We start from the raw sequence: 72089 nt of genomic DNA, 5'->3' as shown, positions 1-72089 counted from the left end.
CTCCCTACGGGTAGGCATCTTGGCGCATATCTCCTCCTGGAATATGCCTCCCAGTGTACCTTGGTATTCCTGCGTTAAGTAGAGGCCTTTGACCGTCCTACTTGCATCAGGGTTCTCACGCTTGCGCAGGGCACTGGAAGACAGCCGAGTGGCGTTATTGCATTGGGACCCCCATTCGTCAGTCACTGACGTTACGTCGGAGTGACTGAATGAAAGGGAACGTCTCGGTTACGTATGTAACCCTCGTTCCCTGAGGAGGGAACGGAGACGTAACGTCCCGTTGCCACATCCGCTGTACCGCTGGAACGGAGTTCAACTTGGCTCCTCAGCAGGTAAAACATAATGCGATGATGCCAGCTACTTCCTTATATACCCACGTGGGTAGGCGGAGTTACGCATGCAAATCTCGCATGCCCATGGCATTGGCACTGCCATTGGGCGCTTTCTATTCTCGGAGATGATAGGCTTCTAAGCGAAACCCCCATTCGTCAGTCACTGACGTTACGTCTCCGTTCCCTCCTCAGGGAACGAGGGTTACATACGTAACCGAGACGTTTTCATTGGCTGCATGTTCATGTCTCGTTTAGTGTGAGTGAATGTTCATGTCTTTCCTTGTCCCATGTGCTCATGTCAATTGTCTAACCCCACCCACCTTGTTTTCCTGATTATTGGTCTTCTCTCATTACCCGCGTTTGTGTGCTCACCTGTTCCTCATGTCTTCTGCTCCCTTTATAATGTGTGCTCTTTCCCTCATGTTTTGCTGGTTCGTTATATGTTGTGCCTACGTGTGCTGTTATGCTTTATGTGAGTACTACCGGTTAGTGATGGCCAAATAAAGCGTTTTGAAGCATTATTGCTTTCTGATACAATTGTGTCGAAAATGGTTCTTCATTCAGATAGAAATTGCGGCACCATCTCCTGGTGAAGTAAATGTAATGCAACAAAGCTGACAACCATACAATGCAAGTAGGCTTATGTTCACGCCCCGTTTATTACGTGTTTATGTAGCTGAATTTTACAGATACTGATGAATTTCATGTGTTCACCTTGATAATAAAACATTAAGCATGATGTGTGTGTGTAATTATTTCTTTAGACAAGGACAGAAGATCAGACCAGCTTTAAAAAGTTGAAAACCATCACAGAAATTCTAATGGTTTCTATTAAAATACCAATAGGAACTGTTGGCTTTTACCATTTAAACTACTACAGAATTATTAATTTTTTTTTTTTGTGTGGGACATATTCCATTAGGATGTGATGCCCCCACCAACAGAATCCAACAGAAACCAACACCCAACACATCAAAAGAGACCCACAGAGACCACAATAATTCCCATTACAACCAATAAAATTCCCATGAAAACCATTAAATGCAATAGAATTTCAGTAATGGTTTCTATCGTGTTTATTTATTTATTTATTTATTTATTTATTACTCAATCCATGACAGGCCCGCTGGCCATTATTCTTCACCAATTTCAATTTCCCCATCTCCTTCTGTTCTGGTTCAAAGAATATTAAGGCAGACACCTTATCCCATCTCTACAGTCCCAAGGAAATGTCTAAAGAATCTGAACCCAACCATTATCGAAAACCATTAAATGCAATAGAATTTCAGTAATGGTTTCTATCGTGTTTATTTATTTATTTATTTATTTATTTATTTATTTAGCATGGCAGTATATGTGTGAAAGCACATAAGAACTACAGCCGGCAGGTTTCAAACCTGTCAACACTGATTGGGCTGTCAAAGCAGTCAGGTGGTTCACTACAGGAGTAAAGCAGTGTGTTTGCTTCAGAAGGCATATTCACGTGACTAGTGACGTAATGATACAAGCTCCGAAGCAGTGGTTCATTGCAAGGACCGTTCGAGTTTGAAGCAAGCTTCGGAGAATCGGTGTAAGACGTAACATCACTACTACCGGTTGGTCCTGCCTTATTTCCTGTGTCTCTAATTTCTGTCCTGCAAGCAGAGCTTCCCTGGCAGCCTGTTGTCTTGGTCTAGCAGCAGTTTGGTGTTTTTCCTGAGATACCTGATTGCATTGCCCTAGGATTCCTGCCTGGCCATCGCTGGATTCCTCTGTTCTTGCTGTGCTCTGACAGAACTGCTCTCCAGTCTACACTCTACTTGAAGTTATAGTGGCTGCTCTTTCTGCCTGTTATTGTGTTCGTTATCTGCCTACTGTTTGGACTGTGTTCTCCTCCTCACCATACCTTGTCTTCGTCAGCTGTTGTGTTAATAAACCCCTGATCACTCATTCCTGCATTTGAGTCCTCTTTTAGTGTACCATGACAATTAGGCTATAATCTATTGATTAACCAGTCTAATGTCTAGAAAAATAAGTCTGCCAAGCTTTGATAATGTATGGAATATTAAATTAATATATTATCCATTAAAAAAAACAATAGGCCTACATTTAGTTCACAGATGTGTCTGTCATCGCATGCTTTAAGTCAAACAGTCTGAGACACTGAAATGCTTCTCTGCAAAGTGTACAGTTTGCCTTAGGTTCATCGAAAGTTACTGGACAGAGCCACTGATACTGTTTTTCTTTTCAGACCTATATCTGGAAATCCTCTTGCGTTCAAACTGTGGATGTGAGCTCAACATGTTTTTTAAAAAATTGCGCAAGTTTTCAGCGCATGCTCTCGAGCCTCTGTTGCTATGGCAGCAAAGCCACTTAAATGCAATCTTCTGCATCATATCACTTGTAAACATGGGACGATTCGGTATCTCAAAGGACAGGTGACAACCTTTTAATTTTTTTCATCCTGGCCGTCGGAATCAATCCATATAGCAGCACGAAGGAGTTCGCTAAAATATTGGTGGGGAAAATTTTGCCATCTTAGATTATTGATTGGGACTAGTACCTAGCATCCCCCCTTAAACCTACGCCCATGACGGAATCCATCCCACCTTCCATGTCTATTTGTTGAAACCTTTTTGTCTTCAAAGAGCCTGGCGCAACCACTGAAGCCCCCCTTCCTCTCATCCTAGAGGACGGTGCCGCTTAGCAGATGGAGGATATCTTGGACTCCCGGTGCCGTGGTGGTCTTCTGGAATACCTCGTAGAGGTATGGGAGTGCTACGGTCCCTAGGAACACTTACGGGTACCCAGAAATGACATTCTCGACTCTAACTTGCTCGACATTTTCCATGCCAATCATCCGACGATGTCAGGGTCCTCGGCCGTGAGGAGCGGGCCGTGGAGGGGGAGTAATATTACTGACACACCAGGATCCAACATCACCCAATAGTGTGAAAAAGGTGTGAAAAAGCCCTTAGTCTTTTTCCGGACTCGTTAGCATCAAGTGCTTACCTGCATGCTCACCTTAAAGACTGCCAAACTCTACTCACCTGTCTCCTGTGTTTCTCCAAGTCTCCATCGTGTTGCCTCTTGTGTTAATCCTCCCAGAAGTCTCCTTCATTCCAGACTCCAGCCCACTCTACCAGCAAGTACAAAAACTGCATCACTCAGTATTGCTCATCAGAACCTAGCTTACTCCAAGCTCACTCACCTGCACTGTCTTCATCTCTTCTGGTTGTTCAAATAAATCAGTTACCTGTATCTCTTTTCTCCGTCCCTTCTATTTTGTAACAATAACACTGTGCCATATGATTGTTAAAGCTGTTAAAACATTCAGATTTTGGTTTTTGCATCCAAATCACAATGAATGATTGGTCAAAGACCCTATCTATAATCCTGTATGACTGTCCTCTTACTGTCATTGGGTCAGTTTTCTTTATGACAAATAAAATAGTGATAAATAGTTATTAATTAAATTAAAGTACACTGAATTATGTTTTTATAGTATAAACTACTATATTAAATAAATTAATGAAACTCTTATTAATCATGTTTATAGTATGCAAGTCACCATGAGCAGGAAAGTAACCTCAGAAAAAGAAACTACATTAACTTTAAATTAAAATATGAACAGTTTTAATCATCACTACTCACTGAAGCTTCTCCAGTTTATAATGTGGGTCATCCTTCAGATCAGAGAGCAGCTTCACACCTGAGTCTCCTAGTTGATTAGATGTCAGATCCAGTTCTCTCAAGTGTGAGGGGTTTGATCTCAGAGCTGAAGCCAGAGCAACACAACCTTCATCTGTAACACCACAATAACTCAACCTGTAGAGAACAATGACACTCTTCAGTCTCTCAGTTCAGGATCTACAGCTCAGATAAGCAGGAACTTCACAATCAGAAACCGAGACTTAATCCACAGCACCATAAACAGGTACTGTATAAGGTTCCCGCTTCCACATGCTGACTGAACGGGGTTAGTTTCAATATCATAAAAAATGGAAGAGCCTTAATTTTTTTTTTATCTGAGTACCTCAAAACTCTCAGCACAGCTGTTGATATAAGCACAGGTGTCACATCTTTACATCATCCAATCTTGAGTTTATTTTATCATTAATATTGTAAAATTATGTAAAACTCTAAAAGAATCTAATGAAGATTAAATCACCTTGAATAATCTGGCAGTCAGAGGCGGACAATAGTGGAGTATTTTACTTTCTACTCAAGTACATTTTTCAAGTATATGCTTTATCAATGTTTTTCTTTGGAAAACTTTTACTTCACTATATTCCAAAGAATAATATATAAGTTCATACTTTTTACTGCACTACATTTCATAAATAAAATGTTTTTTTAACCTTTAAATCTTAATTATATTAAACATATAGTACTTTCTTACTTGTACTCAGCACCACATATTTTATGTAATTAAGTATTAAACGATATTCAGTATGAAACAGTCTAGTAAAAAATACAATATTATGTTTTGGAATGTCTTGAATTCAAAGTTTTCCAAAGAACACAGATAAAGAACATATACCTGAAAAATAAAATCGGAAAGTAAAAATACTCCACTACTGTCCACCTCTGCTGGCAGGTCATTTAGTCTTGCTTAGTTTTTGTTTAATTTTGTTCATTGTTCACCACAAGAGGAAAAATATAGGTGGATGTTGAAACATTTATATAATCTTACCTTAGTTTGTTCAGTTTACAGTGAGGATCCTTCAGTAGCTCAGAGAACAGCTTCACTCCTGAGTCTCCTAGTTTATTCCATGACAGATCCAGTTCTCTCAGGTGTGAGGGGTTTGATCTCAGAGCTGAAGTCAGAGCACCACAACCTTTATCTGTAACACCACAATAACTCAACCTGTAGAGAACAATGACACTCTTCAGTCTCTCAGTTCAAGGTCTTACAATAATTTTTCAGTCTCTGCCATGGGAAGGTCTTGGTTACAAGTCCCACATGGCATACTGTAATGTAAAATGCTGTCTTTGATGCCATCTCTCTGCCTCTTTTGCAATCATCTCTGATCAATCTGACAGACACAACTGTAACTCAGCGCATACTTGCCACAAAACACGACAGGTATCACTTTAAAAATCCTGGAAGTAATTAAAAAAACTATTTTCTCTGTTTATGTGATATGTATTAAACAGCAAGATGTACAGTTTCTCCAGCATAGCTTCATTATCTTTAATGTGACCACACCATGTATGCAAAGAGATTCACATGCAAATCGTCCACGTGAAGGAACACAAACCTGTTACCTGTCACCTCAAAACAAAGACTCAGCTTCATCATTCTTATGCATTATTCAATTTTGAAGGTAAAACATCTCTTCTCACTTATATTAGTGTTATTGTTACATAAACTTCACATTCTAGACTAAAATGTGTGAAATCAATGGAAACATGTTAAAATCTGAAATAGCTAGGCAAACTTTTAATGCTAAATAAAGATACACTTATAACATGAGGATATTTTTATGCTCTCGATTACATTGCAAACAAATGATTATGATATACACGGTGATACTGTAATGAGAAATCCATATTGAAAACAGTTGAGTACATTTTATTCAGGATTCTTTGATGGATAGAAATTAAACAAAAAAGCAGGGACCCACTTTATATTAGGTGGCCTTAACTACTATGTACTAACATTTTAATTAATAATTTGATACAATGCCCTTATTGTGTACATACATGTTTTTACATTGTACTTACATTTTAAAAATACCAGCGTGCAATTACATCTGTTTTTAATTTCTGTAGTTACATTTTTAATTACACAGTTGGCACTTCCCTTACACCTAACCCTACCCTTAAACTTACCGACACCACCACACCTGTCCCTAACTCCACCCGTATCACACCTCAATATCAGCAAACGCTCGAGCGGTGAGTGATTCCAAATTGAACACCTGTGATTGGCCAATTTCGTTGTAGAAGTCCACAAACATGTCTGTGATTGGCTACATTACTCACCGAGGCGAAAACACGTTGGAAATGTAATCATTTGACGAGTGCAAATCTTTTGCTAGCTTAATATGCAGTTATTACGAATTCTTACAGAGGATTACATATCCTAGACAAGCAGTTATGTGCAGCGTTTCACTCTAAAAGCAGAAGCTGCAGCAGTTGGCAGTGGTTTGAGTGAGAAAATTACACTTTATTATCAAGTCCGTCTCAAGCTCAGAACAGCGATGACTATGCAGTGCGTGGACAAGCCTCCCCCTAAGCCCTTCTGGCGCAGGGCCTGGTTTTGTGAGTTTTCGCTGCATTCACGCTGTAAACCAATGCTGCCTCTCAGTCTTTCTGCCACTCAGCGGGGCGTAATCACAGTCACTCCAGCTGATGATGACGTCACGTGCATTCCCTCTATAGGATTGCGGTGATTTGATAGTGTCACGATTCACCAGTGAGAGTGCCCCGATTACCACCAGAGGGCACTCCAACCCATACTGTAATTCTATCATAGAATCAGTTCAATAAAGCAACCAATGTTGTGTTGTAAATAAATGCAAAAAAATATCAAAAAGCTTTTAATCTCTTCATATTATTTGTTTAAGTTCCCTCACAGTCATTCTGATATGGCCATTAGGATCAGGGGATGGTCTTTGTCTGTAGGTGTGAAACACATCAATATTCATGATGATTCATGCCCTCCCCGTACAAGCCATCCTGACACAAAACATGTCTTTAAATCAATATATTGTTTTATGTGTATCAGTGGCCAGAGTGATTTTTACATTATCTTGAAGCAAAAATTCTAGCCTATGTGATCCAGTTTTCAAAAGTCTTCTGACAAATATGGATCCCAAAGATGGGTTATATAGCCTTATAACAGAGGCTTAATTTCACAAACCACACATAAATTAAATTTTTTCAAAAGTACAAACTTTTGCACACATGCTGCTCACATATTATTGTAGCAGAGTGTGTGCTGAATGCAGTGTAATCAGACTTGAAAATGTAGCCATGAAAATGTTCCAAGTAACAGAAATAAGCACAAATGTCAGGGCATGTAAAAACACTTCCAGGGCCAAGAAAACAGCTCAGGGTTCAGAGGGTTGGTAAACTGATATCAGCATCAGTTATAGAATAAAATGTGTAAACTACAAATGCAATTTAGAGGCAATAAAACATTCACATAAAAATCATTAAAGAACAAACAGTCCCTTACATAATCAATATATAGGTAAATACACTGTTAAAGAAACTGTTGCTGTTTGCTGTCAGTTTTGATTTCTGTCTCATTCAATCCTCCATGACACTGACCTCTACAATCATTAGCTCTCTTCCGGTGCACGCTGGGAGTGTTTGGGGTGTGTGAGGGTGCTCACAAGGAGAGGGCTACTATTGTTTTGGGTGTTTTTTTCCGCCTATATATATTGGTTTATTTTGTTTTCTTTTTCAATAATATTTGATCTTCTTTTTTTGCGCAAGTTTGTACGAGTGTTTGAAGCGGCATGTTAATGAAAAGGTTGATTCTGGTAAAAGTCATGAGTTTTCTGAGTTGAATGATAAAAGTGTAATGGATGAAGATGTAGCAACGGTCAGTGTTGAAAGGGTTTCTGATGAAGATTCTGGAATGGCAAATTCTGGTGAAATGTGTACTGATGCTGATTTGGGGATGAGAGACGATGATGCGTTCTCTGATATATCTGACATTGGATCACAGTGTGGAAATGTGGACGATGTATATCCATTACAAAATATAAATGATTTTCTGAATGTGACCTTTGGTAGATCTATTGAAGTTCAAGATTTTTTTCCTGATTTAGATAAATTCATTCACACAGTGAAATTGTTGCAGAGGAATGTTAGCTTTGAGGCTTTAAGCAAACAAAAAAGGTTCAGGTTGAAGAAGCTGATAACAAAGTTAAGAAGGGATAAAGCAGGTGCCTCAAAAAAGAGATCAAATGTTTAAGTCACACGAGATGAATCACTTTTTGTGCTTTTTTGTTATTTTTCTGTCCTCTTTATATTTTCTTTTTTCTATGGAGCTTTTTAGGGTGGGCTCTTTAAATATGAATGAGGGTAGGGATATGAATAAATTGGCAATGGTAGCGGAGTTATTTAGTATAAAAAAAGGTAAACGTAGCTTTCTTACAAGAAACGCACACTAGTTTAGATAATGAGGCTGATTGGAGTAGATGGTGGAAAGGAAAAAGTGTTTTAAGTCATGGGACAAATACGAGTGCTGGCATAGCCATCTTATTTTCTAAAGAAATTAATGTAAATATTTTGATGGTAGAAGAAATTGTAAAGGGAAGAATATTGCTGTTAAAAATTGAATATGAGGGATCTGTTTTCTTATTGATAAATGTGTATGCACCCAATAATGGACCTGAGCGTGTGAGCCATTTTTTAATGTTAAGGCATGCGATTCAGAAAATTGATGACACTGTTTGTAGTATCATTGGAGGGGATTGGAATTGTACTATTGACTTTATTATTGATAGAAATGGAGAAGAACCCCATCATGAATCAGCAGTTGTATTGTCAAAGTTTTTAAAAGAGTTTGAATTAATAGATATTTGGAGAAAAAGAAATACAGCAATTAAACAGTATACCTGGCTCAAAGCATCTAATAATAGGGTAAGTGGAGCTAGATTAGATAGATTTTATATCGGCAAAGAGTGGAATAATAAAATTACTGAGGTTTCTATTTTACCTGTTGGTTTTTCAGATCACCATTTGATATTATTTGCTTTAAATATGAAAAAAAAAATGTAAAACCAAATTATTGTTGGCATTTTAATACTAAATTATTGCAGGATGCTTTATTTTCTGAAAATTTAACTTTTTTTTGGAATGACTGGCAATTAAAAAAGCTTCTTTTGAAAGTTTGCATATGTGGTGGGAGGTTGGAAAAGCAAATATAAGAATTTTTTGTCAAAATTATAGTTCAAATTCTACGTCTATGGTGAAAGCAGCAATACAAAAACTTCAAAGGGATATACAAGCTTTGGAGAATATTCTGGTGAACAATAATAATGATGGAAAGGTACAAAATGAACATTTGAATAAAAAGAAAGAACTTGGTTCATTATTACAAGAACAAGTTAAGGGAGCACTAATAAGAGCAAGAATTTTTTCCATTAAAGATATGGATGCTCCTTCTTCTTTTTTTAATCTTGAAAAGAAAATTGTTCATAAAAGGCAAATGTATCATCTTCGCCGGCCTGATGGGGTCATAACCTCTGACCCAGTAGAAATAAAGAAAATGGCAGCAAAATTTTATTCGGACTTGTATGATGCTGAGACTTGTGATTCTGAATGTGTTTCTGATTTACTGAGTGATATACTGAAGCTAACAAATGAGCAGAAAAAAATCTCTGGATGGACTAATTACTTTTCAAGAGATTACCGAGGCAATGAGACAGTTATCAAATGGACGTTCTCCTGGAATTGATGGATTGCCAGCAGAATTTTATCAGACATTCTGGAATGTATTAGGACGTGATGTGTACGAAGTATTACTAGAAAGTATAAAGAAAAACTTACTTCCTACAAGTTGTCGAAGAGCAGTCCTATCTTTGCTCCCTAAAAAGGGGGATTTATGCCTTCTAAAGAACTGGAGACCTGTCTCTTTACTGTGTATGGACTATAAAATACTCTCAAAATGTTTAGCAAATAGGATGAAACATATTTTGGATCTATTGGTCCACAGAGATCAAACATATTGTATCCCGAATAGGTCAATTATGGACAATCTTTTTTTGTTAAGAGATGTAATTGATTTGAATCAGTTCAATAATGTTGACCTGGGTGTGCTTTCATTAGAAAGAGAAAGCTTTCAAGAGAAAGCTTTTGAGAGAGTTAATCATGCATATCTGTTTGAGGCTTTGAAAAATTTTGGGTTTGGAAAGAATTTTATATCATATATTCAGCTGTTATATTCTGAAGTTTCTGTGATTGTAAAAGCGGGTGGAGGATTGAGTGCCCCAATACCTGTATTAAAAGGGATTAGGCAAGGCTGTCCACTTTCTGGACAATTATACAGCCTTGTTATTGAACCGCTGTTGTGCAGGCTAAGAAGAGATCTTAAAGGGATTTATACTCCTGATGTAAACATCATGCATGGAATCTCGATATCTGCTTATGCTGATGATGTTACTGTTTTTATTTCAGATCAAAATGATGTTAATATTTACCTGAAACTATTGGGAAATATGAAAAGGCATCATCAGCAAGGGTAAACTGGGGATAAAGACTTATAAAGACTTAGCCTGGACTCAGACAGCAAAAATGATTCTACAAAAAGCAGGTGGTCTTAAATTAGACAGACATCTGTTTCTAATGGAACTGGAAAAAGTGTATCTGTCTGAAGTCACCCCATTTTATCGGTCAATGTTGTACTCTTGGAGAACTGTTTTTAAAGTGGAAAGAGATATTGATGATTCTGGGAGTTGGATACGAGAGGAATCATTGTTTTTTAACCCAATGTTACAGACAAGACTTTTATCTTCTGTTAGCGTGAGTGGATGCATGCAAAGACATGGCATTGTGAAGATGGGGCAACTTTTAAATAATGACCGATGGGAATCCATGGAAACGTTGAAAGAAGTAACGGGGTTAAAGTCCTCATGCTTGACGGAAAAGCTGTTGGAAGAAATTGTTAACACATTACCAAGCAGCTATAGGAGGAATATTGGACAAGATTTTCAATCAGATACAAGAAAAGAGACGGATTTTCCAAAAATAAGAGTTGCTGCTGTCATTGGTGAACCACAAGAAGGCGAATCAGAAGGTTCAATTTTATCTTTTGAAACTCAACAGCTGGGTTTGTTTGAAACAACATCAAAGAAAGAAATATATATTACCACAGTCAAAGTTTTGCATCAAGTTTCACTTAGAGGACAAAAGATCTCAAAGTGGCCAGTGTTGTTGAAGCCAAAATTTCTTGTGAGAGACCAATGGAGAACTTTGTATAAACCTCCAGTGGAGAAAAGCACAGTGGATTTACAATAGAGAATAATTCATGGGGCAATAGCAACGGACAAGCATGTGGCGTACCTTAACCCAGCAGTAGGGGTGGGATGTAGATTTTGTGGAGAAGAAGAGAATTTAGAACATTTGTTTTTAAAATGCAAACGATTAGAAGGTCATTTTGATGTTCTTAGCAGATTGTTTCAAGATTTTGGTGAAGAATTCTCTGAACAAGTGTTTGTAGGGGGTGTGAAATATAATTTTTCAAAGAGGAGGAAGATGTGCTTATTAAACTACTTAATAGGAACTGAAAAACTGTCAATATGGAAAACCAGGAAGAATCAAGGGTTACAGCTTCAAAGTATTAATGTTGAAGTGGTGTTCATGAGATTGGTAGCTAGTAGACTAAAAATAGAATTTGCATACTATAGTCTTTTTAATGATGAGATGGTTTTTAATGACCTGTGGTGTGTCAATGATGTTTTGTGTTTTGTTCAGGACGGACATTTGACTTTGAATTTGTAATTTTATAATGGGTTTTGTTAAAGATTGTTTTTAAAGTGTTGTTTTAAATAAAGTTTTGTAAAACCTCTCTCTCTCTCTCTCTCTCTCTCTCTCTCTCTCTCTCTCTCTCTCTCTCCCTCTCTCTCTCTCTCTCTCTCTCTCTCTCTCTCACATACACACACACACACACGTAGTGTTTCCATGTTTTATGGGGACATCCCATAGGCGTAATGGATTTTATACTGTACAAACCGTATTTTCTATCCCCCTACAATGCCCCTAAACCTACCCATCACACACACACACACACACACACACACACACACACACACACACACACACACACACACACACACACACACACACACACACACACACACACACACACACACACTGCCCCTAAACCTACCCATCACAGGAAACATTCTGCATTTTTACATTCTCAAAAAAAAAAACCTCCTTCTGTAGGATTTATAAGATGTTTTCCTTTTGGGGACCAAAAAGTGTCCCCACAAGGACAACACACACACACACTCGCGAGCGCGATTTTTCCCACTCACTTAACATTGTAACGTTAGAATCGAGTAATTTTTGTTGTGTGTGTGTTCAGGTGGCAAAGTCTCGTACCGCAGGGGAAGTATTTTATAAAAATAAATCTAAACTATTTTGACCACATTTGTCCCCAACATGGTATGAGGGTTAATGGCTAGTGGTTACTTTAGCTATACATTAGCTAACTACTAACTAACCTTTTTGGGCAGACTGGCTCTTCAAATGACGGATGATATTAGAGGTTGTCATCTGGCTGTCCGTCCGTGATTTTTATGTTGCATGTCTTGCAACACGCAACGTTCGTGTGTGTAACGTTCGTCTTTTGCCATCTTGCAAATAATAGTTGAAGCCGAAAGCGATGACCCTCTGTATCCCTCTGGGCTGGCTGACATGTTGATGTGATATGTGATAAGTGGGCGTGGTGTGTGTAAGGTGCGAGAGGGCATGACTGATGATAGTGTCGTGATCCAGTCATGACAGCGCTGTTCTCAGTCTGCGCTCCATCTGGGACAACTTTATGTTTATTAAATAATTTATATATTTTATATTCAAATTGAAAACATGATGTGATTAACACTCAAGTCATTCAAGTCATCGTGTCTCAAGTCAAGTCAAGTCCCGAGTCTTTAACTTCCAAGTCCGAGTCAAGTCTCAAGTATTTTCTATTTTGTCAAGTCAAGTCACAAGTCATAAAAATAGCGACTCGAGTGCAAGTCACCAAGTCTCAAGTCCCCATGTCTGACACACACACACACACACACACACACACACACACACACACACACACACACACACACACACACACACACACACACACACACACACAGACACACACACACCTCCTCACAAACACACCATTTTTTTGCTTTGGTATGAAAGAACATGCTAAAATTATAAATGTGATCATGTTTTATCAGTGTTGTGATTGTTGTCAGTGTGACTTACTGAACTGATCTGGAATCTTTAACCACAGGCAGCAGCTTCTGAAGAACTTCATCTGCTGTGTTTTGTGCTCCAGTAAACTGATTTAGATAAAAAACATCCATCTTCTTCTCTGATGTCAGCAACACATAAACCAGAGCTGACCACTGGGAAGAGGAGAGTTTTGTTCCTCTTATTTCCCCATATTTCAGAAAATGTTGAACCTCCTGCATCAGTGAATCCTCTCCCAGTTCATTCAGACAGTGGAACAGATTGATGGATCTCTCTGGAGAGGGATTCTCCCTGATCTTCTGTTTGATGTACTGAACTGTTTCCTCTTTGTTGTAGGAGCTGCTTCCTGTCTGTGTCAGTAGTTCTCGTAAGAGAGACTGGTTGGACTCCAATGAGAAACCCAGAAGGAAACGCAGGAAAAGGTCCAGATGTCCATTCTTACTATCTAAAGCCTCATTCACAGCTCTTTGATGCAGCTCAGATAATGAGTGATATTTCTTCCTGTTTAAAACCTCAGACAACACATTTGGTTTGGTGATTTGGACAAACACATTTCTGTTCTTGTTTATTAGAGAGATGTGTGCATATAGAGCTGCTAGATGTTCCTGGATGCTCAGGTGAACAAAGCAGAAGACTTTCCCCCGATACAAGCCCAACTCCTCTCTGAAGATCTGAGTGCACAATCCTGAGTACACTGTTGCTTCTGTCACATCAATGCCACACTCTCTCAGGTCTTCCTCATAGAAGATCAGGTTGCCTTTCACAAGCTGCTGGAAAGCCAGTTTCCCCAGTTTGAGAATCATGTCTTCATCTTTCACTTTCTTCTCATAGTCCTTCTCATGTTTGATATTGGTCTGAATGATCAGGAAGTGTGTGTACATTTGAGTGAGAGTCTTGGGAATCTCTCCTCTCTCTGCTTCACTCAACATCTTCTCTAGAACAGTGGCTGAGATCCAGCAGAACACTGGGATGTGGCACATGATGTGGAGACTCCTTGAGGACTTCAGGTGTGTGATGATTGTAATGGCCAGACTCTGATCACTGATCCTCTTCCTGAAGTATTGCTCCTTCTGTGGGTCATTGAAGCCTCGTACCTCTGTCACTCGATGGGCACACTCAGAGGGGACGAGATCAGCTGCTGCTGGTCTGGAGGTGATCCAGATGAGAGCAGAGGGAAGCAGATTCCCCTTAATGAGGTTCATCAGCAGCACGTCCACTGAGGCTGGTTCAGATATTTTACACAGATTCACTTTGCTCTCAAAGTTCAGAGACAGACGACACTCATCCAGACCATCAAAGATGAACAACATTTTATATTTATCACTGGATATTTTGTTTCTTTTTGTTTCAGGGAAAAAGACATGAAGAAGATCTGAAAGACTGAGTGTTTTGTCCTTCATCAAGTTGAGCTCTCTGAAAGGAAGTGGAAATATGAGATGGATGTCCTGATTCTCTTTCCCTTCAGCCCAGTCCACAATGAACTTCTGCACAGACACTGCATGAAAAGTGGGATTTTCGTCCCCGTAAACGGCCGGAAATCTCCCTGATTTTCGACAATTAACGTCAGTTTACAGCCTGTGAACGTCGCGTTCGTCTGTGCCACATATTGACGGAAACGAACCATGACGTATGTGGAGCTTGCGGAGGCATGCTGGCGCCGGCGCTAATGGCTCTAATTAGCATATGAATAGCAGCTCTGGGCGGCGCCTTGCCGGAATGGCTTGAATTTCCTCACTCAGTATTGGTTGAAACTACTACATTGAAACAAGAAATATCACTCGTGATTGGTTGGCAGATCTGTTACTATTGGTCAACCTGGGTAATAAATTAATAAATTTAAACCCCCAAATTATAATAATTTTACACACATATATATATAATTATGATTTGCATATTATTTTTTAATTGTATATATTCATATTCATGTGATATGCTATTATGTTTTATATTCATGTCATTGTTATCCTATGGACTACGCTATTATAACCATCAAGGACATTCATTTATTGAGGAAAGGAAAATATGCCAGGGATGTGCAGTTTATTCAAAGAAAGAGCTTTATTAGAACAAACACAAACACACAACCAAATGCAAAACGTGTGAGATCTGCCCACACAACAATAGGAAGCTCACGAGAAGCCCAAAATCCTACAGCACCATGAAGTCTCTGTTTTCCGCTTCAGAGCTGTAGGTAACTAGCGCCATTCTGTCTGATTTCAGTCCATTTTTCAGACGTCTGTCGTGCGTTGCCCTGTTCTTTGGAATCGCCTCTAATCTCGATTGCAGCGTGGCACAGAGCTCGGCGAGCTCCTGGCTGGTCAAACAGTCCATCCAGACACTGCGCGAACGATGCCGTCTACCTCATCAGACATCAGGTCTATGGCAGCGCACTTCCAAAGGCCCACCTCATCCTCAGCTAACACACTCTTTCTTGCTTGTAGCAGCTGTAAAAACAAACAATAAAGACAATCAGTATTGCGCGATGTACTGCGTAAAATGCACCTGAAAAATAGTCACACTGACCAAAAACGGATCTAATCTAATAAATCTTACCCTCTTTCTTCTCAATCGACTCCGAGCTGAACTCTTCACAGCTTCTGCGTGCGATGCAAGAACTGGATGTTTGTACCTGAAGCTCCTGCGTACTGTCTCTATGTCTTACATGCAGCTGGAAAACAATTAAATGAGTGTTATGACGAAGTTGTGAAGACAGCGTACTGCTTCCTGTAAAATGACCAGAAAAAGAAAACACTTTTATAAAGCAACTTACATTTGTTCTTTTACAAGGCTAATTTCAGCTAGTGCTACTTAAAAAGCTTTGCTTTAGGTTACTTTAGCTTAGATAACAGTCTTACCGCAATCTTAGGACTGGTCTTCTCTTAGGCACTCGTCTTCTCTTCTTAAAGTTAGTATCTTCCACACAGTTTTTCGACTCCAAAGCAAGCAACCTATCATCTATGGACAGCAACCTGGAGATTACTAAAGTTAACTGCTCGTTAAAATCGGCAGCAAGCTGACGAGATTGCATTCAGCTGTTTCTTCCCGCCGGTGTTACGGATCAACTGGGGATCATGTTATCTGGGGACGGGCACGTGCACGCAGCTAGTTTTACCTGGATTTACAGCAGATGTTAGACGAGGACAGATTCGTCACAGCGGATTTTCCACTGAACAGATTTAAAACGCTTTCCACATTATTGGTAAATGTTTGCATAATATCAGGCTCTGTGTTTTCCTCTGTCGCTGCTTTGCTGTATGTTTCAAACGCAGTTTAAGGGAATTTTTAATGTGGTTTCATTTCACAACACAGACCACGCCCACATTTTGTTACATTCTTTTCGATGAAAGTCGTATCCAATGACAATTACATTCAATAAATTACATTGTGTCGTATTAGTATCGGAATTTTTATTTTATTTTTAATAACTATTATTTTTGTAATTTGCTTAGGGTATTTTTTAAATTATATATATCCTAACTAAAATAACTCATAGCCTGTCATATTACCTTTCTCATATTAGCCTATTATATTCTATTATAATCTATTATATTGCCCACCCCTTGCCCACCTGCACATCCCAGCTGATATACAAGATTTGAAAGTTTGAAAGGGTTTTAAATCTTTTAAATAAAGTAAAATGATTCAAAATCAAGTAATTTATATATGCCAAAGTCAACTTTAAACATACAATGTAATTTCCAAACAGCAAAATTGTGGCCAGTGAAAATGCTGAGTGGCTAGTAACTTTGGAAAACCACTAGCCACGGTGGCCGGTGAGCAAAAAAGTTAATGTCAACCCCTGTATATATATATATATGTAGTGCCGTTAAAATTAATTTGCATTAACACGTTCATTTTGACAGGCAATGATATATGATATATGATATATAAAGTTTGCTGATGTATGACGCCGCTTATTAGCAGGAGACCGCAATGATTGGTCAAAGTTGCGGTGATTGGTCAAAATTGCGAGTCGCACTGAATTCACGGGGACTGATTGCAAATGACACACAATAAATAATCTAGAATACTTTCATCAAATATATAAATTCAAGCTTAAGTTTAAGATTTTACAATTAGGCTATACTGAGCCTGATCTATCTAAGAGATTTTCTTAGAAGGAAGTTATTACCTTTTAGAAAAATGTCACATGGGTTAAAACTCCTGCTACCCTGATTTGCATTTGTATAGCTCACAGCATGGTCATTTACATGTTAAAGCCTCCCCTGGAGTTAAGGGAAGGGGGGTCTTGGGAGGGACAACTGCCAAGCAAGGCCCACGTCAATTTCTGACAATTCACGGCAGTTTTCGGTGTCGCCTGCAAACTGCCGTGTACAGTCGTAAACCTGATCTTCCACGACAATCTACAGTGCCGCTTACTGACGAAAATCCCACTTTTCATGCAGTGAGAGACTGTTTTTCCAATGCCAGCGACTCCTTTTGTCAGCACAGTTCTGATGGGTTTGTCTTGTCCAGGTAAAGGTCTAAAGATGTCATTGCATTTGATTGGTATGTTCTCTGTTGCTGCTCTCCTGGATTGTGTCTCAATCTGTCTCACCTCATGCTCATTATTGATCTCTCCACTTTCACTCTCTGTGATGTAGAGCTCTGTGTAGATCTCATTCAGGAGTTTTGGGTTTCCCTGCTTTGCTCTTCCTTCATGCAGACACTGAAACTTCTTCAGCAGATTTGATTTAAATTTGCTTTTGGCCAGTTGAGAATCATGACAGAAAGAATAAATTATTAGATTACAACATAAATTAAAAGTGGTAGTAAAATATATTTATATCTAGACAGAAATGTTGTACCTCAGAGTAGATGATAGGTGTCTTCCCCTAAATGTTCCTCGAGAGTTCTCAGACTGTTCACTAATTATGGACATGGACAAAACAGAGACAATTGAGTTGATTAGAGAAAATAATTATGAAGACATATAGTCATTCATCTTAACCAGAGGTCCTGGCCAAACATGTTCATTTGGATTTTTTTTTGGTGAAAAAGAATCTATCTATCTATCTATCTATCTATCTATCTATCTATCTATCTATCTATCTATCTATCTATCTATCTATCTATCTATCTATCTATCTATCTATCTATCTATCATGGGGCAAAAAAAGTATTTTGTCAGCCACCAATTGTCACGGTTCATGGATCCACCAGCTCATTTTGTATATGTGCATTTGATTGTGTTAGAGGCGTGGTCACTGATCCCTGCAATCATTCACCAGCTGCACCTCATCTCACCTGCCTATTTAATTGCCTCACCTGCAGTCTGTGTTTGTCGATCATTGCAGTTGTCCCTCTGTGTTCCTCGTGTGCAGTCGTCTTCCCGGTGTCCTGTGTCAGTGTGGATTCTTCCATCCTGGATTTCCCATTGCCTGGTCTGTGCTCATTGTGTCCCTGTGTCACGTTGCTTCACCGTCTCCTAGAGCTTCCTGGATCTACCTGCCACGAGTCACCAGAGACTGAGCTTCTGCTGTTGTTTACTGTCTTATCTTTGTCAGCAATAAAGAGACCTTTTGCATTCGCTATTGGATCCGCATCTGTCTTCATTCTTACCCGCCGTGACATAACGATCGACCAACATGGATCCAGCGAAAGCATCAGAATTAAAAGAATACCTTTCCAGTACTCACACGCATATGGATCAACAGGATGAACAGGTACATGCTACGACAAGAGTGGTGCAGGCGTTAGTGACACAGGTGTCCAAGCTCACCACTCAAGTTCGCCAGCTGACTTCACCTACTGAGCCAGCCCCACCCGCCGTTCTCCGTGAATCCAGCAACACAAACTTCAAGCACGAGCCGCACATTCCCACCCCGGAGAGATATGCTGGTGAGTCTGATCTATGTATATCTTTCCTTACCCGATGTTCAGTGTTCTTCTCATTGCAGCCACGTACATTCGCCACTGAGGAATCCAGAGTGGCATTGGTACTCACCCTGCTATTGGGACACGTGGCTCTGTGAAGAACGGCGGTGTGGGAAAATAAAGATCCTTGCTGTTCCTCGTTCCCTGCACTCTCCGAAGAAATGAGACGGGTCTTTGACCATTCGGTCGTGGGTCGCGAGGCGACCCGCAGGCTCACGGATCTTCGTCAGAACAACCGATCCGTCTCAGACTATGTGATCGACTTTCGGACCTTGGCAGCAGAGTGTAAGTGGAACGAAGAGGTGCAGTGGGACATTTTCCTTCATGGGCTGGCTGACCGTGTGCAGAAGGAAATCTACACTGTGTGTTTCCTCTACACGAAATCTACACGTGCTGCTGGACCTGGCTCTGCGGGTCGAAGCGCGCTTACAACACAGAGACCAACGCTCTCAACCGGAACGGTTCGCTGAGATGCCAGCGAGTTCCAGAGAGTGCACAGTCAGCCCCACCATCGATCCCGAGCCCATGCAGGTTGGTCGTGCTCAGCTTTACCGGGAGGAGAGAGAGCAACGACGGCTCTGTCTGTACTGCGGTGGGATGGGGCATTTTCTCAACCGCTGTCCGGTAAAAGATCTAGCCCGACAGTAGAGCGTAGGATACTGTCGGGCGGTTCCAGGTTGGGGAAATCCCCATCCACCACTCTCCTCCCGGTAAGACTGCAATGGGCAAACAGGTACTACAGCTGCCAGGCGATGGTGGACAGTGGGGCGGAAGGTAATTTTTTAGACTGCTCGCTGATTGAACAGCTTTAGCTCCCCACCAAGCCTCTCCGTCACCCCATCACTGTGCACACGTTAAATGGACAAAGACTACCTGCCATCACACACACCACTGACCATCTCACACTGATCACATCTGGCAACCACAACGAGACACTTGACTCTTACATCACTGACTCACCTCTTGTTCCTGTCGTCCTCGGTCATCCCTGGCTCGTTAAGCATAACCCCAGGGTTGACTGGGGTCACAGTTCTGTTTCTGCCTGGGACGATCAGTGCTATGCCTCTTGTCTTCCGTCTGCCCGTCCGTCTGTGTCTAGTTCTGTGTTACAGGATGAGTTGTTGGATCTGTCAAATGTGCTCAGGGAGTATCTGGACCTGAAGGAAGTGTTCAGTAAGTCCAGGGCTGCTTCTCTACCTCCTCATTGTCCCTATGACTGTGCGATAGAATTACAACCAGGTACGTCTCCGCCTAAGGACAAGTTATACTCACTGTCTTCACCAGAGAGGGAGGCCATGGAGAAATATATTTCTGATTCTCTAGCTTCCAAGTTCATCCGTCCTTCCTCTTCTCCGGCGGGGGCGGGGGTTCTTTTTTGTGGGTAAGAAGGATGGATCTATGCGACCTTGCATTGACTACTGAGGGCTGACTAACATTGCGGTAAAGAATACTTATCCTTTGCCGCTGATGTCTTCAGTCTTCGAGAGGTTACAGGGAGCATCCATCTTCTCAAAATTGGACTTGCGTAACCCATATCATTTGGTTTGCATCAGGAAGGCAGATGAATGGAAAACAGCATTTAACACCCCCAGAGGCCACTTTGAATACTTGGTCATTGCCCCAGCGCTCTTCCTCGGATGACAAGATGCACCCGTGCGCGTTTTACTCCCATTGTTTGTCCTCAGCCGAGCGTAATTACGACATTGGCAACAGAGAACTATTGGCAGTCAAACTATTGGAAGAATGGCCCCATTGGTTAGAGGGAGCAGGGGTTCATTTTCTTGTCTGGACGGATTACAAGAATTTGGAGTATATCAGAACCGCTAAAAGACTTAACTCTAGGCAGGCTCGGTGGGCTCTTTTTTTTCGGACGTTTTGACTTTTCACTCTCGTACCGCCCGGGTTCTACATCAAACCCGATGCTTTATCTCGTATTTTTGACCGATCGAACGCCCGTCTACTCCCGAGTGCATTTTTCCGGAGAAACTCATTATCTTCACACACATATGGGAGGTTGAATCGAAGGTCAGAAAGGCCTTAGAAGGGGTAACGCCTCCACCCGGCGAACCACCGAGTCGATTATTTGTGCCAGAGAGGTTACGGTCCGACGTCATCAGATGGGATAAGTTTATTTAAACATAATATATGCAAACATTCGGTATGCTTATATAGGATTTTATATGGATTTATATAGTGGTGTTTGAATCCTGGCATTTCATAATTTGGTTTAGGTTCAGGCTTCGGACATTAAAAGCTCCATGTGTGTTTTTCTCCCTATTGTGAGTGTACAGTTTGAGGATTCGTTTGGTCTCGTGTGAGCATCTAGTTTTGCTTGGGCAGTATACACTCTTTTGTCCATGTGTTTAGGGTTGTTTGTTTAGCATGCGGCTTGTGCTCATCATTAGCCATGGCATGTACTTTCATGTTTTGTTCTGTGTAGCATGTAACGGTTACTCTGGTACATGGGTGACATTTTTCATCCTGTCCTCTAGAGGGCAACAAATGGAGGAAGTGGTTTTAAGGTGAGTAGCACAGAGGAGAGGCATGGCAATGGAGAATGGGTGAAAATGCCTGGAATCACATTGTGTTTGAGAGTTAAGTGAATTGTACATTCTAATGCTTTACAATCTTGTTCAAATGCACATTTTTATGTACCCATAAAATTTTAATTCATAGTGTTTGGAAGTTTGCAGAGAAGCTCACAGAGGACTCTGTTATGGGGCTTGAGTGCACTGATACCTACTTCTGACCTGTGTTGGATTGTGCCAGTGCCTAATCTAGGATTCTAGGATTGTATATATTCATTGCCTGCTGGGACTGGGACTTCTACAACACTCATATAAGAGACTTGCATTGCAGACTGTATATCCTTTTCCCTCTAGGGCATTTTGAATGGTTTGGTACGGTTTTTTGTTTGTGTATCACTGGTATTTGGGGTTTGGAATTGATTTACTGTTTATTTGTTTACTTATAGTGTTGAGCTTTGATATCCACAATACTGTCTTGGATTTCCATCCATGTGCTAATTGTTACTATGTTATCTCATTCAGTGGTTAAATAGATACAATTTATTTTCACTCCCTCATTGAGAATCTGCAGCAATGAAGTGGATAAAAACAGCTGGAACAACTGCAACACAGTGTATGATGCTGTGAGGGGGCCTGGTGTTCTAAAGGGTCTGAAGACTGCAGGTGGAGGTGTAATGTCTGCGTCTGATGAACAGTTCCACTTTACTGTAGGGGTGCTTGGGAACATAGTTTTTTTTTTTTTTTTTTTTTTTTTTTTTTTTTGGAGGGCTTTACTGTATGGGTGCTGAAGGACTTTTGACGTTTTTTTTTTTTTGCCTCTCCCTTTTACTGGCCGATTCAGGTCTACATCAGCAAGTGCAGATTTGAAAGAGTCAGAAAGCTTGCATCTCTTTTCTGCTGGTTGGCTGATGCTTGGATGCCATTCCTCATCTGAAGATTCAACTCAATGCCTGTAGAATGACAAGGAAAGGAAAGAGAATTAGAACTGCATGTATACTCCTGTTTAGTTTGTCCATTCAATCAAAAATCACAGTTTTACAGACAGCATTCACTCTAACTGCTGGCCATCCCATAAACAATGAAACTGATGGGCAATCGTTTAGACAGCATTCATAATGATGTTCGTCTTTACATTCTCATACAGCCCAACAATCAATCTAATGGCCGATGATACAGACAGCATTCATACTGATGGCCAGACATAGAATCACAAATCACACAGATGGTCAACACCCCAGAACTCAATCTAATAACTGGTATATTGAATATTTTTCTAGCACACACAGATTTATATATATATATATATATATATATATATATATATATATATATATATATATATATATATATATATATATATATATATATATATATATATATGCACATTTCTTTCTTTTTTTCTGTGTATACTAGAAAGAATATGCAATATACCAGTAATTAGATGGAGTTCTGGTATTTACTGATATTTAGCTCTTTTTTTTTAGCACACACAGAAAAAATACATACCTAACCCTAACAACTCATATTTTCTATGCCTCTACACTGCCCCTAAACCTACCCATCACAGGACACATTCTGCATTTTTACACTGATTTTTTACCCTCTTCTGTAATACCTGTGTCATACCCATGTCATTATACACATTTGGGTTCTGATATTTCACAAAAACAAGCACAGCAACTCAACGTATACAGCAACTCACCGATAAAAAATAGGATCACCGTCCACAAGCATATTACCTTCATCGCTGTCTTCACTCTCCTCAATGTTTTCCACGTCGCTGCTTTGAGTGATCTCAAATAAAACATCTTCAGCGGAGAAAAACTTATTTTGATGATCCATTTGATAATTAATTCCGTCCAGTAAGTAAGACGTGCAAACAGTTGTTCCAAAGAGACCGTCTTATTACTAGGCTGTTACCTTACTGTCTATGGTCACAGTGTTGTGAATTAATTTGAGTTGTAATATGATGTTTAATTAATTGTCTTCAATGATAATAGAAAAAGTTTGAATTGCTGTTTATTAGGTTGTTCAGCTTTAAGAAAAGTTAACCCATAATGCTTGGGGGGCTAGAGCGCGTGCACACAGAAGAAGAAGAATGAGAATGAAAGTGGGTGCTGTAACAATGTGTAATCCTGTTCCCAAACTTAAGTAAACAGTTCGTTTATTTCAAGTCAAGTCGTCAGTGGTCATTATTGCTTTGCTAAAAGGAAAAGACACGATATTAGTTTGGTGCCGAAAACCCGGGATAACTAGCAAGCAACATCCGAAATGGCGGAGCGACTTGAAAGACTACACAGAAAACGGAAAGCTGTACGCGGTACCACCACGACACTTTTGCAAGACATAGAAACAGAGGTTGGTAAAGAAGATCCGATCATTGACCGATTATGTGAACTGTTAGCCCTGTTATCTGCAAAAGAGGGAACACTGCTGGAGTTAGATTGCGAAATAGAGGAACAAACAGAAATGGATGATTTGGAAAATGAAGTTATTGATGTTGAGGAGTATAGAGAGCGAATCATCCGCGCGAAGGCTCGCGTGCAGCGCGTGATGCAGGGAGACCGAGAAAGCAGCAGACCGAGTGACACAGATCGGTCGCCGCGCGGACAAACAGTTAAGTTACCCAAGTTAATTATCAGCAAGTTCAACGGTGACATTAGCTTGTGGCAAGACTTTTGGAATCAGTACGAAACCGCTATTCACAAAAACGACGCGCTGAGCAAAACGGAGAAGTTTAATTACTTGAAGACATATCTGACTGGCGCTGCTTCAAAGGCAATAGCGGGACTGATGATGACAGACGGCAATTACGATCACGCGATCGATCTGCTGCAAAACCGGTTCGGAAGGAAGGATCTGCTGATCAATGCACACATGACAAAATTATTGAATCTCTGCCCAGTAAAGAAATCACATGATGTCAGTGCTCTGAGACAACTTTACGATGAGTGTGAAGTTCAGATCCGTAGTTTAGAATCGCTGGGTGTTGCGTCTGAGGCATACGGCAGCCTGTTATGTCCTGTTCTGCTACAGATGATTCCAGATGACATTGCTCTCCAGTACAGTCGTCAAAGAGGAACCAGTGATGAATGGAAGGTCTCAGAAGTTATGGAATTCCTGCAAAAAGAGATTTTGAGCAGAGAAAGAGCCATGCAACTGATTAAGCCAGGTAATTCCAAAGACACCCAGAGCTATCACAAACCATTTAAAAGACCAGACACCTCAATTGAAATGAAACAGAAAAGGCATTACATGCCATCAGCTGCAGTACTGCAAACCAGCAGTCAAAGAATACAGAACTGCCTTTTCTGTGACAGTGCAGCACACAAAACAGAACTGTGTCCGGAAACTGAAATTGCTGCACGGAAAGAAAAACTGATGAAAATGGGACGATGCTTTGTCTGTCTTGGCCCAAAGCACATTGCAAGATTCTGTAAGGCCAAAGTGTGCTGCAACAAATGTGGAGGCAGACATCATGGTGCTATGTGTGAGAAAGGAGAAACACACACATCAGACACTGACAACAGTGACCATGTAGTGTCTTCATTTGCTTCACATTCGGTAAAGATACAGCCCTCTAAACAGAACAACACTGTGCTGCTTCAGACTGTGAGAGCATGGGCAGAAGGACCTGGCGGACGTAAAAGCATTCGCTGCCTACTGGATGGAGGCAGTCAGAGAAGCTTCATCAGCGAGAGTACAGTAAGAGCTTTAAAGTTACCTGTGATAAAGCAAGAAACGTTCACACTTCATACATTTGGCTCTGCAGCACCAGTAACATCGAGACGCAACACAGTGAAGGTAATTCTGCAGAACATCTGGAACAAGGAGCAGAAGGTTGAAGTGGAAGCACTCGAGACCCCACAAGTATGCACCGCAGTGATGAAGATCCCAGGTGAGCACATCCAAGCAGAGCTAAAACGAAAAGGCTTGCAGCTGGCAGACTACCCAGACCCTAGCACTTGTGATACAGAGTTGTCAATGTTGATTGGTGCAGATTATTATTGGAATATAGTGTCAGGCCAAGTGGAAAGAATTACGGATGCTCTTGTGGCCATTGAGAGCATTTTTGGATGGTCAGTGCAGGGCCCAGTCACAATGTCTAGTGTTTCTGACACAGTATGCATGCACGTACAGATTAATGAAGACACGCTGGTCTCAGAACGTCTGAAAACCTTCTGGGAAATAGAGTCCCTTGGCATTACAATGCAGCACGCTGACAGCCCTGAAGAAGAGGAAGCTCTTAACATGTTTGAAAAAACAACTCGGTACAAGAACGGGCGATATGAAGTTGAGCTGCCATGGCGACCTGATAAACCAGAACTCCCAGATAACTACAAAATTGCAAAGAAAAGATTTGAAGGACTTAAACGAAAGTTGCAGTCAGATGTAGTGCTGTATCACAGATACAACGAAGTTATGAATGATTACCTTGAGCAGGGTATCGTCGAAGACGTGGAGGAGGACAGCTCGTCTTCAACCGCTGTGAAGTACTACATGCCTCATCATGCTGTTCTCCGCGAAGACAAGGTAACTACAAAGCTGAGAGTGGTGTTTGATGCCTCATCACATGACACTGGCTCTCCATCACTAAATGACTGTTTACTAACTGGCCCGAACCTGAATCCGGATCTGCTTGGCATATTAATCAAATTCAGACTCAATGAGATTGCATTTACTGCAGACATCAAGAAGGCTTTCTTGCAGATTTCTCTTGCTGAGAAGGACAGAGATGCCGTGCGATTCCTCTGGCTCACTTCACCACCCCACGAAGAGACAGGCGAGAAGCAGCGTGTGCTACGGATGACGAGAGTGGTGTTTGGAGTGTCCCCCAGCCCATTCCTCCTGGCAGCTACAGTGAGTAAGCATCTAAAGGGATATGAAGCCCAACTTCCTGAGGTAGTGAAGACAATAAAAGAATCGCTTTATGTTGACGACTTCATCTCAAGTGCAAGTAACGTTGAAAATGCTTTCACCATATCATCCGGTGCAAGAGAGATTATGTCTGCAGCTGGCATGGACCTTTGCAAGTGGACAACCAACTGTGCTGGATTGAAGGAGAAATGGAAGACGACAATGAGTGAAGTTGCAGAGGACACAAAAATGCATGGATCTGTGCTGAAGGTACTAGGCTTAGTGTGGAGAACTGAAACAGATGATTTCGTCTTTGATCTGACTGCATTGCTGGATGCTGTAGCTAAAAGACAGAATACTAAAAGAAGTGTCCTAAAGCTCTCTGCTCGCATATTCGACCCAATAGGCTTTCTTGCCCCATTCACCGTGCGTGTGAAATGCCTTTTCCAAGAGATGTGGATACGAGGCCTCGGATGGGACGAGGAGCTGCCCACAGATCTTGCACAAGAATGGCAAGGATGGTGTTCAGAACTTCCACAGATCCACCACCTAAGCATTCCTCGTTGGTATGGAATGAAATCTGAGCACAGACACGATGCACAACAGCTTCACGTGTTTTGTGATGCAAGCGAGAAAGCTTATAGCACTGTTGCCTACCTGCTGCGAGTAGCGGACAATGGAGCAAAAACTACATGCCTTGTCGCTTCAAAGTCCAGGGTAGCCCCCCTGAAGAAGATATCACTGCCCCGTCTTGAGCTAATGGGAGCGGTGATTGGAGCAAGACTAGGAAACAGTCTGTTAAGGCCGCTGAATATGGAGCTCCATCAAGTTCACATGTGGACAGATTCAATGATTGTGTTGCAGTGGATTCGCAGTCCAGCTTACAAATGGAAACAGTTTGTGTCAAACCGAGTGTCCGAAATCCAGTCTTTAACCGACCCTGCAACGTGGCATCACTGTAAAGGCAAGTTCAATCCTGCAGACCTCCCCACCAGAGGTCAGACTGTAGCTAACCTGAAGGAAACTGAACTGTGGTGGAAAGGACCTTCATTTCTTATCGTGCCGAATCTGCTGGAAGAAAGCGATGAAGGTCAAAGCGTCGAAGATATGACTAGTGAGCTTAAACAAAGTCAGCAGATAACCATGCAGATCAGTAGCAGCAGCGACCAAGGGGGGATGGAACCTGTGCTGGATTTACTAAAGTACAGCAAGCTGAAAACAGTGTTGCGAGTCACTGCTTGGATCAAACGGTTTGTGCACAATGCAAGTTCACGTTTCAAGAGACGAGGTGAGTTGACTGCTGATGACATGTTTGAGGCTGAGAAGTACTGGATAAAAGTGACACAAGACATCAGTTTTAGTCATGAGATTAATTTGCTGAAGGCTGGTAAGCCCCTGAACTCAGATTCAAAAATCAGAGACCTAAAACCTTCCCTTGATGAAGATGAATTGCTCTGTGTTGGAGGCAGACTGCAACAGTCAGATTTTAGTTACAGAGAAAAACATCCGTGGATTCTGCCCAACAAAGACAGATATTGTGAGCTGCTGGTTCAGCACAACCATGAATTTATCATGCATTCCGGTCTGAGAGACACACTAGTACAAATCAGAAGCAAATACTGGATTTTGAGAGGCAGACAAATCGTGAAAGGTATTCTGTCAAAATGTACTGTGTGCAAAAGATTTAAGGCAAAGCCCGCACAACAGGACACTGCTCCTTTACCACGAGACAGAATAATAGAGACCCCTCCATTTGAAGTAACTGGCATAGACTTTGCAGGTCCGCTGTATGTGAAGAAAGATTGTGTGCTATGCAAGGCTTATATTGCTCTGTTCACATGTGCCGTCACTAGAGCAGTGCATTTGGAGCTGGTTTCCAGTCAGTCAACTGAAAGTTTCCTGTTAGCACTCAAGCGATTTGTTTCTAGAAGAGGGCTTTGTAAAGTCATCTATTCAGACAATGCAAAAACTTTTAAGAGAGCGAACCAAGACCTTAGTGAGCTGTGGAAAGCCATCAAAGAGCCACAAATTCTGGAATACTTCTCAGGGAAAGGCATCACTTGGCGTTTCATTGTAGAACGGGCAGCCTGGTGGGGTGGATTTTGGGAGAGGCTTGTAAGGTCTGTGAAAACGAGCCTGAGGAAGGTGCTAGGAAGAGCATCGCTCACCTTTGAAGAAATGTCTACGCTCCTTGCCGAAGTAGAGTCCACATTGAATTCCAGACCCATTACCTTTGTCCACAATGAGCTTGACGAGCCACAGCCATTAACGCCTGCACACTTCTTGGTCGGTGACCGACTCACTTCACTTCCTCCAAAACCATTTCCTGCAGACTATGATCATCCCACTGTGAGTAAGGAGGATATGACAAGAAGGTGGAGATACAGGAACCGACTCATGACCAACCTGTGGAATCGATGGAGAAAGGACTATTTGCTGGACCTGAAATCCGCACATTCTTGTAACACCCAGAAATGTACTGAGTTGAAGATGGGTGACATTGTTCTCATCGGAGATGCTAATACACCGAGACAAACCTGGAAATTGGGAAAAATTGAACAGCTGTTTCCAGGCCGAGATGGCAAAGTCAGATCCTGTGCTGTTCGCACATCCACAGGGACTGTGTTGAAGAGACCCATTCAGTTGCTTTATGCATTAGAGATTTGATGCATTAGAGTTGATGAACAGTTGTTCATGGGGGGAGGATGTTGTGAATTAATTTGAGTTGTAATATGATGTTTAATTAATTGTCTTCAATGATAATAGAAAAAGTTTGAATTGCTGTTTATTAGGTTGTTCAGCTTTAAGAAAAGTTAACCCATAATGCTTGGGGGGCTAGAGCGCGTGCACACAGAAGAAGAAGAATGAGAATGAAAGTGGGTGCTGTAACAATGTGTAATCCTGTTCCCAAACTTAAGTAAACAGTTCGTTTATTTCAAGTCAAGTCGTCAGTGGTCATTATTGCTTTGCTAAAAGGAAAAGACACGATACACAGTATACGTCGCAGCTATTAGCGGATGAAAGAGAGAGGAAGAGAGAGAGTGCCAGATTCAAATAAGTCAATAATCACGCCCATGTGAGGAATATAAATAAGCCGGGTATCGTTGGAATCATGTGTTCATTGGCTACATTTTCTGTCAGTCATGATGATTTGATACTTTTATTGGCTTTAGTTGTAAAGACAATATCATTGGACGAGCATATCATGACATCAGCCAAACCGACTGCAATGGTTGGACATTTTGAACTGGATCTCAGCTATCTATCTTTGTATGGTTATGTGTGTGGGTGGTCTTATTTTGTTTGTTACAGTCTACGCTACAAACCCATATAGCTTTCTGCTACTGGGAGACTGTTTTAAGAGAGTTATTTTATTGCATAACAGTCTAGTACGATACTTCACTGCGAAGAAATGCAATGTAAACAAAGGAATAACCATACAAATAACAACGTTATTGTTTCGTTGGATTTTTCTCTCCATTTAATCTGGAACTTTTAGCAGTGGATGCGTGTGTGACTCGTTATTACAACACCACTGGTAGGTACTCTGTTTTTTCTTATTCATGTTTTGATGTGTATTGCTTACATAAATGCCAAAATAAATTCGTTATAAGCTTTTTATGGAAAGGCAGCGGGTTGTCGATAGTGCTTGAAGGTTAGATCTTTAGAATGATGTATAGTTTGTCAAGATTAATGATGTTTTTGTATGTTACATTTATTCATTAACATTGCACATTTCTAGCCACTTGGGGACAATATTCAGGTTAAGGAAACTCATATTAATGTTGAAAAACCTCATAACATAAAAATGTAATGCCATGGGACCTTTAACCCCAATAGGTCTGCACAGTTTTGGCACCCTTTAAAAGTTTTGACATGTTCTGACATGTTGTGCTTTTTTCAGTTGATTATACACATATTAATGGAAAAGGTTTCTGGGTGCCCTTGCCAGGAATCCCAAAGAGAAGAGTGTTACAATAATCCAATATCGAGGAGACAAAGGCATGAACGAGTTTCTCAGCATCATGAAGGGTGAGTGAGGGACGGAGTCTGGCTATATTCCTGAGGTGACACAAAAATGTTTAGCACAAATATTTAATGTGGGCCTCAAAGGTTAAGTGTGGATCAAACCTAACACCGAGATTAACCCAGATTATGGTGGATGATCTGATCTGATGAGGGAACCAATGAGGATGGCTTCTGTCTTAGAGCTGTTTAGCTGGAGAAAGTTGTAGTTTATCCACATCCATCCCACAGACAGGCAGAACGTGATGATGATGATGATGATGATGATGATGATGATGATGATGAATCAGTGTCAATTTTTAGATATATTCGTGTATCATCAGCATAGCAGTTAAATGAAATTCCCAAGCGACTGATGACTTTAGAGAAAGGGAAGCAACTCTACTTCATGCATCCTTTTTATCAACACTTGAGTGTGTGTATGTTTCATAAAGAAAGGCAACATTTTAAACAAAAAGTTGAGAAAAATCGCATTTTTGTCAATAACACCTTGATCGGATTCAGAACGATGATCAAAACATAGATGGAGTCGATTGAGTCCATCAACACCCCCAAAGCTTCACAGTAGTTTCCTCTTCCTGGGTTCTACATTTCATTCAGTAACGTCAGGCAGTTTTAATTTACATGCTGTTTAATGTTTGATGATCTCTTTTTACATTTGCGCAAGCAATCTATCGCTTGTTTCAGCTTCTTTTTCTCTTGTATTTTGATCCAGAGATTCTGTACTAGAAGATGTGTCATAGCGCCCTCTAGCGTATAACAGTGAAAACATGAATAGCTGGAAAAAGTAAAGTAGATTTTAAGTAAATTCCTATGTACACTATCAGTGGACTACCTTACACAAAAATTAAGGTACACTGAATTAGGAACATTGTTTTATATCAATATTCTAATCAATATTTTCAAACAATGTAAGTTTAATAAGACTGCTACGTATGTAAAAGATTTTTAATAGGCTACTCAATCAAAAGATTAAACACAATTACGAGCCATGTATACTTTGAATATTTAATTATAAGTTTATGTATATCTCGATCAAAAGATTTAGTACAAGTATAGGCCAAATATACTTAGACTTTTTGTCACAGTTCATGGATTCCCTGTCTCACTCTTGGGTGCGTGTTGAATGTAGGTGAGGGCGGAGCCTGGGATTGGCTCATCACGCACCTGTGGCTGATCACCTGCACCAGCTGCAACTCATCACCTTCACCCTATTTAGTCTCTCTGTTTCTCTCTTGTCTTTGTCAGAGCGTTGTTGGATGTTTCCCCTTGTGTCTCCGTGTTGGTTGTCGTTTCCCCCTTCCGTGAAACGCTGGATCCCTTCCCGGATTACCTCTACCGATCTCCCGAGTCACAGCTGCTCACAGCCTGCCCGTGTCGCCAACAGAGCCTCTCTCACTGCTCCGTCTTATCCAGACTTCATCAGTGTTCTGAGTTTTGTCTTCTGTGACACTATCTGTCAAATAAACTGAGTTACTTGCTATTGAATCCTGCCTCCGTGAATTTGTTACACTTTTCTGTCAGTATAAGTCAAGTATACTTACGCGCAATTAAGTATATTTCAGAGAAGTACATAAAAAGTAGACTGAAAGATAAAAGAAGTATACTAATAGAACACTTAAATTAGCTTATTTTTCATAAGGGCTGTTTAGACAGGTGAGACCAGCTCTGATTGTTATGCCTTCCTCTTTCATATTCTATTTAGGATCTGTATTGTGTTCCATATTGCACTCTTTCTTTTAACATAGAATAAAAACAAATAAGTATTTAATGTACAAAATTACATACTCTCTGTCAGACGTACAAGATGAACAATTTCAGAGAAAAAGGTACATTTTTTAATGCTCACCATAATCTGGACTGTCCAAACAAAAGCATAATGTTTTTGAAACTTGTAAAGTTGACAGTCTGCCCTGTGTTTTAAAGAATTTAAAAGTCTAATTTAAGTGGAGACTGATTAAGACAGATTCTGTTATAAATACATATACAGTATATATTACTTATAAGATTATAGACTATAAACAATTGTGAGTTTCTAGTAACATTCTCATGTCTCTCTTATTAATTTAAATGTGTTTATCTCCTCTGATTCTCCATCTAGTTTGAGTGATTATGGGCTACATACAGACGCTTCTGGCACTGGAGACAAACTAGTGACAGCTGTACAGACATCCACAAATGACCTGCAGGAAACAGCAGTTTGTTGAAATATATTTATCTGCAGATATTGTAGTAATCTCTACTTGAGCATTTGCTCAAATTAAAGTCATTAAAATTGAACTGACATGGCAATTTATTTAACAAAAATAAAAAGATATAATAAAATATTTGTTTTGTTGTTGCATTTTTACAGGCTATACAGATATGATAAGTATTGCACAGCGAATGATTTATGTGAACAATCATTCTTCACTCTTACACACATGCGTGATTTTCATAAAGCATGTGTGAAATCAGTCCAATGGGGTGGCAACATTGTGGGAGAAATCGGCCTCCTATCGAGTACATAGTGCACAAACCTCACATTATTCCTCGATAGTTGGCCATAAAGAATGTGGACATGGGGTGATGCCTTGTGAGCTATCTCTTCCCTCAGTCTGCATCATTCCTAAATGCCCAAATGCCAGGGCAGAACCTCTTCGGCTTTGGTGGGCAAAGCATATGCAGCTTCTGGTCAGGCTGTCGCTTGCCTTCACACTATGAGCTTGCAGCAAGCCTATCAGGCAGATTATGAGACCTTGATGAGGACGACGGAATTGGCCCTGATGCAGTCACAGAATTGTGTTGGGCCACAGATATTTCTTTCCAGGCCACCACGGACAGGTCCATCAGTCAAGATTAGGGTTGGGTATCGTTTGGGTCTTTTACAATTCCAGTGCCAAACCGGTACTTTTAAAACAGTACCGGTCCCTAAACGGTGCCTGAACCAATACTTTTTTTTTGTTAAAGAGCCACAAACGACGTTGGATGATATTAAATAATGGATTTTTATTGATTTTTTTTTATTCTTTAAATTTAACAATTTATTAAAAGTTTAAAGTATACTTAAATATATAAATAGATACAATACACAATTTACTTAAATTCACAGTAAAAGCTAAATCCACCTAACCCAACTACAATAGGTCTAATTTAACACTAAATAACAGCACTAATACTAGTGATATTACAGCACTAATAACAGGGAAGTAGTCTGTAGTCTTGGTCTGCTACAAACCAGCTTCAGCTCAGCATTATTTTGCATTAATATGACCATATTTACTGGCTAAATATTTTAGAACACATCGCCTTATTGTTTCCATGGGAACGCGTCGTGCATCTCACATGACACAGAGCAACCGCAAAAGTGCTGTATGACAGCTCAGCCATATCGGTTTATTTTTTTTATTTTTATTTTTAGTCAAAATATTCACAAACTTGTTACCTATGTCATGAGCTATCTGATATTTTGATTTTCAAATATGTGTAAGTGAATCTGTTTTGTCATAATGCTCATGTTGGTTGACCTACAATGCGTGATGGGAGCCGCCATGTTAGTTTGCGCCTCAGAGATTGGATCTGTCGGATTTTAATCCTGGAAATTCACCCTCGTCTCACGAAATACATGAAAGTAAGTGACCGGTGAACTTGGAGAAGAATAGAGTAAACAATATAGTAACTTATATAATGCGTGTCTGATATGAATAAAACACAGTCAAATTATAACTGTCAGAAAGGATTGTTATTGCCACTTCCATAGACATCAGTGTGTTTTTTCTGCTACTTATGTGCATTTAAATGTCTGAAACCTAAAATAAACATGATGTGGTGAAATCACTGAATCGCTGTGATATGTGACGAACTCTGAGTGTGTGAGTCTCTGGCTCAGCGCCAGCCAAAGCGAAAGCACGTTTGATGGCGCTGAAATGAGGAACCAAAATCTGCGTTCTGATTTGGTCCGGTACATACCGGTTGTATAGGTACCGGTGCTATATTGGCACCGGATTTCGGTACCCAACTCTAGTCATGGTATAGTATATACAGTTCTGGTATTCTACAGTTCTGATACAGTTCTGGTTGACACAGAAAGGCATATTTGGTTGGATTTATGTGCTATTAAAGAGAAAGACAAGAACTTCCTTTTGTACGCCCTGCTTCCTTTGGTACACCCAGCCTCATTGGCAACACTGGTGCTCTCAACCGCAGACTTTGAGGAGTAAGGTGGATCTAAGGACTGATGGATGTCTTTCTTCAATCTTTTACCACCACCCAGAGCTGAGAAAACTGAAGTGGAGAGTTTTCACTTCTTGATGCAGTGGTCGTCAGCTGGGCCCAGTTAACTGCCCTGTTTGTACAGTGCTGGAGTTCCTGCAAGAGTGATTCACTGCAGAGTTATCCCCATCCACTTTAAAGGTATATGTGGCAGCCATAGCTGCTTACCTTCTTTTGGGTCTTTAGGGAGAGACCCTTTGGTAATATGTTTCCTCCGTGGCATGTTGAGGCTGAGGCCTGCAGTACGCAGTAGGGTACGGGCATTGGCTCTCGCCGTGCTTCTTCAAGGCCTATCCCTGGCCCCATTTGAGCCTATTGAAGAGGTTCCAGTCACATTTTTGACTCTCAAAATGTTGTTCCTCTTAGCTATCACTTCTCTTAAAAATATAGATTTGCAAGCTCTGTAGGTTGTCCCTTTATGCCTGGATGTTGTGACTGGCATGGTAAAGGCATTCCTTCATCCTAGACCAGGTTACATTCCTATTGTGTTGCAGGCTTTATGTCTTCCTCCATTCCAGGACGTCCACAGAGCTGAACTGTTTGTCTGTTGTGGGCCTCCTAATAAAGGGTCCCCACCATCTAAGGAGAGCATGAGCAGGTGATTAGTTGAGGCCATCTCTCTTGACTATGAGTCAGCCGGACTGCCTTCCCCTTTAGCAGCCTGAGCCCACTCTACTAGGAGTATGGTTACCTCAAAGGCTCTTCTTTCAGGAGTTTCACATTTCAGGATATTTTTGATGCAGCAGGCTGGTCATCATGACCTGGACTTCGGTTCTACAACAGGGGCTCAGGTGCTCTTAGTGCTTTCTTCATGATTTCACACTAGATAGACACTTGTCATTATGGCGGCATGGGTATAGACGTTCACACAACATCAATCGATGCAACTTAAATTCCCTTGAAAGGGAATACCTTGGTTTATGACCGTAACCTTTGTTCCCTGAAGGGAGAACAAGACACTGCATCACCGTGCCATACCTCCTGTGTGCCAGTCAGTGACTTGCTTCAGCCTATTAGAAGTGTGATACTGTTTGGGCATTCTTTAGCTTATAGTTTCCTGGTTTGTGACATCATTCTGTAAAGTTACTCAAACACACTTGTGTGATGATCACTATGGGTGTGTGTCTGTTGATTCTGTTGAATGTGATGTGTCTGTAGTGGCTCTTTATTCGCCATCAGCTGATCCAGAGAAGGTCAGACTAACATCTAAAACCTGTAGGTAAAACACAGACAGAATAAACATTGTGTGTGACATTATTGCATTATCCACTTTAGAACAAATAAAAGAAACTACTAAGCCTATTAAAAGAGTGATTATAATATATCACTATGACACATGATTGTTAACGCTGTTTTTAAACATTCAGATTTTGATTTTGCATCCAAATCACCATGAATGATGATCCTTGACACTTATCTATAATCCTATATGACTGTCCTCTTTCTGTCATTGGGTCAGTTTTATTTATGATAGAAAGTATAAATATAAATATGTGCCATTATCTTCTAGCATGACTGACATTCTCTCAAAATACATAATTTAGGGATACCAAGACAATTATGAAAGCTAAAGATTGGAACTTTTGAATTAAACTTTAAGATACAATTGTTATTACTGTATAAACTATTTAAAAAACAAACTCCTATTAAACATATTTATAGTTTGTAAGTCACTGTTACCTGGAAAGGAAGAACATAAGAAGAAAGAAGAAGAAAAAGAAGAAAATAAATTAGTTAAAACATTAAATGTTTTGATCATAACTACTCACAGAAGTGTATGTAGTTTATAATGCGGATCATCCTTCAGATCAGAGAGTGGCTTTACTCCTGAATCTCCTAGTTTATTCCTTGTCAGATCTAGTTCTCTCAGGTGTGAGGGGTTTGATCTCAGAGCTGAAGCCAGAGCAGCACAACCTTCAACTGTAACACCGCAATCACTCAACCTGTAGAGAACAGGCACTATTTACTTTATTCAGGTAATTTGTAAATCTAAGTTTTTGTTTGAATTTTGTTCGTTATTCACCACAAGGAAAATGAAGGAGGATGTTGACACATTTTAACAACCTTACCACAGTTTCTCCAGTTTACAGTGAGGATCCTTCAGTCCAGCAGAAAGCAGTTTCACTCCCAAGTCTTTTAGTTTATTCAATGAAAGACTAAATTTTCTCAAGTGTGAGGGGTTTGATCTCAGAGCTGAAGCCAGAGCAGCACAACCTTCATCTGTAACATCACAATCAATCAACCTGTAGAGAACAATGACACTTTTCAGTCTCAGTTCAGGATCTACAGCTCAGATAAGGAACTTCACAATCAGAAAGAGAGACTATTCTTTTAAATGGGGCAATTTGTAGAAAAAAATCCTAAAACCCAGAGGAATGTAGGTGTGAGACTGAAGTTTGGAGGAATTAAACAGGTTTCATTTCTGTCAAACATTTAAAACAATTGAAGATTGTTTTAGAAGAATGTGGAAACATATTGTGGATGATTAATATGTATATTTTTTATTTCATGTATTTGTTTATTTTAAACATTTTAAAGAAAGTTTAAAGATTGAGGTTTTAATTCACACTGAGCTTGTGCTCAAACTTTAATGTACGAACCAACATCATCACCAAAACATCCTGCCTCTGCTCTTCCTCATGTCCCCCTATCCCATGATCTATACCTAAGTCACATAAGGTATACCAGTTGATCTACTGCATATCAACCGTATATGATATCAACACAGGGAATAGTGAATGAGGGTTATTTCAGATTCAGCCATGCTGGCCTGCTGAATCGGAACCAGATGACAATGAAAATTAGGCAAGTATTACCCTCATGTATAATATTACAGCTGTTTGAGCGTGTGTGCACGCACAGTGCATAGATGTATGCGTGTGTGTGTGTGTGTGTGTGTGTGTGTGTGTGTGTGTGTGTGTGTGTGTGTGTGTGTGTGTGTGTGCGTTTGTGCGTGTGCACGCAGTGCATGGATGTGTGTGTGCATTCCGATCTGTTGGGGTGTGTGTAATAGCAGAAGGTGTGTAATAAGCCAAATAATATATATTCAAATAGCTCTCATAACAAAATAAACCTGACAGGGTGATAAGGACCGAGCTCAAAACAGAGAAGTCTTGTATCACCCTAAATGCTAGCCACTCTGTATCCATTACACATAAGTATTAGTACGTAAAAACTGTGCAAAAATTTTAAAAAATCTAATGAAGATTAAACTAAATGAAAATGATTTGAATCCTCCATATGAAAAATAAATGGAGGTGGTTGCTGTCACATTTATACATTCTCACCCCAGTGTTTCCAATTTACAGTGAGGATCCTTCAGTCCATCAGATAGCAGCTTCACTCCTGAGTCTCTTAGTTTATTTCCAGTCAGATCCAGTTTTCTTAGGTGTGAGGGGTTTGATCTCAGAGCAGAAGCCAGAGCAGCACAACCTTCATCTGTGACACCACAATAACTCAACCTGTAGAGAACAATGGCACTCTTCAGTCTCTCAGTTCAGGATCTATAGTTCAGATAAGCAGGAACTTCATATTTTGAAAGAGAGACTTTATCCATGGCACCATTAACATGTCCAGTCTAAGGTTCAGACCCACTTTTACATGCTGATTGAATTGGTTAGTCTCAATAACATAAAAGTTAAAAAAAAATGCTATGTATCACCCAATTATGTTTACACCATCATAGTTTGTAAACTTCAGGATGACATATTTTTAGTTTTCGTCTTTTATTGTATATAAAAGTGCCCCTCCTATTCAACTAAATTGCTTAACACAGCTATTCAGATAACACCCAGTTATACTTAATAATAATAATAATAATTTGTTTAATTTATATAGCGCTTTAAAAGGCAATCAAAGTGCTTTACATTGAAGAGGGAACCACCACCAATGTGCAGCATCCACCTGGCTGATGCAACGGCAGCCATATTGCACCAGAACGCCCACCACACACCAGCTGATTGGTGGAGAGGAGATGAAGCCAATCAGGATATGGGGATGATTAGGAGGCCATGATGGACAGGGGCCAAAGGGGGCAAATTTGGCCAAATTTTACCCCCCTACTCTTTTTACGAAGGACATCCTGGAATTGTTAATGACCACAGTCAGGACATTAGTTTAACTTCTCATCTGAAGGACGGTGCTCTTTGTCAGTATAGTGTCCCCATCACTATACTGGGGTGTTAGGACCCACACAGACCAGAGGGTGAGCACCCCTGCTGGCCTCACTAACACCTCTACCAGCAGCTCCTGGTTTTCCCAGTTGGCCTCCCATCCAGGTACTGACCAGGCTCAGCCCTGCTTAGCTTCAGTGGTGATACAGGCTACAGTGTGATATGGCTGCTGGTATACTTATCTCTATTGCCTAATGACTACAGTCCCATTGACTCTCTGTCCAAATGCATTGATAAAGTTAACAATTGGATGTGCCAAAACTTTCTTCAGTTAAACAAAGACAAAACTGAATCATTGCATTTGGGCACAAAGATGAAATGATCAAAAAAAATCAAAAGACAGGAAACTTGGTGTGATTTTAGAGTCAGACCTGAGTTTAAATAGACATATAAAACAATAACTAAATCACATACTATCATCTGAAAAATATTGCAAGAATTAGATGTTTTGTTTCCAGGCAAGACTTAAAGAAACTTGTTCATGCTTTCATTACCAGAAGGGTGGATTATTAAAATGGACTCCTTACTAGCCTTCCCAAAAAGACTATGAGACAGCTTCAGCTCATACAGAATGCTGTGGCCAGGATTTTGAGCAGAATCAGAAAATATGAACATATCACAGCAGTCTTCAGGTCCTTGCACTGGCTTCTGGTTATATTTAGAATTGATTTTAAAATCCTGTTACTTTAGCCTCTTTAAAGAAATGCAAGGTGCGAGGACAGATGATCCATTTAGATCTGTTCTGACGTTTAGAACAGTATAGCCTTGGTGGTTCCAAGAAGATTTGTCTGCAAGGGTACTGTTGAAATGCACAGGTACCTGACAAATATCAATAGTGAAATCGTGAACCTGACTCTCCATTTTCTTCCACTCCAGATAAGGGTGATTCAAGGGTTTTTTTTCCGGGGGATTTTTTCTTATGAATATTTTTATTCAATTTCTGTGTAAAGCACTTTGAATTGCAATTGTGTATGAAATGTGCTATGTAAACATTTTTCCTTGCTTTGCCTTGCCTGTATCATTCTATGGCAAACAGGACGAGGCAGAGAGCCGCGAGAATGAGCAAGGCCGCTGGTGTGATTGCTAATGAGCTCCACCTGCGCACCATACTGGTCTTGTATCTTACAGATGAGCTACAAGAGCATAAAAAGAGGATTTACGACAGTGAAGGACGTTATGTTCGGTTTATGTGTGTGCGGCAGTCATCCGTGAGGGCCGGCCACTTTTACTTTTATTTTGTGTTCTTTTATGTTATGATAATTAAAGAGTGTTTAAACATTCACCGGTTTCCACCTCATTCTTCCCTGAACAGCATACAGCGTAGGGATTAATTAATCCCAATAGGAAGAGAATGAGTATAATTCTCCACAATCTTACCACATTGTTTCCAGTTTACATCGAGGATCCTTCATTCCATCAGAGAGCAGCTTTACTCCTGACATTGCTAGTTTATTTCCAGACAGATTCAGTTCTCTCAGGTGTGAGGGGTTTGATCTCAGAGCTGAAGCCAGAGCAGCACAACCTTCATCTCTAACACCACAACCAATCAACCTGTAGAAATTAAAGGTGCATGATGAACTGAAACCAGCTGCAATTATCCTAATCATACATCATCAATATATAGAAAAATACACTGCTAAAGACACTGTTGCTGTTTGCTGTCAGTTTTGATCCCCTCCACATTCAATCCTTCATCACACCTTACACACTGACCACAACAATCTTACAATCATCCAGCTCTCACAGAGACACACAAAAACCTCCTCAGCTGCTTTAGTAAGTGTGTCTCACACACTCTCCTGCTCAATGCCCGTCATGGGATTATGAGAAAACTTCCCTTTTTTGTTGCTTTGGTTCAAAAGCACATGCTAAAATCATAAATCTTATCATGTTTTATCAGTGTAGTGATTGTTGTCAGAGTGACTTACTGAACTGATCTGGATTCTTTAACCACAGGCAGCAACTTCTGAAGAACTTTATCTGCTGTATTTTGTGCTCCAATAAACTTTTTTACATCAAAAACATCCATTTGCTGCTCTGATGTCAGCAACACATAAACCAGAGCTGACCACTGTGAAGAGGAGAGTGTGGTTTCTCCTATTTTTCCAGATTTCAGATAATGTTGGATCTCCTGCATCAGTGAATCATCACCCAGTTCATTCAGACAGTGGAACAGATTGATGGATCTCTCTGGAGAGGGATTCTTTCTGATCTTCTGTTTGATGTATTGAACTGTTTCCTCTTTGTTGTAGGAGTAGCTTCCTGTCTGTGTCAGTAGTTCTCGTAAGAGAGACTGGTTGGACTCCAATGAGAGACCCAGAATGTAACGCAGGAAAAGGTCCAGATGTCCATTATTACTCTGTAAAGCCTCATCCACAACTCTTTGATGCAGATCAGTTAATGAATGATATTTTTTCCTGTTTAAAACCTTAGACAACAAATTTGGTTTGGTGATTTGGACAAACACATTTCTGTTCTTGTTTATGGAGTAAATGTGTGCATATAAAGCTGCTAAATGTTCCTGGATGCTCAGATGAACAAAGCAGAAGACTTTCCCCTGATACAAGCCCATCTCCTCTCTGAAGATCTGAGTGCACAATCCTGAGTACACTGATGCTTCTGTCACATCAATGCCACACTCTCTCAGGTCTTCCTCATAGAAGATCAGGTTGCCTTTCACAAGCTGCTGGAAAGCCAGTTTCCCTAGTTTTAGAATCATGTCTTCATCTTTCACTTTCTTCTCATAGTCCTTCTCATGTTTGATGTTGGTCTGAATGATCAGGAAGTGTGTGTACATTTGAGTGAGAGTCTTGGGGATCTCTCCTCTCTCCGCTTCACTCAACATCTTCTCTAGAACAGTGGCTGAGATCCAGCAGAACACTGGGATGTGGCACATGATGTGGAGACTCCTTGAGGACTTCAGGTGTGTGATGATTGTATTGGCCAGACCCTGATCACTGATCCTCTTCCTGAAGTATTCCTCCTTCTGTGGGTCATTGAAGCCTCGTACCTCTGTCACTCGATGGACACACTCAGAGGGGACGAGATCAGCTGCTGCTGGTCTGGAGGTGATCCAGATGAGAGCAGAGGGAAGCAGATTCCCCTTAATGAGGTTCATCAGCAGCACGTCCACTGAGGCTGGTTCAGATATATTACACAGTTTCACTTTGCTCTTAAAGTTCAGAGACAGACGACACTCATCCAGACCATCAAAGATGAACAACACTTTATATTGATCACTGGATATTTCCATTTCTTTTGTTTCAGGGAAAAAGACATGAAGAAGATCTGAAAGACTGAGTGTTTTGTCCTTCATCAAGTTGAGCTCTCTGAAAGGAAGTGGAAATATGAGCTGGACATCCTGATTCTCTTTCCCTTCAGCCCAGTCCACAATGAACTTCTGCACAGAGACTGTTTTTCCAATGCCAGCGACTCCTTTTGTCAGCACAGTTCTGATGGGTTTGTCTTGTCCAGGTAAAGGTCTAAAGATATCATTGCATTTGATTGGTGTGTCCTCTGTTGCTGCTCCCCTAGATTGTGTCTCAATCTGTCTCACCTCATGCTCATTATTGATCTCTCCACTTTCACTCTCTGTGATGTAGAGCTCTGTGTAGATCTCATTCAGGAGTGTTGGGTTTCCCTGCTTTGCTCTTCCTTCAAACAGACACTGAAACTTCTTTAGCAGATTTGATTTAAATGGGCTTTGTGCCAGTTGAGAATCATGACTGAAAGATTAAATAAAATATTCAAATGTAAATAAAAGAGGTAAAAATGTTAGCAAAAAATGATTTATATCTAGACATAAATGTTGTACCTCAGATTAGATGACATGTGTCTTCTCCTAAATTTTCCCAGAGTGTCCACTGACTGTTCACTGATTATGGAAAAATATGGACAGAACAGAGGCAATACAATTGAGTAGAAAAAAAAGATAAGAATTCATATAGTTATTCACCTCAAGCAGAGGTCCTGGCCAAAAATGTTAACGTTTAAACAAAAAAAAATCATAAATGAAAAACTACATTTATATATCAACCAGTTTATCAACCTGTTTATCTATCTATGAAAGGCTGTACCTCAGATCAGTTGATGTGTTTTCTCTTAAAGGGTTACTTCAGTGATTAGCATATGGCTTTCTATCAGTACAAACCCTGCAGTATATTCGAATGAACTTGACGAGCGTTTTGACTTTATTAGAATAGAGAATACAGCAGAATAAAGAAAAGTGAGGAAAATAAGGTATTTATTTTATGTAGAGTTGACATTAATGTAATAAAGACAATATATGGATGGTATATTTTGTCAATGTTTTTTTCTTCTTCTAATGTATTACTTTGCACTGTTTTCATTTTACATTCAGCAACGCTGCAAATGCTATGTCAATGCAAATATAAAAAAATATTTATCATGAAAAAAAGACTTTATAACTGAAAAATTGAAATGGTCAGAATGTCTCGGTTACGTCTGTAACCTTAGTTCCCAGAGTGGTGATGCAGCGGTTTCATGCCCACCTGTGGCATAGTCTTAAGAGGCAAGCACCCGAGACCCCGGAGTAGCATTAACATCTAATTCGTAGAACCCGATGAAAGTGTGTGATGATGACCAGTCTGCCCCATCACAAACGTCTTGGAGGGAGGCCCCTGCCAGAAGTGCCTGAGAGGTGGCCATAGTCCTAGTGGAGTGGGACCGTACAGCAAAAGGAGAAGACTGACCGGTGTTCAGTTTTCCTCCAGAGGGTAGCTCTGTGGACATAAGCATCAAGTGCCGAATGGGACAAAGCAGATTCAGTCTTGGTCTGATGTCGCAAAGGGAGGAGGACAGAAGGCCTGGAGCACAATAGGTCTCACCGGATTGGTGAGGACCTTGGGAATATACCCGGGCCTTGGAGAGAGAAATTCCTTGGCCATACCCGGGGCAAATTCCAAGCACAAGGGTGCAACAGAGAGGGATCTGTTGATGTAGATCTCCTATTCTTTTCAAGGAAGAGTAAGCAAGCAGAAAGATGTTTTTAGCATGAGAAAATTCTCAGAGACTTCCTTGAGTGGCTCAAAAGGAGCCTCGGTAAGGCCTTGAAGGATAATTGATAAGTTCCAGACTGGCAACCTGGTGTGTCACTAGTAACTCGTTTTCTCAAAAAGATGAAACACCACCCAAAGGAGTGTGGTAAGCTGCTATGGCCACCACGTGCACCTTTAATGTGGAGGGGGTTAACCCAGTGGAGAATCTGTCCTGCAGGAACTCCAGCACTGTGCTCACAGGGAAGTTAACTGGATCCGATGGGCGACCTCTACACCATAATGTGAAGAGTCTCCACTTCAGAGTGTTTGGAGAACAGAGAGTCTCCACTCCTGCTATTGCAGCACTTTATGGGCCAGATTTACAAAAAGGCAATTTAGCGTGAGAGCGCAATTACATAAAAACACTGATGGGCGTGGACAGTTCTGCGCATGATGTACTGACGATGTGCAAATTATTGAACACATATGCAGCGCAATCTACCATTTAGCATCTGTTTTAAGACATGCTTTTTTGTGAGATAAATAATGGTGCAAACAATAGTAAACTGATGAGTGCAAACCTTCGTAAATCACCTTGCGTAATTAATTAAAAAACTTTCCTCCCACAAATGTATTGTAAAATTTTTACCACAGATCAGTTGATGTGTGTTTTCCCTCAAATGTTATTGGCTCTATTAGAGACATGTCACTCTTCATGGACACACAGCTGGGCTCCGGTGAGATTGATCTGTCACCCTCACATTGACTTTAGTAGAATATAGATACAGAATAGAGAGACAAGAATCAATTTGGTTGATTTGACATTAAATAAAATTCTGCATGAGAAGACTTTCTATCATTAAAAGCATAAGACAGTGTGTTGAAGAGTGATGAGACTGTCCAAGGATAATGTCATAAATCTTCTAGCTGTCAACTGTATCTGTGTGTCTTTGGACAATGTTTAAAGACCCTGAGTGGCTCCAAATACTGTATATCCAGCAACAGAATATGATAGAGACAACAGATCACTATACCAACCCCTGGCAAATTATGAGAAGAAAATGTGTCTTCTATAACATTAAGATCATATGAAGATTGAAGTACCTGCATCCTGGAGAAGAATCTCCATCTCTGAATGTGTGTGTGTCGTCCATGATTCATTCAGTCTTCGTGAGCTGCTCGGGTACAGAGACACTCATTCACACACACTCAAATACAATACATTTAATTTTTCATTGGATCTGCAATCATGTTAATGAATGCTGAGAACTGGTCTCATCTGAATCAGCAGATTCTCTTGTTCAGTCAGATATGTAACGTTTGCTCCAGTATTTTATCTGTGTGTTTATAACAGAAATATCTCGGCTGAACAGACTGAAGTTTGTAACACTAGAGTTTAATGTTCTTCCACTGAAGCCTCAAATATTGTACAAACGGGACAGTTTACTGTAAGTCCACATTTAATACATCTGTAAATCTGACTAACATGCACAGATATCTGATCAAGATTTTTTTGTTAGTGGTTTAAAAAACACAAATATTCAATTGAAATGCTTGAAATATTTCAGTAATCAGTCGCCCCACAGCGTCCGGTGTTATTCTCAGCCTACTAGTGAAGGTTTTAACAGCACTTCATACTTCACACGGTCAAGCTCACATTCATTTACTCAGAAATTATATCAGTGTTAGTGTTCTATGTCCGCTGTTTTTGTGTCCTTCACCTGAGGCCTGTTAATTAGCTCCATCATGTGTTCTAGTATTGATACTCCTTGTTTCTTTCAGTCAGTCTCCGATCTCGTCAATGTTAAGGTGTGTTTTGTCATGTACCCTGAGTTTCACCTGTCTGTTTCTACTATTTGCATTAAAGTAATATTTCCTGGATTCCTTCATCATTGTGAGCTTCTGTGATTCAGCCACCCGTGAAAGATGTGAGACATGTAGCCAAAAAAAACTTCTGAAAAAATACAACCTCCCTCATCTACCATACTTATATATTTTTTAAAGTAATTAAAGTAAACTACACATCATTTGTTGGTTACCTTTATAGTTTTTCTTGGGGCTTGTGGAAGGTTGTGATAATTACAAGTAATGTTCACCAATCTGTACCAATAACTAATGTATATTTTTTAATTATTGACATATATGTCCAACACTGCCCAAAACATTTATAAGATTAATAAATGCATGTTTCTTGAAGTATTTCATGTTTGTTTTAAAATACTTAAAGAAAGTGTTTCATGGTTTCTTAAGTTAATGAGGAAGTAAAGCAGCTCACCTGACTAATGTTCACTCACCTGGATTAAATGTTAGGTTACTGGATCCCGACATGTCCATGGTTTCTCCTCAAGCGTTTCCCCACAACATAAAATCCAGTAGAGTCAACTAGAAATATTACTATTAAACACTGTAATGCTGTTTTTCTGAGTTTTTGAATCGTATTATGTCCTTTTGTAAAATGGCTCATGGTAAAACTCTGAAAATACCTTCCCTTCTGGAGGCAGAAGTTGGCAAACCAGCTGATCCTGTTCAGTTATGAGAGCGAGAGATTAGTACTAGTTTAGATCAGTAATCATTTGAATGGCTTTATGAGATTTTTAATCTCATGATTATTAATTATTTACAAATAAGATTTTTCTTTTTTGGATCCAGAGATTAGAGTATTTACTAATTTCAAGTAAAAGTTTTATAATAACATTACATTAATACTAGGGGTGTGCATTGGCACTGCCTTCACGATTCGATTCGATTACGATTCACCAGGTAACGATTCGATTCAATTCGATTCTACGATGCATTGCGATGCATCAAAATTCTACTGCACACAAAGCAAATTTTTCATCAGTCATGAGGCAATACAAGCAGATATTAAACAACAGGTTGTATTGGCTGCTATGTGTCTCCTGTATCTTTGACATAAAAGTTATTAAATAAAATAAAATGTAATTAAATAAAATTAAATAAAATGCAATTAACCCTTAAATGCATGACTGTTTCACCATTCTTACATATTCGTTAGCCACCCAGATCTATATTTAACATGGATAGACCTCTACCTGTCGTGATAATATATAAAACTCCCGATTTTAGAGTAACAGCTACAGAAGAATAAAATAAAACCTATTTCGTTACCTTTTGGAGCTTGGAAGGATTCAGTTTGAGCAGATGTTTAATACCTTCATCATATGACCTCGTCAGAGTTTACCAGTAGATTCAGCATCTGCGTCATATTCGCGATCTCGAGCATATTCTCCAAACTCATTTTCAACGTCTTCAAAATCAATATTTTGATCACTGACAGCTTCTTGACCACATCCATCATCAAGAGACAGTGACACTAACATGTGATTGTGTTTAGTACTTGCTCTCTGAAGTAAATCACTGAGCCATTTCAAGTTTTGCAGATTATAATTATTGTTTCGTTTTCTGTCAGAGGTAACTATGAGTGAAACGTCACTTCATCATTGGGTATCAGACATTGCCACCTTGTGGAATAAAGGGGAATTGCACATAATCGATTATGGCACTTTGCCGCATCGATGCTGAATCGTTCATGCCCCGCATCGCGATGCATCGCCGAATCGATTATTGTTGACACCCCTAATTAATCCATATACAGAAATCATTTAATTTCATTTGCACACTGAGTTATTATTTTCTGACATAATGAAGTATAATTCATTATGTGCAATATTTTGTTTGCCACTAGTACCTTACAATTACACATATGCACAAAGAAAATTTTAACAGCTCTTGCAAGACGGATATGCAAAAACATATAACTCAAATTTTAAAAAACTTTTTATTTTAACTGTTTTAAGTTTTAGTAACTTTTTACACAAAATGAACTCTTTTCTTTAATGTTTTCCTTTTGCTGACATTCTGTCATTCATCTTGCTCGATATTAATTGTCAATAAAAGCAAAGCTCTTTAAGCTTTGATTAAAAACAATTCAGCAGATAGAGACAGTGCAGTCGAGCGATAGTGTCTGTCTGAACCATGTCATCCAGGGACATAACATCATCTCCAGAAAAAGCAAACATCCCAACATCACGATCAGCATCAGAGAAGCTCAGAGCAGCAGGAGTCAGCTGATGTCTCAGGGGGGCGCTGTTCTACAACAACACACATCAGCATTAACATAGACAAACACTGGAGCTGACAGCCAGTCCAGCTTTACAGAAATATGATGTTTCACTCAGATATTATTCAGCAGCTTCAACTCTGTTTGAGAGCTCAAGATTGCAGAATTAGGCCAATGGTCTAAGTGGACAGAAAGAGAGAGACCTGCGGTCAGTGTGTGCTAGTGACGCTTGTTCTTACTGTTATAATGGAGTCTGGGTTTGGAGAAACACATGAGGAAATGAACATCAGAGATCAGCTGTTGTGACATCAGTACAGGAAATCTTTAAAGATCTTTATGTGAGGTGATATTAAAGTCACCAAAGTACCATAAAGGCAGCAGACAGGTCCAGTAGGATAATGCCGGATGATCTGTGTGTGAGTGTCGTAGAGAACTAGATGATGATGCTTCACACTTTATCAGTCAAATAGGTGTCAGTCATCAGCAGTCAGAGAAGAGGGAGAAGATGAAGGAAGATAGAGAGGAGAATGTGGTGAAGAATTTTCAGCTGTCTGAGGTGTGTCTGATTGTGTTCTGGTAGTAAGAGACCTTTAGCAGCAGAAACACTATACATCTCTGCAAGAGACCACTTAACATTGATTTCTCAATGTTAAGTGGTCTCTTAATTTATTTCAGAGCTGTATATAGCCTATAGTTGCCGCAGGAGAATGGTTGTATGTGGGGCTCTGTGGATCTGTAAGATTGAGATCTAGAGTTTCAGAAGAGATCTCAACTCAATTATTTATAAAGCACATTTGGAACCAAAATGCTTTAAAAAAAGTCAAGTCAAGTCAACTTTATTTATATAGTGCTTTTTACAATGCAGATTGTTTCAAAGCAGCTTCATGAAAAAGGAAAATATTGCAACAGAATTTGATTAGGCCGCTCTGGAGAAAACAGTGATGTCTTCTAGAACTCAAATAAAAGATTGGTATCAAAGAGCACACCGAGCACACCGAGCACAAGAGCACAAGTTCCTGACTGACAACAAGGATTTGACAGAGCAGCCATGAAGAGTTACATAGTTTTTTTTGTCCAATTATTAAAAAATATTTTTTTCTGAATTATGTTGCAGGAACTTACTAGTCATCCAATTTTTTATATTAGCTATGCATTCCCTTAATCTTGTGAATTGGTCAGTTTCGTCAGGGCATGAAGATATATAGTGCTGAGTATTGTCAGCATAACAATGAAAACTAACACCATGTTTCCAAATGATATCTGTGATACCATTCCAAATGATGCCCCGCAAGGCCTCTTTTTTCTTGAGTCCGCTTCTTTGCACAGTTTGCTACCATATTATCCAATGCCTTTAGCTCGTAATGACATTATCAGCGACATCTTATACCAATAACCCTTAGTGTAATTATGCCTCACTCTTCACAAGCGGACTGAAGCGAAGCACACTGCTCTCCTTTTCAAATCTCTTCTAGTCAGACAACCCTAACCAAAAATAATAATCAACAGATGCATAAGAAATATAAATATACAGTTGTAAAGAGAATAAAAAAAGAATAAAATGATGATGCTTAGATAAGATAAGGTGCAATCAGTGGGACGTACAGTGGCACAGAGCACGGTCTGTACAGCCATAACCGAACAATGTACAGAGATCACTAAGCTAGTCGCATCTAGATCAAAATGTCTAAAGCTGTTACATTCTCACTACTATTAGATAAAGTCGGGATGGGATGTGTGTCTCTAATTCTGAAATCTTCTCTGTCAGCCTGACTATCTCCTTACATTTATCTCATGTGAAGCCCTGTTCGCCAACCGGAGAAAGAAATACTAAACATGTAACAGGCAGTGTGAGTGGCAATGACAAGACAAGATTACAGGGCTTACTGTGTTTGTTTGTCCAACTCACCACAGTTGTTTGATGGACACTATTTACTCATTCAAATACACAACCACAACATACTATAGCCTACTATAAATACCAAACATATAAAATATCTATATTTAAATCATATTCAAAAGTTAAAGAATAAAAATATCGTTACAAAGAAAATCTCAACAATGTCTCAAACTGTTCTCAGATCGGTCAACACAGTTTCTGGTCTGATCAGTCATTCTTCTTAAATCAGATTGATCAACTGAGAGGAGTGAAGGATGTTGTTTCCATCACAGTGGGTTTGTTCAGTGTATATCAGTGTCTTTGCAGTGTAAATCGTGTTGTTTTCTGACTGTTGTGTTGTTGGTGTGGGGCTTTAGATATCCTGCTGTCTGTGGACGTGAGAATAAAGCATGAAAGAGTCAGCAGTGAACCAGACGTCACCATCAGATGATATATTACACACATATTGCATCATGTTTATTGCACTGTGATGATCACTATGGGTTTGTGTCTGTTGATTCTGTTGAATGTGATGTGCCTGTAGTGGCTCTTTATTCTTCTTCAGCTGATCAGCTGTCAGGCTAACATCTAAACCTGTAATTAAATCACAGACAGTCAAATGTGTGTGAAAATATTACATTATACACTACAGAACAACTAAAAGAAACTACATAGACTAATACATGAGAGATTATAATATAACACTCTGACACATTATTGTTATAGGTGTTTTTAAACATTTTGATTTTGATTTCGCATCCAAATCACCATGAATGATGACACTTGACACTTATTTATAATCCGGTATGGCTGTCCTCTTTCTGTCATTTGGTCAGTTTTGTTTATGACAAAGAAAATATTCATAGTTATTTAACAAAGATTTTAATTGTTACTATAAACTACTATATTAGATAAATAAATAAATAAATAAAACTTTTATTAAACATGTTTATATTAGGTAAGTTACTATATGGCGAGGTAATCGAGCGAGAGATGTGGGAGGAGCAAGTGAGACCAGTACGTGACTGAAGATGAGCGTCACCTGCGAGGCACACCAGTCTCGAGTCCTCTCATGAGGAAGCTCGGAGGCATATAAGGATGAGCAACACCAGTGAAGGATGAGAGAGGACCAGGCCTGGTACGTTGTGTTATGTTTATGTTTTATTATGTGAGTGTGCAGCAGTCGTCCATGAGGCCCGTGCGACTCTTCCGCTCCTTCTAGAATTCCTGCAGTCCATCTCACCTTGGCCCAGAGGTACAGCACCAACGCTTCCATCCGCTCCAGGTCTCCCAGCGATCCAGCATCACCGCTTCGGGCAGCCTTCCACGACTATCGTCCTTACAGGCCTCCAAACTCATGAGAGGACTCGAGACGTACCGGTCTTGTTTTCTCCTCCCACGTTTCTCGCTACCTTGTCACACACCATTAGCAGGAAAGTATTCCCAGAAGAAGAAACTAAATTTACTTTCAATCAAAATATCACTCACCAAAGCTTCTCCAGTTTATAATGGGGATCATCCTTCAGATCACAGAGCAGCTTCACATCTGAGTCTGCAAGTTTATTAGATGTCAGATCCAGTTCTCTCAGGTGTGAGGGGTTTGATCCCAGAGCTGAAGCCAGAGCAGCACAACCTTCACCTGTAACACCACAATCCCTCAACCTGTAGAGAACAATGACACTCTTCAGTCTCTCAGTTCAGGATCTACAGCTCAGATAAGCAGGAACTTCACAATCAGAAAGAGAGACTTAATCCACGGCACCATTAACAGGTCCAGTCTAAGGTTCAGCTTCTACATGCTGCTTAAACGGGTTAGTTTCAATATCATAAAAAATGGAAGAATCTTATTTTTGTATCTGAGTACCTTAAAATTCTCAAAATCTTTATGATATAACCACAGTTGTCACATCTTTACATCACCCAATCGTGTTTATATTATCATTAATATTGTAAAATGATGTCACATTTTGAAAACAATCTAACAAAGATTAAATCATCTTCAGTAATCTGGCAGGTTATTTAGTCTTGTTTAGTTTTTGTTTAAATGGGACATGAATTGAGAAATCAGAGTTTTGATAAAAATGAGGTCATGATAATATAATAATATCCTATAAATTTCAGAGCTGAAAACATTCTTGTTAGTCAAAGAAACGCTTTTATAGACACTAGGCCCAATCTAAACCATCGAGCTACAATGCAATAAACATGCCATTGAGAATTACAAAATATTGTGCAGTGACTGGGTTTAACAGTAATGCAACATGTAAGTAACTGTGTTCATTCTAATGCCTGCTCTGAAATATGATGATTCATGTGCAGTTAGATGTTCTTTGTCTGTGTGTCAGTAAATCAGTCCATTGTCTAAACATAAACTTATGTTGTTTCTGTTAGGATGAAAATAATCTCTTATTGAACAGTGACTAAATTCTACAAAGAAAGTGATCAAAGAAAGCTCCATTTGCTATCATTTGAGCAGCGTGCGCTGGAGCTGTTAGTCAAACAGGAGAGTTTATTAGTGACGCATTTATCATTATTTATCATTTATTATTATTATTTATAAATTATGACAATTTTTATGTAAAAAACAATCTAGCATTATAAGTGCTCCACAGGAAACATCAAAAAACAATAAAAAATGCAGTTCATAACCCCTTTATTTTTGTTCATTGTTCATCATAAGAGGAAAAATAGATGTGAATGTTGAAACATTTATTATTACATTAACATTTATTACCTCAGTGTCTCCAGTTTAAAGTGAGGATCCTTCAGTCCATCAGAGAGCAGCTTCACACCTGAGTCTTTTAGTTTATTAAATGACAGACTCAGTTCTCTCATGTGTGTGGGGTTTGATCTCAGAGCTGAAGCCAGAGCAGCACAACCTTCATCTGTAACACCGCAATCCATCAACCTGTAGAGAACAATGACACTCTTTAGTCTCTCAGTTCAGGATTTTACAGTAATAAATCGGTCAGTCTCTACTATGGCAAGGCCTTTGTTCACAGTACCACATGGCATACTCTAATATAAAATGCTAAATTTGATGCCATCTGTCTCCCTCTTTTGGAATTCAGAGACAAGGAGATCAGGAGATTTTGTAGATCAGAGACAAGAATGACTTTGTTCAATCTGACGGATATATTTTTTGACCTGTTAATGGTGACAACACCCCCCCCCCCCCCCCAGTGACACCCCCCCCGTGTCAGTACAGGCGGACCAATAATATTGTTGGATATTAAATGTCCCCGACTAAGCAATCCAGAGGCAACAGTGGCAAGATCCCAAACTCCATCAGGAGACAGAATGGAGGAAAAAAACGAATGATGGTGTCATTATAATTCAGGCAGCAATACAGATTGCAGATCAGTGCCATGAGCAGGATAATATAAATTCAAATGGCTCTGATCCCAAAATAAACCTGAGAGAGTGATCAGGACACTGGCTCAAAACAGAGGAGTCTTGTAATAGTTAAAAACTGTCAAAAGCTTTGGAAAGAATCTAATGATGATTAAACAACAGAATTAACTGTCAGGACAATATTTGTCTTGTTTAGTTTTTGTATATTTTGTTCCTTATTGACCATATAAAGAAAATGGATGAGGAAGTTGACATATTTATACAATCTTACCTCAGTTTCTCCAGTTTACATTGAGAATCCTTCAGTCCATCAGAGAGCAGCTTCACTCCTGACTCTCTTAGTTTATTAGATGTCAGATCCAGTTCTCTCAGGTGTGAGGGGTTTGATCTCAGAGCTGAAGCCAGAGAAGCACAACCTTTATTTGTGACACCACAATCACTCAACCTGTAGAGAAGAATGACACTCTTCAGTTTCTCAGTTCTTGCAGGATCTACAGCTCAGAAGCAGGAACCTCATAATTAGAAAGATAGACTTAATCTATGGCACCATTAACAGGTCCAGTTTAAGTTTCAGACATGCTGCTTGAGCGGTTTAATTATATACCATAAAAACTAGTTTCATTATCTATCATAAAAATACAGTTATGCCAATTAAAGTGATTTAAGGGATTTGTCATATATTTTTGTGTGCGTCATTCATTAAATATTTCTGATAAATTGAATCCTTTAAGTTATCATTCATCATTCTGATGAATTGAATCCTGTATTGAATATATATATATATATATATATATATATATATATATATATATATATATATATATATATATATATATATTCAATACAGGATTCAATTCATCAGAATGATGAATGATAACTTAAAGGATTCAATTATATATATATATATATATATAAAACTAGGTGAGTGCCTTTGTTTACAGTCCCACATGGCAAACTGTAATGTAAAATGCAGTATTTGATGTCATCTGTCTCCCTCTTTTGGAATCATCTCTGATCAATCTGACAAAAATGTTTTATTCATCTCTCTTGTACTCTTGTCTCTCTTTATCCCACACACACTCACTCACACACATACACACACACACACTTTGAACATTGTGATTATCTTATTTAAATCGCTTATACTGTAGCAATAATTCATTATATTTAGTTATCCATTTCGGAAATTAAAAACCATGCCGTTCTACAAAATCTATACCTATACAAATGTATAGATTTACCAAATGATTCGATGATTAACCATTAAGGAAATTTATAGAAAAACATATTAAACAAGAGGCAAATTAAAATGTGATATTAATAGGATTATGAAAGGCAGTTACTGTGAATTAAATGTTTTTATAGTCTAAACACTTTTTTTGTGATTTTGTGTCACATTCAAATGTTTGAAAAAATATTTTTTTAATGATCTTTTGTTGAATTAGTACTAAGAGTTTTGAAAATGTACAACTTGCTTGTGAAAACTACACCAAAATAATAATAAAAAACTGTAACACACCTGTAAGACTTTGAAACAGTTTCAACTTATAAATATTTAATGTCCAAAAAATTAACAAAAAAATTTCCAGGTCAAAATCACATTGTGGATCAGTACAATGAGCAAGATAATATACATTCAAATGGCTTTAATCATTAAATAAACCTGACGGTGATCAGGACCCTAGCTCGAAACAAGAGTCTTGTATTAGTTATAAAAACTGACAAAATCAAAAAGACTATCAGGACATTTTTGTCTTGTTTAGTTTTTGTGTATTTTGTCATTATTGATCATATGAAGAAAATAGAGGAGGATGTTGGTATATTTATACAATCTTACCTCAGTTTCACCAGTTTACAGTGAGGATCCTTTAATCCATCAGAGAGCAGCTTCACTCCAGAATCGCTTAGATTATTCCGTGTCAGAATTAGATCTCTCAGGTGTGAGGGGTTTGATCTCAGAGCTGAAGCCAGAGCAGCACAACCTTCATCTGTAACACCACAATCACTCAACCTGTAGAGAACAATGAAACTCTTCAGTCTCTCAGTTCAGGATCTTACAGTTATGTGTCAGTCTCAAATATGGTCAGGCCTTTGTTTATAGTCCCACATGGCATACTGTAATGTAAAATGCCATATTTGATGCCATCTGTCTCCCTCTTTTCGAATCGTCTCTGATCAATCTGACAGATGCATTCTTAAATAGTTTCATCACTCTTGTACTCTTGTCTCTCTTTACACACACATAGAGAACATTGTGGTTATTATCTGTTTTAAATTGCTTATAGTACTGTAACAATAATTCATTATACTTAGTTATCCATTTCAGAAATTAAAAATCATGCAGTTCTACAGAATATATAGAATCTATATCTATATCTATTTCTAAATCTATAGAAATGTATAGATTTACCAAGTTATTTACTGATTAACCATTACGATCAATTGGATTAAATCATAGACAAACTCTACATACATTTACATTAATGCATTTGGCAGATGCTTTATCCAAAGCAAATTACATAGCATTTGATGTATACATTTTACATTTTCTTAGCTCTTGCTTTCCCTGGGAATCGAACCGATGACCTTGCTCTACTGTTTGAGCTAAAGGAAAATGGCAAACATATTAAACTGAACAAGAAAAGACGCAAATAAAATATGTGATAAGAATAGGATTATGAAAGACAGTTACTGAGAATGAAATGTTTTTATAAATTAAACATTTATTTTGTATTTATTTGTGTTTTATACTAACACAATTGAAAACAATTAAATGTTGTTAAATTAGTACTAAGAGTTTTGAAAATGTACAGCTTGCTTGTGACACCTACACCCAAATCAATAAAAAATGTAACACACATATAAGACTTTGAAACAGTTTCAAATTACAAATATTTAATGTCCAACAAGTATTAATATTGTAAAAATCCATGTAATAAGTGTTATGGCTGTATATTATCACTTAAATTGTCGTCTTATTTGAGCTTGTTTGTTAGTCTTGGTTAAAATCTGCTTGATAGGAACATTTTTAATTTGTGGAAGCTTTGAGTTTCATGATAAAATATTTAAACTCGGTTCAGTTCTCATACAGTAATGTTAGTACAGGTGGATAAATAATATTGTTGAATATTAAGTGTCCCCAACGAACCAATCCAGGACTGACAGTGACAAGATCCCAAACTCCATCAGGAGACAGAATGAAACCTAATGACAGTGCCATTATGATCCAGGCTGCATTACAGGTCAGAATCAGATTGTGGATTGGTACAATAAGCAGGATAATATACATTCAAACTGTTCTCATCACAAAACAAACCTGACAGGGTGATCAGGACCCCGGCTTGAAACAGAGGTGTCTTGTATTAGTTATAAAAACTGTCAAAAACTTTGGAAATAATCTAATGGAGATTAAATAACAAAATATCAGGACAATATTTGTTTAGTTTTTGTCTATTTTGTTCATTATTGACCATATGAAGAAAATGGAGGAGAATGTTGATACATTTATACAATCTTACCACAGTATCTCAAGTTTACAGTGAGGATCCTTCAGTCCACCAGAAATCAGCTTCACTCCTGAGTCCCTTATTTTATTCATTGACAGATCCAGTTCTATCAGGTGTGAGGGTTTTAATCTCAGAGCTGAAGCCAGAGCAGCACAACCTTCATCTGTAACTCCACAACCCCTCAACCTGTAGAGAACAATGACACTCTTTAGTCTCTCAGTTCAGGATCTTACAGTATTTTGTCTCTACTATGGTCAGGCTTTGTTTACAGTCACACATGGCATACTGTAATGTAAAATGCGGTATTTTATGCCATCTGTCTCCCTCTTTTGGAATAATCTCTTATCAGTTTGACAGACACATTTTTTTAAAAGTTTCATCTCGCTTCGTCCTCTGTGTTCACAAATTGCAAATGTTCTCACTCTCTCTTTATCTCTCACACACACACACATGCACACACACACACACACACACACACACACACACACACACACACACACACACACACATTGAACACTGTAGATTTTATCTGTTTTAAATTGTTTATACTGTATACTGTCCTTTCCCCAACACCAGCCTTTTAGACAGACACCAAGGATCTTTTCACATGACTAAAGCACGAAGGCATCACCACAGCACTTTGATCACGTGGAGTGGGTATCATCTCGGGGACAACTGGCCAGAATGCTCTAGGGACGGGAAACCCTTGGGTGGTTTGCGAGACCCTTCTGCACCCCGGAATTGTGGCGGGGTTAGCAGAATGGCCTCCTGAAGGGAGCACTGAAGGGAGACGGGCACTGTGTAATGAGATGAACACCACCTTCCTACAAATGGGACCCTCTGGAACCTGGCATTGATATCATCAGAACTACTAAGGGTATTATTCTCTCTGGCCTCAGGCGCCTTAAATGGTCATCTTGTTTGAGCTTGTTTGTTTGTCTTGGTTAAAGCTATTTGATATGGATATTTTGGCTTTGTGGAAGCTTTGAGTTTCGTGAAAATAAAATATTTAAACTAAAATAAATATTTTGTGTCTATTTATTTACTTATGTGGCAAGTAGGTGTAGAACAGTCAAGAAACCTTTATATAGCGCTTTATACAATACATATGGTTTCAAAGCAGCTTTACAGTAATAAGAAACCTTTATATAGCACTTTATACAATACATATGGTTTCAAAGCAGCTTTACAGTGATAATAAGAAAATTATTGAATAATGCCAACAGAGTTAATTTCAGCTGTACAGAAGTTCTAGAATAAAATAGTGTCAGTGTTCAGCTGAAGTCAGTTCAGTGTTGATTCATTTCTGTTGTACAGCTCTTCAATAATTAAACTAGTTAATTTCATCTATAAAGCAGCTCTAGAGAAAACAGTGATGTCAATGTCCAGCTCGGGTACAATAAGCATTAAAACGGTTAATCACAAAATAAAACTGACAGGATGAAGAAAATGTCTTACCACAGTTTCTCCACTTTACAGTGAGGATCCTTTAGACCATCAGAAAGCAGCTTCACTCCTGAATCTCTTAGTTTATTAGATGTCAGATCAAGTTCTCTCAGGTGTGAGGGGTTTGATCTCAGAGCTAAAGTAAGAGCAACACAACCTTTATCTGTAACACCACAGTCACTCAACCTGTAGAGAACAATGACACTCTTTAGCCTCTCAGTTCAGGATCTACAGCACACACACACACACCTCCTCCGATGCTTTAGTAACACACTCTCCTGCTCATTGCCAGTGATGGGATTATGGGAAAACTTTCCCTTTGGTATGAATGCTAATGCTGAAATCATAAATGTGATCATGTTATATTAGTGTAATGATTTACTTTTCTGATTTGTAGTGTAACTTACTGAACTGATCTGGATTCTTTAACCACAGGCAACAGCTTCTGAAGAACTTCATCTGCTGTATTTTGTGCTCCAAAAACATCCATCTTCTGCTCTGATGTCAGCAACACATAGACCAGAGCTGACCACTGGGAAGAGGAGAGTTTGGTTTCTCCTATTTTTCCAGATTTCAGATAATCTTGGATCTCCTGCATCAGTGAATCATCACCCAGTTCATTCAGACAGTGGAACAGATTGATGGATCTCTCTGGAGAGTGATTCTTCCTGATTTTATGTTTGATGTACTGAACTGTTTTCTCTTTTTTGTAGAAGCAGCTTCCTGTCTGTGTCAGTAGTTCTCGTAAGAGAGACTGGTTGGACTCCAATGAGAGACCCAGAAGGAAACGCAGGAAAAGCTCCAGATGTCCATTCTTACTCTCTAAAGCCTCATTCACAGCTCTTTGATGCAGCTCAGATAATGAGTGATATTTTAACCAGTTACAGAATTTTGATACAAACACATTTCTATGCTTTTTTATTTGGGAGATGTGTGCATATAGAGCTGCTAGATGTTCCTGGATGCTCAGATGAACGAAGCAGAAGACTTTCCCCTGATGCAAGCCCAAATCCTCTCTGAAGATCTGAGTGCACAATCCTGAGTACACTGATGCTTCTGTCACATCAATGCCACACTCTCTCAGGTCTTCCTCATAGAAGATCAGGTTGCCTTTCACAAGCTGCTGGAAAGCCAGTTTCCCCAGTTTGAGAATCATGTCTTCAACTTTCCTTTTCTTCTTGTAGTCCTTCTCATGTTTGATGTTGGTCTGAATGATCAGGAAGTGTGTGTACATTTGAGTGAGAGTCTTGGGAATCTCTCCTCTCTCTGCTTCACTCAACATCTTCTCTAGAACAGTGGCTGAGATCCAGCAGAACACTGGGATGTGGCACATGATGTGGAGACTCCTTGAGGACTTCAGGTGTGTGATGATTGTATTGGCCAGACTCTGATCACTGATCCTCTTCCTGAAGTATTCCTCCTTCTGTGGGTCATTGAAGCCTCGTACCTCTGTCACTCGATGGACACACTCAGAGGGGATGAGATCAGCTGCTGCTGGTCTGGAGGTGATCCAGATGAGAGCAGAGGGAAGCAGATTCCCCTTAATGAGGTTCATCAGCAGCATGTCCACTGAGGCTGATTCAGATATATTACACAGTTTCACTTTGCTCTCAAAGTTCAGAGACAGACGACATTCATCCAGACCATCAAAGATGAACAACACTTTATATTCATCACTGGATATTTGATTTCTTTTTGTTTCGGGGAAAAATACATGAAGAAGATGTGAAAGACTGAGTGTTTTGTCCTTCATCAAGTTGAGCTCTCTGAAAGGAAGTGGAAATATGAGCTGGACGTCCTGATTCTCTTTCCCTTCAGCCCAGTCCACAATGAACTTCTGCACAGAGACTGTTTTTCCAATGCCAGCGACTCCTTTTGTCAGCACAGTTCTGATGGGTTTGTCTTGTCCAGGTAAAGGTCTAAAGATGTCATTGCATTTGATTGGTGTGTCCTCTGTTGCTGCTCTCCTGGACTGCGTCTCAATCTGTCTCACCTCATGCTCATTATTGATCTCTCCACTTTCACTCTCTGTGATGTAGAGCTCTGTGTAGATCTCATTCAGGAGTGTTGGGTTTCTCTGCTTTGCTGTTCCTTCATGCAGACGCTGAAACTTCTTCTGCATATTTGATTTAAACGTGCTTTGGAAAATAATAGAATACAACACGAATTATAGCGCTAAATTGTAGTAAAATAAATGGACACTAGTTCAATAAATAATTACACAATAGCATGCTTTAACAGTGCTCTGGGTATGAAGAGGAGAACAAGTCATTGGAGTTGTCCATGAGCATTGATATAGATTTCATGAATTAATTCTGTTTTCAGTTTGATTTTGTTAATTCATTTGGAAATACTTCAGGTACATGTACATTTTTGAAGGAAAAAATAAAACTCACAACTAATGCTGTAAAATAAATATTTAACAAAATGACCATTTTCAGTGTTATTTGTTCTAGTTTACTAATGAACTATGAATGATGGTTAACTATTGGGGTAATTGTAACATCACGTTGTTCACAAGCTGTTTTACTGATATCTCTCCACTGATTCAGACATTAAATAAGAGATGATGCATTTCAGTCAGCTGTACTGTATCTGTCAACATACTCTCTAAAGTTTATATATGTTCATATATGTAAAACTCATTATGTTTTATGCTTAAACTGGTAGAGAAAGAGATGATTGGCTCATGGTTTCAAACACACATGGTGATTCTCTCTAGACAGAAATATTGTACCTCAGATCAGTTGACGTGTGTCTTTCTCTGAATGTTTCCCACTCTTTCATAGTCTGGCTCCTCTTCACGAACACATCTCTGGGCTTCTGTGGGATTGATCTTTGCCTGTTGATGAAGACACAAAATGTGTATTGATTGGACCTTCAGGATAAGATTGAGAAGCACTAACTTAGTTTATAGGTGTGTTCAACTTCAGCCTTACTGATTGGTGAGATTTGCCACTTGCATTCATTAATGTTAAAAACAGCCAAAGTTAGACAATTTCTTCTTCCCGTAGTGGCACATGGAAAGTTTTAGCTTTCGTTACCACAGATTAAGTGAATTAGTTGTAATATTTGTCAAATAAACATTAAAGACATTTACAATGGTAACAATTTATAATTACATTCAGTTATAAATTATTAGTTAATACATTAATACATTTTTAAGTGGTATGCTATACCATATATTCATATATGTGATGAAGGGTGTACACTTTAGATTAGGGGATTCAGAAATTGTTGTAAATGTGTTTACACATAATCTATAACAGGTATTGCACATTGCAGTGTGTACTTCAGTGTAAGTGCTGACTGGTGAGGGTATAGACTGTTGTCTTCTCTGACACACACTGAGTCTTGAACCGCTGTGCAGATGATGTGATCTTTAGGGGAAGGTGGAACTGGTTCACATTATCACAGATCAAAGTATTTAAACCCACTAGAATCCCCTGATTGTAAGCCATTTATGGCCATAAATGTTTATCCCCTTGAAAACAAATAAATTACTATTCTTAAAAATGCTGTTTTATCATCCTGCATGTTTGTGTTTTCGAACACAGACCAGTTTAAGCTATCTATCTATCTATCTATCTTTCTATCTATCTATCTATCTATCTATCTATCTATCTATTTATCTATCTATCTATCTATCTATCTATCTATCTATCTATCTATCTATCTATCTATCTATTTATCTGTCTGTCTGTCTGTCCGTCCGTCCGTCCGTCCGTCCGTCCGTCCGTCCGTCCGTCCGTCCGTCCGTCCGTCCGTCCGTCCGTCCATCTATCTATCTATCTATCTATCTATCTATCTATCTATCTATCTATCTATCTATCTATCTATCTATCTATCTATCTGTCTGTCTGTCTGTCTGTCTGTCTCTCTGTCTGTCTGTCTCTCTGTCTGTCTTCTATCTAGCTATCAGTCTGTCTGTCTGTCTGTCTGTCTGTCTGTCTGTCCATCTGTCTGTCACACCTATTATAAACAGAAATATGTTTTATAATTATTATATACCTTGGAACAGCTGGTGTGTGTTTTCCCTTAGGCATTATTATTTTGTGCTCAGACTGGTCACTCTTCCTGGACACACAGCTGGGCTCTGGCGATTTTCATCTCTCTGTGGGATTGACATTAATAGAGCAGATACATTAGAATAGAGACAATAATTCTTGGTAACACTTTATAATAACTGCACGCTATGAATCATTGGTTAAGCGTTAGTAAATATTAAATTCATCATTTATAAAGCATTAATAGACATTAATAGGCAGATTTTAAATAAAGCTATACATGTTTTATTCTTGGTTTATAAGCTTATCTATAATGTGTTTAATAATTGTATATCCATACATTATCTATTATCAATTGATATAAATTAAGTATTACATTACAAAAAAGTTATTTAAGAGTTGTCAGTGGTTCATAAGATTGTTTAGAAAGTGTATGTAAACAATTAAAAACTATTTAAAATATACATTTTTAAAATGTACATGATTAAGTCAGGTAGTTATAAAACATTTAATAGTTGTCAGTTAACTATTTCTGTGAGCTCATCTAAAGTGAAGACTATTTATGCCTCCTGAAGCTTTTAAAAAGGAGAATTAAAGGTTTAGTTCTCTTCCAAACAGAAAAAGGACATAAACACAACACAGAGTGATAAAGAAAATAGAAATATTTATTTCAAGAAGCAAAAATTAAACTGTACAACTAGTGACTTGATATAAAATTACAAAATAATATTTTCAATGTCTTAGAAAATAAAACAATTCCTGTACACTTCCAGGAAAACATACCATGAATATAAGCCTCTGCAATCTGATATAAAAATGTAAATATTGCTGAATAAAAATATACGTGCAAACACTGGATTACAGGAGTGCCTAAATACAACAAATATATTTACATTTAATCATTTACCAGATTTTTTTTATCCAAAGTGACTTACAAAAGAGGAGAGAAATGTAATCAACTAAACAAATAAGGGCAACAGCCTGCAAGTGCTGTAACAATTCGATGTTAATAGAGCACAGTATGCAAATATGTTTTTACAACAAACAAACAAACAAACAAACAAAACAAAAAGTTTCAGCTTTTGCTTTCTTAAACTTTCAAAATGATCTTATGAACCACTAACAACTCCTAAATGATGAGTTTGTAAATAATGGAACCTCATTTAGAAATAATAAATTGATCACTAATAAAGAATGAATATACAATTATTAAACACATTATAGATTTCCTTATAAATCAATAATTTATAGCCCTATTTATAAATTGCTTATTGATGTCTATTAATGCTTTATATATGATGAATTAACGATTTAATAATGCTTAAGAAATGATTTATAGCACACAGTTACACAGTAAAATCTAATTAGTTCCATTAACTAAAAAAGCATGCATCCTGAATGTGTGTGTGTGTGTGTGTGTGTGTGTGTGTGTGTGTGTGTGTGTGTGTGTGTGTGTGTGTGTGTGTGTGTGTGTGTGTGTGTGTGTGTGTGTGTGTGTGTCATCCATGATTCATTCAGTCTTCATGAGCTGCTCGGGTTAGTCTGATGAGTCATTGAATTTTTAATTTTATTTCCTTGAAGTTTACTCTGTAACTTATTTGTTTAAAAGTAATAAAACATTTCCCCCATTTTTTTACCCTTTAAGTTTTAATAAAGTAATTAAAATGAATGTAATACATGCAAAATAGAGGGTCTGTTTTTGTTAATACATATCTTTATAAAATCTCTCATCATCATCATCATCTATCATTCATTGATAATACTGTGGATGATCCTTTTTATACCCTAAACAGGCAAAGTGACCTGGGAGTTACATAACTTAGCATTAGCAACATATAACTTGATTTTCTTTTTCAACATCTTAAGACAATGTTTACAATTATTATTAGCAGTTGTTTTCAGATAAAAATTAAGATTAATATATATTTATTCATCACAATATCTGAATGGTTTATAGGACAGGCTGACTAACTGATCACAGAAAGCTTGAAACAAATAATTTGACCAAAATACTCAAGACAGACCAGGCTATGATAAATGATAAAAGGATTTGATGAAAAAAATCTTTCTTATGTCCAAAATGAGACACTAAAGAGTATGTAACTTGTGGGTTACATTGCCTGTTTTAGAGTTAAGGTGTGTTGATGTATGTATCGTACATGTATGTATCGTATGTCATGTAATCAATCACTCAATCGGGATTTTAACCACGGAAAGACAAAACAGCTTGAGAACAATGTCCCGTAGCATCACATTTACCTCAGAAGTCATCCAGTGTCCACAGCTATTACACTGCAAAAAATGCTTGTCTTACTTAGTATTTTTGTCTTGTTTCTAGTCCAAACATCTAAAAATTCTTGAAACAAGAAGTATTCACTAGACAAGTAAAAGCAATTGTCTTGTTTTGGGGAAAAATAACTCAAAAGTAAGAGAGTTTTTGCTTAAAATAAGATAAATAATCTGCCAATGGGCTAAGAAAAATAATCTTAAAACAACATTATTTTATTCACCCCACTGGCGGATTATTTAGCTTATTTTAAGCAAAAACTCTCTTAATTATGAGTTATTTTTTCCCAAAACAAGACAATAATTTGTACTTGTCTATAAATTACAGCCACTGTGTATAAATGATTACATATCAACAACAAATTGGAGGAAAAAAAATATTATTAGATTTAGAAGCAATGCAAAAACTGCCTTATGTGAAGCTTATGAGTGTTGATTATTATATCTACAAATAAATAACTGAATTAAGGTTAATAGTTAAAGGCTGTGTTGTTAACCTTTAATATTACAATAGCCTAAGTAAGAACTCCAAATATTTACAGCATTATCTTTAAGAAACTTTTAGTTATAATTGAATTAATTTAAGGACAGACACAATTTGTCAGTAAACCACTGTTGAATAAAAATAAATAAAAAGTAATTTTTTAAAACTGCTGTAGCGAAATCGTACCGAACCGTGACTTCAAAACCGAGGTACCGAACCGTCAGATATGTGTGCCGTTACACCGCTAGATTAAGCACATAGGGCATGAGCCCACCAAAAAGACAATGTTTCATTAATTAAGTACTTAATGTTTAAGGTTTTACAATATATTTGCTATAAGAAAGCATTTCAAGGTTATTTTAGTTGATGAGGAAGTAACTCAAAATCAGCTCACCTGACTAAAGCTCACTCACCTTGATCAGAAACACAGGTCACCACAGGTTCCCAACATGTTTAGGATACTCATAATGTGCTGTAAATATTATATAGGAACTAGAAATATTAAACACTTAAATGCTTGAGTTTTCTGACTTGTGTTATGCCCTGGTGTAAATTAGTGCACAGTAAAACTCTGAAAATGCTTCCGCTTCTGACAGATGTTGCCATTCCTGTTGTGAAAAAAACAATGAATTTGGCTTGACTGGGCCAACTTGACATGAACAGACTTGACAATAACTCTCATCACCATTGGGTTGGGACAACATCAATATGAGACAAGAACCGTTTCTCAATATGCGTTCTTGTCTGTACTTGGGGTTGCACCAACTAGTCGACCTTAATGCTCTGCCATGACGCTTAAAGCTTGACGTCGAGTAGTCGTTGGCCTAAAGAGGGCGCAACAGGATAAACTATTACTGACATGCAGGCTCTGATTTCAACAGCATCGAGGCTCAGGCTTATTTTTTCATTAATGACGTTATCAGCAACTAGTCGACGTTGACTCGACTTACATCACATAAATGTCGACTTTAAAAAAAACCCTAGTCTGTACTTGAGTTCTCATGAACTTGTGAATCGTCATCAGTCACAGCCCAATTTAAAGTTCTAGCCAAATACAGTTCAAATCCCCAGATGTGTCCTTAATCCGCCCGTTTTATTGAGGATGCATCGAGAGGATACTTCAGGCAGACCGGTATCCAGCAGCGGCTCGTCCATAGCTGGGGCGCCGACCTCCCGCCGACCTGCCTGCCTGTTTTTATTTTTACTATTATTAATTATTTTTAAATAATCTCTCGTTTTGAAACATAATGTGTATTAATTATATGCTAAGTAAGGGATAATGTCCACCCAGCCGGTTGTTATCGCAGAATAAACCCCGACAGAGTGATCAGGACCCCGACGCGAAGCGGAGCGTCGCTCTGAAGGGGTTTATTCTGAGATAACAACCGGCTGGGTGGACATTATCCCGCTTATTACACGGCTACTAGTCTCAAATAAATATTAATTAGACACAAAATATTGTCTCGAGATTAAATATTTAGATTAAATATATAGCTCTTACGCAAAGCTTCCGCGAAGGAAAACAGATCCAACCTGCTTTAAGCCTTTATCTATTGCTGAAGATTTGACATATGCCCTATTGCCCTTGCTAAATGTTGAAAATGAATGCTGAAAGGGTTAGTTCACCCAAAAATGAAACCAAGTCTATGATTTACTCACCCTCAAGTTTTCGTAGGTGTATATGACATTCTTCTTTCAAACAAATACAATCGGAGTTATATTTAAAAATCCATGCTAACGTTAATCCAAGCAGTAGGCTAGTTGTAGTTGTGTTTGAAGTCCATAAAAATGCAGCTGTCCATCAAATAACGTGCTCCACACAGCTCCGATGGGTTAATAGAGCCTTCTGATTCGAATCGATGCGTTGTGTAAGAAAAAGATCTATATTAAAAACGTTATAAAGGAAACCTGCCTTGAAGTCTTCCATTGTAACCCACGGCTGCTTAAGCCACAAGATGGCGCCAGCGTTAAGCATAGAAGTAGTACCGGTCAAGACATCTCGTAGTACCCGTATGAGCGGGTGTGTGTTATCTGGAAATAACTTACCGCTAGAATGCGCGATTGACCAATCAGAATCAAGTATTTCACAGAGCCGTGTAATAATAATGGTTTAACTTTAGACTCCAGTAGGTACGCAAAAAAAGTTAATTTTCACCAATCTCGTCGTCGGATTTTACGGTTTTGGGGCGCTGAAAATATGGCCCGTAGCTCTGAGATTAGAGCAGTGCACTGCTGAACCTCGGGACATTCAGCCTGGCAGCGGCGCGGGCGAAGTCGAGGAGAACTAATGCAGTCGTGGGAGTCGAACTTACCCCAAATTAAAGCTCCACTGTGTGATATTTTCCCCCATCTAGCGGTGTAAAGGTTTATGACCATCCAGTGAATATTAGTTTCTGTTCCTCTCAATTCTGATTTCGTTTTAACTCCTACGGTGGCCGATTTAGTCCAAGATTAACATGGCAATCCCCCTCTTCACATTCGACACGGTGCCATCGAGTGTTAAACGCGAAAGGCGAAGCTTGAATTTACAGGTATGTCCCTCTTTGGCTACTGTACTTTCAAGATGGAGGAGCAACATGGCGACCGGCATTCGAACCCCTCACCCGTATGTGTTTTCAATGGCATATTATAAACTTACGAGAATACTTTATTACTTGAAAGAAGTAAATATACATTAATGAGCACATATATTTTTGAAAGAACTAAGTGTTTTTAGCTAAGAATAAACTAAAAGAGTTACACAGTAAGTTAAATTGCTACGAAAGAAGAACATTAGCAGAAAAACTCGCTGTAAAAGAACTCGGACTAGACAAGCCAGAAGGGAATAGGCGCGAGAAAAGGAGAAATCCTACAAAAGGAGCTTTTCCCGAGGTCGGTTCGATCGAAAGGCTTGGCTAACTAGCCGGCAATTTTTAGCTTCCCTTGCTCACTGTTTAAAACAAGTGTGATAGCTCGTGGACACAGACCTCAAACATACATCTAATATAATTTATCGTTATGCGTTTGTACTTTTTCCTATCTGGACACGGAGCATAATAAACTTGTTCATTATCATTAACTGGGAAACTGTTGATTTCTATGGCAGGTAAATTAATATTGTCTTTTTTATTAGACTATTAGTATTGTCTGGTTTGAGTTCTTTTATTGGTATAGGCAAGGAACATGGCCTCAAACACACCATAATGCAGGAAATCACATCTACGAAATAAATAAAAAATTCTGGGGGAGAATCCCCAGACCCCCGGCAAAAAATAGTCCCACCTATAATATATTTCACCAACCAACAAGCCTCAATAGTGTATGAGAAACCCAGTGTAATGTAATAATACTACTGCTATTGTGTTACAGAATGTAGTTTTAAGACTTTCATGCGAGTATGTACTTGTTTAAAGCTCAAATCTGTGGTTTATTTATAAAGAGAGCGCCTATTCGGGATCTGTGAGATCCTTTTGACTTAGCACTCGTTGAAGGGTCAGTTCACCCAAAAATGTGCATTGTGTGATTAATTCCTCCTGTGGTTGGCCAGCCGTCAGACCTCCGCTCATCTTCACACACAGATGAAGATATTAGTGTTGAAATCCGATGGCTCAGAAAGGCCTTCATTGACACCAATCTCATTTCCTCTCTCAAGACCCATAAAGGCACTAAAGACGTCGTTACAAAGCCCATCTCACTACAGCGGCTCTACAATCATTGATGAAGCGAGGTTTCCAATGATTTTAAACTCCCTATAACTTCTTTTGAATCAGAGCATATTATTACTTTATCAGGTCTAACTTTATAAACCCACTTGTGCCATTAGAATAGCTGTCATCTCAGCCGTATATACTGATGTTTTCCTTCCAGCCTTCCTCACCTTAAACTCTGGAACACAGAATGCAGTCTCTATATCTCTTCAACCCATCTGTAAATATTTGAAGTGAGTAATGTGACTTATTTATATACTCTTTTATACATGTTTAAAAAAAACTTTGCCAGCCACTGCCAGGGTTTTTGACCATTTTCACAAAAAAAAATGTAACAGTCCATAGAATATTTTTTTATGAATATCTGAGCATGCAATATATCAAAAGAAAGAGCTGAAAAAAAAAAACGTTTTATTCTAGCTTCATTCCAACATTTTGAACCAAAAGCCACGTGTTTGTGAAAGACTCCAGATTTAGTGATGATCAAACACAGATGGAGGAGATCAAGTCAAAAATAATGCTTCAGTCCTGTAGCTCGTCCTGGGTCCACATCTCATCAGGTTTTGATTTATATGATGTTTAAAGTTGATGATCACATTATTTTGCATATGCATCTGCTTACATACGATCGTTTGTTTTACTGTGTCTTCCTCGTGTGTGTTTTGATCAGGAGACTCTGTGCTCATTCAGAAGATTCTCAATAGCGCCCCCTAGTGTCTAACAGTGAAAACACGGAAAATGCAGTTTTTGGCCGGGAAGTGTTTTCTCACAAATAACGGAAAAATCTGTGTTTGGCGGGTAAAGAGTTAACATATTTGTTTATACTAACAACTTCATCCATTTCATTTCTGTTATTGTGTCATTTTATGTCAATTTCAGGTTAAGCTAGTATCCAAAGTGTAGGATATTACAACTATTGTTGCAAATATTTTTAATTAACCCACCCCTTTATTTTCCATGCAAAGCCTTTAACTTGTGCTTTTGAAATTTCCGAGCATTCATTCAGGACTTCCCTTACAGGGTGATTAATCCCTTTGTCCCTGTAGATTTATCCAGTATGCCATAGGCAATTTTGGTCATCTTATGAATAATGGCATTTCTGATGTTTCTACTTGCAATTCTGCAATAGGTGTGGTTTTAACTGCTCCTAAAATTATTCTTAATTCCATACCTTGCATAACATCTAGTTTCTTTAACAATGTTGACGATGCTGACTCATAAACAATGCATCTATAGTCTAATGTTGATCTCATAAGTCCATTATAAACGCCCTTTAATGACTGTTCGTCAGACCCAATGTTGTCCTGCTACTGCTCTCATTAAATTTAAAACTTTACCTCATTTCTTTAATATATAATTATATGTTCCTTCCAGATTCATTTGTCATCCAACCACAATTCTAGATACTTACATTTTGACGCTTTCTCTAAAGAAGTCCCATATAATTTTAGCATTTTATTCTCTTTAATTCTCTTCCTTGTAAATATCTGGTAGCATGTTTTAGATAGTGAGAATCTGAAATCCCATTATAATGACCTTTTTCCAACTACTTCTACAGCTTCTTGGATTTTATATTCCTTCATCTTTTCAACATTATTCCATTGTCTGTATATTGTTACAGGATCAGAGCGGTCTTTAATCCAAATACAAGTATTGAAGGCACAGACCACGTTCACACAGACATGTGGAGACAAACAATAACCAACGAAGAACTGAACAGAACAGGGAGTATAAAGCTCTGCGAATCACAAATTTGCCAACTTATACTAAGTCTTAAAAGTATGAATTCTTTTTGTGAAGAAAAAGTATATACTTTTGAGTGTGTAGCAGAAGAGTATGCAAGCTTCGGGACTACTTCGCCATCTTTAACGGACTCTGTCGATTAGTTACGAGCATCCCGTCACCGTTTATCTGCCATGTCAATCATCGTCAGATTCGTCACAGTTTAAATCCTCCACATTCAGTTTAATCTCCTGCCGTATCGGAGAGAAATGGAGCCGCTCGTTGATCTGCCTTGTGTGTGTCTTTAATGCAGAGACTCTCCTTGTGTTTGCAGTTTAAATATAATGATGCATTTAAAAGTTAATGGCCAAACGTGTCATTACAAAAGTTGTCAATGCTGCGGCAGATGAAATATAATGTGGACAGCACTGAATAAATATATTTTTGTCGGGTTAAATACTGAAAATTGGTCACTCAAACCGCTCTATCTAAACTTCTCTACTTAACCGTCGGACTCGCACAGCCGTCATGTTTGTAGTTTTTTTTGCGCTTTTTATCCGTGTTTGTAGTTCTTCTCAAATCCTCGTCCAACTCGTAATGGGTTATGGGTAATATCAGCCGTTTGAGTGCACATCGATCAGTACTTCGAATTCGGACCGGAAATAGTAAACCATCCGGGAATCTTTGGCATGCTCTTTTCAACATACTACGATTTGGGACATTCTATTTTCGAATACTATTTAGTATGGATAGTTTGCGAATTGGGATGCAGGGAAGGTAATGGAGGGAACTAGTTAGAAACAGGTGGAGATGATAAACTAATCAGGGATAAACAAGAACCGGTAGATATGACGAAACGTAGGCCTAATTGTGACAGTCTTCAATGTTAAGGGTGGTTTGTGTTGCTACTTTGCCTGTGCCTGAGTGTTTATTGTTTAATTTGTTTATTTAGTTTAATAAATTTAGACTTCGGCTAATAGATCCTCTGCTTGATTTATTGTGGAACCAACCTGTGAAAGAACACCAGACCATTAAAAATGGCACGGATGAGCTCCTGTATTCTCTCATGGAACACAGGCAATAAATCCTAAAGGTCCACGCTCATGTTGATCATACACTCAAAACAATTATTCGTTGAATTTACTTTAAAAAACTAGCGTCAAGTGGTTCCACACAACTATATTGAGTAAGTGTTACAAATAACAATTTAGTTATATGAACAAAAGAATGTCAAGTAAAGCTGACAAAATTTCTTTAAGTAATACAAACAATTTGAATTTGTCACTGTTACATTATATTTGTGTTTAGTTTACTTAATAATGTCATGTTTCATTTATAAAAGTTAATTATGTTAGCTGAACACATTTATCGATTTTATTTACCTTATTAAATTAACTACTTCTTCTACAAGTAAATGTTTAAAAACAAAATTACAAATAACTGAGGGCAGGATGTCCAACTAATTAATGTGTTCTTCAGCATAATAGTAACCATAATTACAGAAACTCCTCTAAAGGTCCAACATAACTGAACATTAAACACTAACATACACTAAAAACATCTTTCCTTTTAGTGAAAAACACGTAAAATAACACTTTAATCCTAAAATTTACTCTCCTAATGCAGTCCCTTGCAAAGTATGCTGGGAACTTCAGATCCACTGGCCAGTTTTTCTCTCAACAATGTTAAGTT

General features: G+C 38.8%; 2 protein-coding genes and 1 long non-coding RNA gene across 4 annotated transcripts; all 3 read right to left on the bottom strand.

Moving 5' to 3' along the window:
• Nucleotides 1-15293: 15293 nt before the first annotated feature.
• On the bottom strand, nucleotides 15294-16792 carry LOC137048413 (uncharacterized). Its single transcript, XR_010899399.1, has 3 exons — nucleotides 16097-16792; nucleotides 15795-15909; nucleotides 15294-15685 (listed from the first exon to the last, which is right to left on the bottom strand). It is a non-coding gene; the product is annotated as an uncharacterized lncRNA (long non-coding RNA).
• Nucleotides 16793-33614: 16822 nt separating this feature from the next.
• On the bottom strand, nucleotides 33615-42833 carry LOC137047599 (NACHT, LRR and PYD domains-containing protein 12-like). Of its 2 annotated transcripts, XR_010899210.1 has the most exons (8): nucleotides 42767-42833; nucleotides 40881-42677; nucleotides 40330-40503; nucleotides 38068-38241; nucleotides 36850-37023; nucleotides 36550-36723; nucleotides 35472-35993; nucleotides 33615-35359 (listed from the first exon to the last, which is right to left on the bottom strand). XR_010899210.1 is itself a non-coding variant. In XM_067425384.1 (7 exons), exons 1-7 carry the CDS (start codon nucleotides 42781-42783, stop codon nucleotides 35987-35989), a joined length of 2517 nt encoding a protein of 838 aa, XP_067281485.1. In that variant the 5' UTR covers nucleotides 42784-42833; the 3' UTR covers nucleotides 33615-35986. The 2 variants fall into 2 exon arrangements, 1 of the variants encoding a protein (XP_067281485.1); XM_067425384.1 differs by having other exon boundaries at nucleotides 33615-35993.
• An 8433-nt stretch (nucleotides 42834-51266) lies between these two features.
• LOC137047601 (NACHT, LRR and PYD domains-containing protein 12-like) lies at nucleotides 51267-61050 on the bottom strand. Its single transcript, XM_067425385.1, has 8 exons — nucleotides 60950-61050; nucleotides 58620-60350; nucleotides 58225-58398; nucleotides 56779-56952; nucleotides 55098-55271; nucleotides 53532-53705; nucleotides 52641-52814; nucleotides 51267-51568 (listed from the first exon to the last, which is right to left on the bottom strand). The coding sequence occupies exons 1-8, from the start codon at nucleotides 60997-60999 to the stop codon at nucleotides 51391-51393; spliced, it is 2829 nt and encodes a 942-aa protein (XP_067281486.1). The 5' UTR covers nucleotides 61000-61050; the 3' UTR covers nucleotides 51267-51390.
• Nucleotides 61051-72089: the final 11039 nt, after the last annotated feature.

This window comes from Pseudorasbora parva, chromosome 19, assembly GCF_024679245.1.
Source record: "Pseudorasbora parva isolate DD20220531a chromosome 19, ASM2467924v1, whole genome shotgun sequence".
Classification (NCBI taxonomy): Eukaryota; Metazoa; Chordata; class Actinopteri; order Cypriniformes; family Gobionidae; genus Pseudorasbora; species Pseudorasbora parva.
The sequence above is the reverse complement of the archived record's forward strand: the minus strand, read 5'-3'. Positions and strand labels throughout refer to the sequence as shown.

Excerpts from the sequence above, each read along its gene's own strand:
- LOC137047599 (XM_067425384.1), bottom strand. Across the intron at positions 38,242-40,329 it reads TGTAAACTGGAAACAATGTG|GTTGAGTTATTGTGGTGTCA; the intron begins GTAAGATTGTGG and ends TGTTCTCTACAG. Across the intron at positions 37,024-38,067 it reads TGTAAATTGGAAACACTGGG|GTTGATTGATTGTGATGTTA; the intron begins GTGAGAATGTAT and ends TGTTCTCTACAG.
- LOC137047601 (XM_067425385.1), bottom strand. The coding sequence starts at position 60,999 with ATGAAAGAGTGGGAAACATTCAGAGAAAGACACACGTCAACTGATCTG. Across the intron at positions 53,706-55,097 it reads TGTAAACTGGTGAAACTGAG|GTTGAGTGATTGTGGTGTCA; the intron begins GTAAGATTGTAT and ends TCTTCTCTACAG. Across the intron at positions 52,815-53,531 it reads TGTAAACTGGAGAAACTGAG|GTTGATGGATTGCGGTGTTA; the intron begins GTAAGATTGTAT and ends TGTTCTCTACAG.